Source organism: Aegilops tauschii, chromosome 5 (genome assembly GCF_002575655.3).
Source record: "Aegilops tauschii subsp. strangulata cultivar AL8/78 chromosome 5, Aet v6.0, whole genome shotgun sequence".
NCBI classification, from domain to species: domain Eukaryota; kingdom Viridiplantae; phylum Streptophyta; class Magnoliopsida; order Poales; family Poaceae; genus Aegilops; species Aegilops tauschii.
In genome coordinates, this window is record NC_053039.3 from 129,209,045 (window position 1) to 129,268,117 (window position 59,073).

General features: G+C 50.5%; 1 protein-coding gene across 1 annotated transcript; it reads left to right on the forward strand.

The window, feature by feature from the left end:
- The first annotated feature begins 2,494 nt into the window (after positions 1 to 2,494).
- On the forward strand, positions 2,495 to 24,812 carry LOC141022620 (uncharacterized). Its single transcript, XM_073498889.1, has 3 exons — positions 2,495 to 2,979; positions 3,159 to 3,243; positions 24,763 to 24,812. Exons 1-3 carry the CDS (start codon positions 2,713 to 2,715, stop codon positions 24,810 to 24,812), a joined length of 402 nt encoding a protein of 133 aa, XP_073354990.1. The 5' UTR covers positions 2,495 to 2,712.
- Positions 24,813 to 59,073: the final 34,261 nt, after the last annotated feature.

The window sequence follows — 59,073 nt, forward strand, 5'->3', positions numbered from 1 at the left end:
GAGTCGGCTTCAGAGGTAGCCAGCCAGGTAAGGCGGCCCAATGCTTGGAGTGCTTGGAGGCCCGAAGGCCTGATAATTTTTTCAGAAGAACCAGGGGCAGTCCGTTAGGCTACCCGTGGCCATTTACTCCGATAGTAGTCCCCGAAGCTGATTGGGCTTCGAGGTGGAGTAGGGGTTGAGAAGCTCGATCAGCTTCCTATCTTGACAAGTCGGCAGCTGGGAGCCGGCTTTAGTTAGGCGTGCCGCCTTGGTCGAAAACTCCGGAGTCGGAGGGCGGGAGCTCGCTAGCGTGTGCTCCGGGCCGCGGGCCGGCCACTTGCCGTCTGCGAACCACGTGGCCTCCCTCGGCCAGAAAGGCTGCCAGCCCACGCGCGTGACGGGACGTCGCCGCAGGACGGGGGCCCGCCACGTCCGCGCCCGGGCCCAGGCGCGGATTCTCTATATCCCGAAACCGCCCGCACGTCTCCTTACGGCAGTTTCGGCTCGCCTTTAGGGCGCAATAATCGCGGGGCGTGGGGAGAATGGGTGCAGTTAATCCCACGTCTCCCCCCACGTCCGGCCTCTTCGGCCTCGCCTCGCGAAGCTATAAGTAGGGGGAGGTGGAGGGCGGCAGGCCCTCGCACGCTCCTCCTACTTCCACCATCTTCTTCGCTCGCCGTTTCTTGCAACAGCGCCTCGCCGCCGCGCTCTTCCACCGCACGTTCCTCCGCCGCCGCGCTAGTTTTTTCCATGCCTCCCGCCACGGAGCAGTATGGCGGGGATTGGGACGGCTCCAACATGCACGAAGACCACGTCGAGTTCCTCCGCAATACTCAGCGGCTGCCAGTCGCGGACAAGGTGGAGGTCCGCCTTGCGCCGGTGAGGGAAATTACGCCGGAGCCGCGGGAGGGCGAGCGGGTGGTCTTCCGCTCGCACTTCTTGCGCGGCATCGGCCTGCCAGTGAGCGCCTTCTTCCGCTCCTGGCTCGATTTCTATCAGCTCCAGCCGCACCACCTCACCCCAAACGCGGTGGTGCTGCTATCAGCCTTCGTCACCCTGTGCGAGGGCTACCTCGGCGTCCTCCCCACCCTCGAGCTCTGGGGGGAGTTCTTCCAGTCCAAATTGGGCACGCGCATGCAGGACGTGCCGGCTCAGACTGGCGCCTTCATCGCATCGCGGAGGTCGGTCGCCGACAACCCCTTCCCCGTCATCACGCTGATCCAATCGGTGAAGAAATGGCAAAAATCGTACTTCTACGTGCGGAACATCGCCCCGCGGGGCGACTACATCAACCTGCCGGCTTACGTAGCCGGCCCTCCGGCGGGCAGGCAGCCCCAGTGGTCCTTCCGGGCCGTGACTCTGACGCCGGCCGGGTCCGCCGCCGTCGCCCGAGTGCGAGAGCTGACCCAATCGGAGGGCTTGACGGGGCCCGACCTGCTGGCCGCATTCGTCACGCGCCGGGTTCTTCCACTCCAGAGCCGGCCTCATCTGATCTGTCAGATGAGCGGCCCGCTCGATCCGAGCCGAATGTGCACCAAGGAGATGCCGCGCGAGGAGGTCGCCTATATGGTGAACTATCTTGCGAATTGCAAACTCACCGAAGAGTGGCAGTTCGGCAAGGAACCATATAGCCGAGCCAATCCGCCGCCTATGGTATGCTCTCCTTGTCTCTTTTTCTTTTTCCTTTCTTTGTTGCCGAGTTCCTCTTGGCCGACTCTAACTTAGTCGGTTCGTTTTTCGACAGAGTCCTCTTCTTCGGCCGGCCAGCGGGTCAGACGCAGAGCGTCGATTCGTCCCCGACCGGACCGAACACGATCTGGAGGACCCCGACTTGGGGGCGGCCGGCATGGACGACAACATCGAGCCGGGCGGTGACCAAGCCAGCGGCGAAGCAGGCGGCTCCGGGCTCGGAGTCACCTTCGACGACTGGCCGGACCATGATGAGGCCGAAGTCGCCCCACGCCGCCAGCCGGCATCTGGACGCGGCGCGGGTTCCTCTGCTGCACCGCCTGCTCGGGGCGAAGGTCAAAAGCGTCACGCCGCCCAGGGTTTGTTCGGCAGCCGGACGAAAAAACCCAGGGGCGGGGCGGCAGCCACCAGGCGGGAGGAGACGGCCGCGAAGGCGGCTCGCTTCCGTAAGACGGTGAAGCAACCGCAGACCGTGTCGGCGTAAGTTCACTTTCTTTCGTATACACTTTTTTCTTTCTTTTCTCTGGTGGTCCCTGAACCCTTATCTTTCTTCTCCAAACGAACAGAGCTCCGTTGTCGCTTGAGCGGGCGGCTGCCGCCTCCGTTGTCGAGTCGCCGAGGGGGTCTGGGAGCACCACTCGCCGCGTGGACCCCCGGGCCGACCTTCAGGAAGCGACAGAACGGAATGCGCGGGAGGCGCGGGAGGCGGAGGCACGGAAGGTGGCCGCCGCCCAGGTGGCACGGGAGGAGGAGGCGGCGAAGGCACTCGCCGATGCCGCAGCCAGGGCCCAAGCAGAGGCTGCGGCCGCGGCGGCGGCGGGGGAGGTTTTGATGGTCACCCCGCTGCGCGTCATGGCGCCTGGGGACATGGAGCCCTCGCCAGAGGGAGCCAGCGGCGACCAGCCAGGGTTGGGGGGAAGCGACGACGTCATCATCCTGGAGAGGGCGCCGGTGCCGACCCCGCCAACTGGGGCGGCTTAAGGCGGCCGGCCTGATCCGCCGCCTGCACAGTCGGCGGGGGGCGAGCCGGCCACGAGGGCTGAGATGGCGGTCCGGATTCCGTCGAGCCGGCGCGCGGGGAAGGCCGCGTCGGAGCCACAGAAGGCCGCGTCGGAGCCGCAGCCGGCCGTGGGCTCCAGCTCGTCGGCCCGGGATGCGGAGGCGGCCAGCGCTACCTCGGGGTGGACGCCAGGCGGAGGGACGGCCGTGGTGAACGTGGCTGCACAGGACGTCCGGACCCGGCTCCAGGGCCAAGCTGCGGCGCTGAGGCAGTTCACCGACGAGTTCCTCGCGACGCGGGCGGCCATCCGGGTTAGTATTCCCATCTTGCTTCTTCTTGATCTTGATTTCTTCCCTGGGGGCGCATCAGCGCACCCACTGGGTGTAGTCCCCGAGTTCCGAGTCGGCTGCTGAGCAGGCGGCTTGGAACTTCTTGGTGGATTTGCCTTTGCTATTCTTGTTCTTACTTCGATCTTCTGTCCATCTTGCAGGACTACCACAACCTTCGAGCGGCCGCCTTCAACTCCCAGGCTCGGGAGCTGACTCAGAAGACCGCCGACCTTACTGAGAGCCGAGGTACGTGCTTTGTTCTTTATCTCATGTGGGGGCGCGTCAGCGCATCCACTGGGTGTAGTCCCCGAGATTCGGGCCGACTGCTGAGCAGTCGGGTCGGATCTTCCTTGACGACTTCTTCTTATTGTTCTTTCTTTTTCTGCCGTCCCTGCAGCGGCCAACGGCAGTCTGAGGGCACAGCTGGGAGAGTCTCAGACTGCCCTTCGTGCCAAGGATGCCGAGCTCGCCGCCTTGGTGCAGGAGCGCGACCGCCTGGTCAAGAAGCTGGCCGACCAGGAGGAAGGCCACAAGGCGGCCCTGAAGGTGGTGCAGGACCGCGAAGCCGCCCTCCAGGCCGAGTACGAGACGGAGGCGGCTGGCTGGGCTGAGGCCAGGAAGACTCTGGTCTCTGGCTATGGCCAGATCGAAGATCTGGTTGACATTAAGCCGCCTACCTCTTCGTCCTTTCTTGCCATCTGCCACTTTGGCTCTTTTTCTGATTTTGTGCTCTTTTCTTCCTTTTCTTCTTCTTTCTTGCGCAGAATATTTCCCTGGCTATTCTACTGCCGCCAAACAGACCATCGAGGCCCGTCGCCAAGCGCGAAGGCAGGCTGGCTTTGAGATCTCGCCAACCGCCGGCCGCTCGCTGGAGGAGCAGCTCCTGGCGATCCAGGCCCGCATCCAGCCGGCTCACCGACTGCTCCGTCGGCTTCAGCGTGCCGGGGCGCAAGTCTTGGCCGCCCTCTGGCTCGGCCAAGTGGTTCCTCGCACCCCCAGTCGGACTGCCGACTGGCTGGAGGTGGCAGTCGACCGCTTCGAGGCTTGGAAGGCCTCGACGGCTCGCTCCGGCGCCAGGCGGGCGCTGGAGTTCATCAAGGCCTGGTATCCCGGCCTGAGCCTGGATCAGCTGGCTACCTGGCGGCAGCAAGCCGACACAGAGCTGGAGCCGGCGCGGCCGGCTATCATCCGGCGGGCTTCGGCGATCGCCGATTACACCGACACCAGCGTCTTCGCCCCCGAGGTAGATGACAACGGTGTCGCCCAGCCGGAGGAGTGGTTCGGGCTGAACCCGGCGGACGGTGAGGACTCGGCAGAGGAGATCGACTCCAGCGACGAGGGCGAAGAGGAGGGGGAGGAGGGTGAAGACGCCGAGCCGGCTGGTGGGGCAGTCGGCCAGCCTCAGCCTGACCGTACCTCCAGCACTACATCGCGAGTGAGTGCGTCGCCTGCCGCTGGTGGTGGTCAAGCCGAGACCCGCTAGGCGGCCACTCCTTCAGCCGGCGGGGCCGTCTCCACCGACCAGCTCGGCCTCCGCGCCGCGCCCTAGTCTGCCATCTTTTGTTTTCCTGTCTTGTTACTTTTGGAACAATGTTTGGTTAAGTCTGCACAATTCCACCCACTGGGTGTATTCGAACTTATGTCTGTTGCCAGCCTGTTGGGGGCTTTATGTGTATATATAACTTATGCATTTGGCCTTTCCTTGTACTTTTGCTTTTTGTCCTTCTGCTGTTTCCTTTGCCGCCCTCCCTTGGTTGCCGCCTCCCCAATCCAACAGTTGCTCTGCAATCTGTAGCTGGAGGAGTGCTTGGCCAATTGGGGGGAGGAGTACTTTAGCTTTGCTGGACTAAAGCTAAGTGTTTAGGAAGCCGGCCAGCCGGCTGTTCTGGCAGCCGGCAGGCATGTTTGGAGGCCGTCTCTTTGCTATATAGGTTCATTGTTCCTTAGCCATTTTTCGTGTGGGCATCCTTTCTGCCTTGCCTCTTGCTAGTCGGACAGTCGGTTCTTCGAGCTGCGACTTTCAACAAGAGGGGACTCGGGAGCCGGCACACTACTTTTCTGACTTCAGGTAGAACTTTCAATATAGCTCAAGGCGGCCAGTCCCCGGGCCGACTAGTCGAACCCGGTGCCAGACAAGAATTCAAAATGTAATAATACATTCATGGATATGACACTTGTCATTCATGGATAAACAAGGGCAGTCCCCGAGTACTGCTCGGGGGGCCTGTTGGTTTGTACTTAATACAAAAAAGGGTAGCATGATACATACTGCTTTCAACTGTAAAATCGTCTCAGGAGGTTTGCGTTCCATGGTCGCTCCAACTCCTTGCCGCAGTCGTCTCTCTTGCATGCTCTTGGTTTTTGCGCGTCGATCAAGTAGTAGGAGTCGTTGCCGAGTGCCTTGCTAACGACGAAGGGGCCTTCCCAAGGGGCCGAGAGCTTGTGCTGGCCGGCTGTTCGCTGGATCAGCCAGAGCACAAGGTCGCCCTCTTGGAAGGATCTTGGCTTGACCTTGCAGTTGTAGTAGCGGCGCAGCCCTTGCTGGTAGATGGCGGACCGGCTGAGTGCTAGCAGCCGGCCTTCTTCCAGTAGGTCCACGCCGTCTTCTCTTGCTTCTTTGGCCTCCTCCTCCGTGTACATGGTGATCCGAGGCGAGTCGAACTCCATGTCTGTTGGGATGACAGCCTCGGCACCGTACACGAGGAAAAATGGAGTGAAGCCGGTTGACTTGTTGGGTGTAGTGCGCAGGCTCCAGAGGACAGCTGGCAGCTCTTCGAGCCAGCAGCCGGCCGATCGCTCCAGTGGTACAACCAGTCGGGGCTTGATGCCGGAGAGGATGAGTCCATTTGCTCGCTCGACCTGGCCGTTTGACTGCGGGTGGGCAACGGACGCTAAGTCCAGTCGGATGCCCTGCGTCGCGCAGAAACGTGCCAGTGCTCCTTTGGCGAAGTTCGTGCCGTTGTCGGTGATGATGCTGTGCGGCACGCCGTACCGAGTAGTGATCTCGGTGATGAATGTCACGGCAGTCGGCCCGTTCAGCTTTTTGATCAGCTTTGCTTTGATCCACTTCGTGAACTTGTCCACAGCGACAAGTAGATGCGTCAAGCCGCCGTGGGCTGTCTTGAAAGGGCCCACCATGTCCAGTCCCCAGACGGCAAAAGGCCAGGTGAGGGGAATGGTCTTGAGTGCAGAAGCCGGCAGGTGTTGCTTGGAACTAAAAACTTGGCATCCTCTGCAGCTCTTGACTATTTCTTTAGCATTCTCCAAGGCAGTCGGCCAGAAGAAACCATGGCGGAAAGCCTTGGCCACAAGTGATCTTGAGGCTGCGTGGTGGCCGCATTCGCCTTGGTGGATGTCTTTGAGGATTTCCACTCCTTTTTCTGGCTCGACACAACGCTGGAAGACTCCAGTGACGCTGCGCTTCACAAGCTCTCTGTTGATTATTGTATATGCTGCGGCTCGTCGTTGCACTAGTCTTGCTGAGATCTCATCAGCCGGCAGCTCTCTGCTGACTAGGAACTTGAGGATGGGCTGGGCCCATGAGGGAGCTGTGACTTCTTCTTCTGTTAATGTAGCCACCATGACTCGGGTGGGTGGGTTGGGTGAGTCAGCCACTGCTTCTTGTGTCGTTGTAGTCCCCGGGCCGACTGCTGCAGTCCCCGGGCCGGGTTCTGAAGTCCCCAGGTCGGGTGCGACTACGGCAGTCCCCGGGCCAGTTGTCGAAGTCCCCGTGCCGCCTGCGGGGTTTCTCCAGTCGGATCCGGCTGTATCTGGCGCAGGTGGTACGAAGATGGAATCCGACTCTGGAGACGGCTTGATGGACGGCTTGAGGAGGCGCTGGAGGGAGATGCCAGTCGGTATGGCTTGTCGGGTGGAGCCGATCCGTGCTAGGGCATCTGCTTGGTCGTTGTCGGCCCTTGGCACGTGGAGGAACTCGCACCCCTCGAAGTATCCGCTTATCTGCTGGACGAGGAATCGATAACTCGCCATGTTCGCGTCCTTGGCGTCCCAGTCGCCAGACGATTGCTGGACCACCAAGTCTAAGTCGCCGTAGCACAGGATCCGGCGTATGCCAAGCTCTTTGGCTAGCCGGAGCCCGTGTACGAGCGCCTCGTACTCGGCCACGTTGTTGGAGGCGGCGAAGTGGATCTGCAGCGTGTACTTGAGGTTGTCGCCTTTGGGAGAGGTGAGGACAATGCCGGCTCCCAAGCCGGTGCGCATCTTGGACCCGTCTAAGTGCATCCGCCAATGGGTAGAGTCGGGAGCCGGTGGTAGGTACTGGGTCTCAGCCCAGTCGACGAGGAAGTCGGCCAATGCTTGCGACTTGATGGCGGTGCGGGGTTGGTAGAAGATTGTGTAGGGCGCCAATGCAATGGCCCATTTTGCCACCCGGCCGGATGCATCCCGGCTGCCTATGATCTCGGCTAGCGGGGCAGTGCATACGACCGTGATGGGGTGCTCTTGGAAGTAGGGCTTCAGTTTCTTGGCAGCGAAGTACACCCCATAGCACATCTTCTGGTAGTGCGGGTAGTTTTGCTTTGACCTGGATAGCACTTCGCTGAGATAGTACACCGGCCTCTGGACTAGCTGGGCTCGGCCTTCCTCCGGGCGCTGGACCACAACAACAGTGCTGACGACTCGGCTAGTCGCGGCGATGTAGAGGAGCATGGGCTCCTTCTCAGTCGGCGCCGCCAGGACAGGCGGAGTGGTCAGCATTTTCTTCAACTCATGGAAGGCTTGGTCGGCTTGGTCGTTCCACTCGAAGTCAGTGGACTTCTTCATGAGTCGGTACAGGGGGAGAGCCTTCTCTCCTAGTCCGCTGATAAAACGATTCAGGGAGGCTAAGCAGCCAGTGAATTTCTGCACATCTCGCAGTTTTGTGGGAATCTCCATCCTCTCGATGGCCTTGATCTTGACAGGGTTGCATTCGATGCCGCGTTCGGAGACCAGGAAGCCCAGCAGCTGGCCGGCTGGCACTCCGAACACGCACTTCTCGGGGTTGAGCTTGACTTGGAATCGGCGCAAGTTGGCGAATGTTTCTTTCAGGTCTTCCAGCAAGGTACCGCGCTTCTCTGTCTTCACCACAATGTCGTCTACATAGACGTGGGCATTTCTGCCGAGTTGTTTCAAGAGGCATTTCTGCATGCAACGCTGAAAAGTGGCACCGGCATTCCTCAAGCCGAATGTCATAGTCAGGTAGCAGAAAGCTCCAAAGGGTGTGATGAAGGCAGTCTTCAGGCGGTCAGCTGGGTCCAACTTGATCTGATGGTACCCTGAGTACGCATCCAAAAAACTTAACAGCTCGCATCCGGCTGTGGAGTCTATCACTTGGTCAATCCGTGGCAGAGCAAACGGATCCTTTGGGCAGGCCTTGTTCAGACTAGTGTAGTCTATACACATACGCCACTTGTTATTCTTCTTCAGAACCAGAACTGGGTTGGCAAGCCACTCTGGAAAGAACACTTCCATGATAAAGCCAGCGGCAAGGAGCCGGGCTATCTCTTCTCCCACAATTCTTCGCTTCTCTTCTGACAGTCGGCGGAGGGGCTGCTTGACCGGCTTCGCATCAGCTCGGACATGTAATTTGTGCTCGGCGAAATCCTTCGGGACACCCGGCATGTCCTTTGGGGACCATGCAAAGATGTCTCGATTCTCACGGAGGAAGTCGACGAGCTCGCCTTCCTATTTACTGTCCAAGTTCGCCCCAATGACAGCGAACCTCTCCGGGTTCTCCGGGTCCAGAGGTATCTTTTTCGTCTCTTTGGCAGGCTGGAAGGAGCCCTGCGCATCACAATCCTTGGGGCTGGGGGACAAGGCCGGCTGCTTGCCGGCCATGGCCACAACCCGTTCCAACATCTTCTTCTCTTCTGCCACCATGAGGGACTCGGCCAGCCGGCTACTGGCCATGGCGCACTCGATGGACTTCTTGTAGTCGCCGGCTACCGTGATGATCCCCTTCGAGCTCGGCATCTTCATCTTCAGGTAGGCGTAGTGGGGCACAGCCATGAACTTGGCCAGGGCAGGTCGGCCAAGCAGTGCATGATAGGGGCTCTCCAAATCCACTACCTCGAACCATATTGCTTCTCGGCAAAAATGATCTTTGTCTCCGAAGAGAACATCCATTTTGATCTTGCCGATTGGGGAGCAAGACAGGCCAGGGACGATACCATGGAAGACGGTGCGGCTCGGCATGAGCTGCTTCGCTTTGACGTTCAGCTTCTCCATGGTATCGCGGTACAGTATGTTGATACTGCTTCCGCCATCTATCAGGACGCGGGAAAATCTGGCAGCTCGCCTCTCCGTCGCGAGGGTGACATCCAAGACCATTGCATAGGAGCCAGGCGAAGGCATTACCTCTGGGTGGTCGGCCTGGCTCCAGCTGATTGGTTTTTCTGACCAGTGCATGAACTCGGGAGTGCTAGTGGCGACTGCATTCACTTCTTGATGCTGTCGGCGTCGGCTGTGCTTGTCGTCGGCTTGACTAGTGAAGACGACGTAGGCGGCGTGCTCTTCGGGAAATTCGTCTTGGATGGCGCCGACTGCCGGCCGAGCTGCCGGCTGCAGGGGGCTGGAGGCGGCGGGCCGGGAGGCGGCAACATCCCCTCGCCCTTGGTGATGCGGGTGAGCCAGTGGCATTTCCGGGTTGTGTGGTTGGACGGCTTCGCGCCGCTGTGGAACTTGCAGGGGGCGTCGAGAGCTTGTTCGTAGGAGAAAGACGGCTGCCAAGCCGGCCTTCCACCCTTCTTCTTGGGAGCGGGCCGTTCTTCGGGCTGCTCATCTTCAACTGTGGCCACCTGCCGACTGGAGGAAGTCGGCATGGGGGCCTTGCGCTTGTGGTCATTCTGGTAGGGGCGCCGATTAGGGTCGCCAGCCGGCGTCTTAGGAGCCGGAGCAATCACTTTCCCCAAGGCATCCACTCGGAGCTCCGTCTTCATTGAGGAGTCAGCTGTGGCGTACTTGTCCGCGATGACCAGCAACTCATCGAGGGTAGCCGGCTCGTCGCAGAGGAGTCGGTGCTTGAGGAGGGCGCCCTCTCGGCACCCGGCGGTGAAGTACTCGATGGCCTGGACCTCGTGCACCCCCTCGCAGGATTTGCGGAGCTCGGCCCATCGCGTGAGGTAGTCGCGGGTCGACTCGTTGGGCCCTTGGACGCAGAGGGAGAGCTGGTGAGGCTTGGGAGGCCGCTTGTAGGTGCTGGTGAAGTTGCGGACGAAGACTTCGGTGAAGTCCAGCCAACTGTTGATGCTGTAGGGCTTGAGGCTGTTGAGCCATGTGCACGTCGTGCCTTGCAGCATGAGGGGGACGTATTTCACGGTGACGCGCCGGTTGTCGTTGGCTATGCTGACGGCCGTGGAGTAGTCGATGAGCCAATCTTCCGGCTTCACCGAGCCGTTGTACTTGGGCGTGTCTCTGGGGAGCGAGAACCCTTTGGGGAAGGGCTCGTCGCGGATGCGGGGGCCAAAGCATGGCGGGCCGACATCGTCTTCTTCTTTTAACGCCAAGGATCGAGCAAGGCGGTCGATCCTGTGGCGGGCGTCGTTCTCGCTGACTCCTTCTCGGCGGCCGAGTCGGTCGCCAAGAGTCGGGTGTGTGATAGGCGGCGGAGTGAGGCGTCTTTCTCTTCGAGGCGGGGGAGGAGGCAGATTTCCTTGGTGTTCAACCGCTCGAGGGCGGCCTTCCGCGTCGCGCTCGATGGTAATGCGAGTCCGGCTGCGGCTGGCAGCCGGCTCCTTGTCTTTCTTCTGGCGCGCGCCGCTCGCAGTCGGCGAGCGGGACGTCGCGGCGTGCTCCCGGCGCGGGGGATGACTATCAGCACGGGCGCCGGCTTCGTGCTGTTCTGCAGCCTCGTCGATCAGCTGCTGGATCCGTCTTGCCATGTAGGGGAGCTCATCGGCTCCCAGCCCATTGAGCTCTTCTGCAGCCGCCTGAGCGGCTCGCAGATTCTCGAGCGGGGTGGCATAGATGGGGCGATCTGCCCCCAGCATGCTGGCGACGGCCGCGCCGCGCTTCTGGACGAAGCCGGCTCGGCTCGGACCGCTAGGCATCGGCGTACCGAAGGCGGCGCGGTCGACTTCGCGCTGGTGGGCCTCGGTGAGGCGTCTCATGGAGGCTATCTTCTGGCCCTCCGCGATGAGGGCAAGGCGGCGTGCCTCCAGGGTCTCGGCGTCGGCGTCGGCCGGGATGGCGACGGAGAGGTCGTGCATTGCCGCTTGCAGGGCGTCGTGGGCATTCTCGCCCGAGTTGGCGACGTGGCTGATGACCAGCACTTCGGTGACAGCGCTGCTGCCGCTGTCAGCTCGAGGGAGGGGGTCGTCGAAGACCACCACGTCGGAGGGGTAGGCGTCAAGCGATGCTGTGTCGGAGTCGATGAGCATCGGGTCGGTGGAGCCGACCGACTCCATGTCTGCAGCAGGCTCGCTGGAGACGTGAAGCTGGTCGAGGAGGCCGACGAGGCAGTTCTCGGGGTAGTCGGTGCCTGCGTCGGACGCAGGCTCGTTGGAGATGCGAGTCTCGCCGAGCAGATCGGCGAGGCAGCTCACTGCGCAGGCGTCGTCGACGCCTTGCAGCGCGTCGAGGCAAACGCCATCGGGCGCAGCAGGCTGGCTGCGCTCGCGGGGGAGGAAGAGGGTTCCCGTACAGAACAGGTCTCCGGATGACGGTGCACCTGTCCCCACGGTGGGCGCCAAATGTCGGGTGGTTGGTGCGACATATGCCAACGGATGGCTTATCATTGTGGGTGCCAATAAGACATCGCCGGTGCCTGGAAACGGGATGAGGCGAAGACATGCACGCTGGCGGATCTTACCCAGGTTCGGGGCTCTCCGAGGAGATAACACCCCTAGTCCTGCTCTGCGGGGTCTCCGCATGATAACTAGATCAAGGAAAGGTAGCTACAATCGCTCCTTGAGCTGTTGGGTTCAAGGGAGAAGAAGAACAAGGCTAGCTCTTGCTTCTCTCTATCTCTATGGTGTGTGTGCTGTATTCAGAAGCTAACCCTTTGCATGGGTGCTCCGGGGGGTTTATATAGGCCTACCCCCGGGGGGTACAATGGTAATCTGGCTGGGCACTGGTCCCAGCCGTCAGTGTCTACGCTCCCCGGCTGTTGGGTCCCGCCGGCTGTTGGGTCCCGCCGACTGGTGGGTCCCGCCGGCTGCCGGCTTCTTGGTCGACAGGCCGGCCCCACCGCCTAGGGTCTTGTCGGCGGCTGCTTCCTGTAGCCTCGCCTCTGATGACGAGGGCTTTGTCGAGGTAAGCGTGGCTACAGTGGGCCGCCTCGGGGGCTCTCACTGTAGCCTTACCTCGTCTTGTCTCCTTAATGGGGCTCCTGCTTCGAGGAAGGGGGTAACCGGCTTCTGGGGGCCGGCTACACCCTCGGTCGACTGGGGTAGGCCGGGCCGCCTCCGCGCCTCTCTCTGGCGGAAGGGGCCCGGCGCCTGCGGGCCGTACAGGAGTTGGTCGTGGATGACGTTGAGGCTGGCATGGCTACAGTGCCGAGCCGAACAGGAGACGGTCATCCCGTACGGCCTCCTGTGGCCATGCCTGCCTCGGGCCTCGGGGGTAGTGGGCCGCACTGTGGCCACACCCCGTCTTGTCACCGTTATGTGGGTGTAGCTTTGGTGGTTGTGGTCTCGGCCGGCTTCTTGGAGTCGGCGTTCTTCTTGGCCGGCTTCTTGGAGTCGGCTACCCCGTAGTCGTCCCGGGGAGGGGTTGCTGAGGCTGGGTCGCCTTCCGGGAGTTGGCTTCAGAGGTAGCCGGCCAGGGAAGGCGGCCCAATGCTTGGAGTGCTTGGAGGCCCGAAGGCCTGATAATTTTTTCAGAAGAACCAGGGGCAGTCGGTTAGGCTACCCGTGGCCATTTACTCCGACAACAGTTAACTGAAGACGACAACTAATTAACAAAATAGTTAATAAGTGAGCACCACACTGCACGACATATAGAACATATACACTAGAGCAACAGATTGCATGGTAAAATTAGATAGCACAATTCACTACAATTTGTGAAGGAAGGCAGGAGCAGCACATGCAACGGGTAAACCGAGCATGCTTAACCGGCGTAGCTAGCAAATGGCAAGATGCTCCTGCAAGATCTGGGGGTCAGCACGAATGGCAGCCATCGCGACCTCATCTGTGCGTGCGGTCGCGATTTGCTTCTCCGCTGCCAAATGCTCCTTGAGATCCTGGCTAAACTGCGTGCACCATGGCTTAGGGCGGCACTTATTTGGTGGAGGGGTCGGTGATTTGGGTGGAAGGTGTCGCGCTCGCGCCGGCGGTTGGGGCATGTGGGACGTGGAAGGAGGAGGAGGATGGGGGTCGGGTGTGGATTACCTGCCTGGATAGGCGAGGCCGAGCAGCGTGAAGGAGGGTCGCCGGTGAGGAGGCGGCGCTGCAAGCAAGGAGTGAAGGATTCAACTTGGAAAGGAAGGCAAAAACAGGGGAAATGTGGTTTTTGGTAAGGGGGAGGGGGCGGGGAGGTAGATATTTCCGCGGAAGCCAAAAATTTGGAATCGCTTCAGCGAAAAAACTAGCGCGCAAAGTGTCATCAGACACGGTCCCTTATTCAGAACTGTGTACGATATGTGAACATCACAAATGATTCAGATAGCTTAACCCGTGTGTGATGAGTTTGAACGTCGAAAATTTTGGTTCGAATTTCCATGGTTACAGTGGTCATCCACGTCATTGCATAATTTGGGTACACAAAGGAGACTACAACACACCCACACTTCTTAATTGAGCAAGTTCAGCAATTAAACAGAGCTAGCTGACCTAAACATTACTCTAACAAATTAAAGACCGACGCTCTTAATTAAACAAAACAAAGAGTACTACTATGGCTGGTGCTCGTCGATCTCCGCCGCCGCCTCCATGTCCAGCTCGCGCCCGACGGTCTCCTCGGGAAGGGGCTCCATGGCATCAATCGCACCATACTTGGCAAGCATCTCGCCATCCGCGTCCACCATATCTTTGGAATAGGCCGCCATGAGGTGGGCATGGGTGGACGCGATCTGGGCTTTGGCGGCTCCGTCGTGGCAAGGTATGCCGCGCAGGAACGGATGGCTGCTCGAACTCTCTCGGCGATTGTCAACTCTTCGGCCATGGGTTGCCGACCGTTGTCGGAGAAGCTTTCTTCGATTTGTGCGGTGACCGCCACGAGCTGGGCATGGACAACCTCGACATGGTGGTGGGCAGCCTCCATCAGGGCTAAGGCCGCCACTACGGAACGGACAGCTGTTGTGCCGCTCTCGCCAGTTGCTATCCCCGAGGCAGATGTTGTTGCCGCCGCCTAAGAAGCAACAGCGGCCGTTTGGGCTACCTTGGCCGCCCGGACGCAGATTGCGATCGCCCTCACGAAGCTTGTTTGCACGCGCCTGGCGGCTGCGGCCGCGCTCTCGCCGGAGTGGGCCGCCGAAGTTGCCCTCACAACACAGGTCCACGTCCCCATCTTTCACCGGCGATGATTGAACAGTGAAATGATATTTGGGGAGTGAGCTAGTGTGCTTGACACGCCGGCTGTGGACTGTAGCCAACGCACCTTCTCGCGTAAGCCATAGGCGTACTATACATCGACGATGCTCCAAGATATTTTGTGCTACATCTCACATGGTTGGTGATAATAAACTGTGTACAATCTACTTGATTTTTCGTCTTGATTTGAATTACATAATGGGGTCACAGCTGCAAAGGATGGTGTTTGAATTGCTAGACTTTTATCTGCAGTGAATATGCAACTATAGGTATGTCGTCAAAAAAATTGGAATTATTTAGGGTTCGTTTGGACGTTTTTATACATTAACTTGGTTTTGTAGGCATTTCAGGTGCATAATTCAAATTTGAACTACATGCACATGCTAGAGTGCATATAAACTGGTTGAAAAAACAAATATGCGTCCTTGGTTGCATGCTTAGGTCCCATCCAAGAAATGGGAATGAATGTCAAACACCCAGCCACCGTCACTCGGCCGCAAACATTGAGATACTTGGTTTTTAAATTCTAGTAAATCCAAAACTCGTCTGAAATTCATGAAACTTGGCATGCTATCATGGAGCGGCATCAACATGCCGTGGTAAAAAATTTGTCACATTTGGGGCAGGTTTGGGTATAAGCTTCTCCCAAACCAGAGCTTCTCACAACAAGCGTGATGGTTTCGGTAGGGAACGTGCCACCTTTGGGGATGAAAATATATCCGGTGCCTCTTATTGCTTCCAAAAAAATTCTAGTGTCAACATAGAATAACGGGAGTGTTGTGTTTAATTTTGGAATTTTTCGAGGTTCGTTTGGACATTTTTATACATTAACTGGGTTTTCTAGGCATTTTATGTGCACAATTCAAATTTGAACTACATGCACATGCTCCAGTGCATATAAATTGGTTGAAAAATCAAATCTGTGTCCTTCGGTGCATGCTTAGGTCCCATGCAAGAAATGGGAATGAATTTCAAACACCCTGCCACCGTCACTCGGCCCCAAACATTGAGATACTTGGTTTTTAAATTCTAGTAAATCCATAACTCGTCTGAAATTCATGAAACTTGCCATACTATCATGGAGCGACATCAACATGCCGTGGTAAAATTTTTGTCCCATTTGGGGCAGGTTTGGGTATAAGCTTCTCCCAAACCAGAGCTTCTCAGAACAAGCGCGATGGTTTCGGTAGGGAACGTGCCACCTTTGGGGACGAAACGATATCTGTTGCCTCTTATTTCTTTCAAAAAAATTCTAGTGTCAACATAGAACAACAGGAGTGTTGTGTTTAATTTTTGAATTTTTCGGGGTTCGTTGGACATTTTTACACATTCACTTGGTTTTGTAGGCATTTCAGGTGCATAATTCAAATTTGAACATGCACATGCTCCAGTGCATATAAAATGGTTAAAAATCAAATTTCTGTCCTTCGTTCCATGCTTACGTCCCATGCAAGAAATGGGAATGAATTTCAAACACCCTGCCACCGTCACTCGGCCGCAAACATTGAGATACCTAGTTTTTAAATTCTAGTAAATCCAAAACTTGTCTGAAATTCATGAAACTTGGCATGCTATCATGGAGCGGCATCAACATGCCGTGGTAAATTTTTTGTCCCATTTGGGGCAGGTTTGGGTATAAGCGTCTCACAAACCAGAGCTTCTCACAACAAGCGTGATGGTTTCGGTAGGGAACTACCACCTTTGGGGACGATACGATATCTGTTGCCTCTTATTGCTTTCAAAAAATTTGTACTGTCAACATAGAACAACATGAGTGTTGTGTTTAATTTTGGATTTTTTTCGGGGTTCGTTTGGACATTTTTACACATTAACTTGGTTTTCTAGGCATTTCAGGTGCATAATTCAAATTTGAACTACATGCACATGCTCCAGTGCATATAAACTGGTTGAAAAATCAAATTTGTGTCCTTGGTTCCATCCTTAGGTCCCATGCAAGAAATGGGAATAAATTTCAAACACCCTGCCAACGTCACTCGGCCGCAAACATTGAGATACCTGGTTTTTAAATTCTAGTAAATCCAAAACTCGTCTAAAATTCATGAAACTTGGCATGCTATCATGGAGCGGCATCAACATGCCGTGGTAAAAATTTTGTACCATTTGGGGCAGGTTTGGGTATAAGCGTCTCACAAACCAAGGCTTCTCACAACAAGCGTGATGGTTTCGGTAGGGAACGTGCCACCTTTGGGGACGAAACGATGTCCGTTGCCTCTTATTGCTTTCAAAAAATTTCTAGTGTCAACATAGAATAACAGGAGTGTTGTGTTTAATTTTGGAATTTTTCGGGGTTCGTTTGGACATTTTTACACATTAACTTGGTTTTCTAGGCATTTCAGGTGCATAATTCAAATTTGAACTACACGAACATGCTCCAGTGCATATAAACTGGTTGAAAAATCAAATCTGTGTCCTTGGTTGCATGCTTAGGTCCCGTGCAAGAAATGGGAATGAATTTCAAACACCCTGCCACCGTCTCTCGGCCGCAATACTTGGTTTTAAATTCTAGTAAATCCAAAACTCGTCTGAAATTCATGAAACTTCACATGCTATCATGGAGCGGCATCAACATGCCATGGTAAATTTTTTGTCCCATTTGGGGCAGGTTTGGCTATAAGCGTCTCACAAACCAGAGCTTCTCACAACAAGCGTGAAGGTTTCGGTAGGGAACGTGCCACCTTCGGGGACGAAACGATATCCGTTCCCTCTTATTGTTTTCAAAAAAATTCTAGTGTCAACATAGAACAAGAGGAGTGTTTTTTTTATTTTGGAATTTTTCGGGGTTCGTTTGGACATTTTTATACATTACTTGCGTTTTCTAGGCATTTTATGTGCATAATTCAAATTTGAACTACATGCACATGCTCCAGTGCATATAAATTGTGAGCGTTTTGTCAACCATTCACGTGACGCCACACCTCACTCTTTTAATGGCTAGGAGGTGCCGTGCGGACAGGTGCTTGAGTGCTTGACTAAACGGGAGGCGTGCGAGCTGTACTCCAATGCGGAGGCTCACCGGGAAGCGTGCGAGCTGTACGCCGCGCAGGCTCACCGGAAAGCAAGCCCTTTGACTTCCATGGCCGCCCGCCTTGCTCCCATCCTCTCCATTAATGGCACCCAAGCCACAGTTTAATTCGGTTTTTAAATATAAAACACTCATCGCAAATGTTTTAGTTAGAACACCTGTATGCAAAACCGACAACTTCCCCAGGAAGCCAAGGGAAAATGTGCCTAGCAGGATTTGTGCAGCTCTTGATAGCAAACGTTTTAGTTAGAACACCCATATGCAAACCGACAGCTTCCCCAGGAAGCCAAGAGAAAATGTGCCGAGCAGGATTTCTGCAGCTCTTGATCGCAAACGTTTTAGATAGAACACCCGTATGCAAAGTGAGAGCTATGGTCTTCCCCCTTAAGTCGAGGGAAAATTCGCAGCGCAGGATTTGTGCATCCCTTCAACGCAAACGGTTGTTTTTGATGACCCGTGTGCAACCACGTACAAACAATTTGGTAAGATTTGCATATGTCATATTGGGTATGTTGCCATTTGTCAAACTGGAAAGATTGACATTTGTTGATCTAGTAACATTGCCATTTGTCAATCCTTGTAACACTGCAATTTGTCAAAATATGCAGCTAAAAATCACTAGCACTATCTAATTTTTGCAACTAAAATTCAGTAATTAAGCATAGATTTCATTCATAGATTAAGCAGTCGTTCTTAATTTATACAAGCAGTTCAACTCGACAGCTGAACCAACCAAACTTTTCCCCAATTGTTTCTAACCACGTACTGAAATAGCTAGTTCAACTATATATACTAGCTAATTTTAAGTACGTTGTACAGTTCCACCACACATCTATAGTCAGATGAACTGAACAAAATAGGCCCTAAATACTACTACTACGGAGGGGCTTTGTGCTACTTCCGGCAGCCTCTCCTCTGCCGAGGGCGCTCAGTAAGAGGAAGAGGAGGAGCCTACCGACGAGCTGGACAAATGCAATACGGTGCCTGCCGCTGCTGCACATTCAGCGATGCTCGCCAGCTGACGATGACATGTACCTAGGGTAGGGTAATAGGCCTGACCTAGACGCCCTCCCCAAGGACATTGCCCTAAGGTCAAAGGCATTCAAAGTACAGCAGCATCTACCGATTGAAATCACATCAGAGTGCAACTCACTCGACCAACAACTCCACTCGGATAACCCAATTCCTTTCGACCAGGAAATACTCATTCGACCATACCAGAAACCACTCGGAGTATAGAAGGTCTAAAGTCACCCAGGATGGCAACGGTCAGGCGTCCACTCCCTAGTCTTAATGATCATTTATATGTCTTTATTATTGGCGTTACCAGTAACGTCTCACCTTTATGTACATTGAACCCCTTGTAATGTGGGCTAGCTGGGGTCCTGGCGTACTCTATATAAGCCACCTCCCTCCACTGGCACAAGGGTTCGCACCCCCTATAACTTCACGCATAATCCAGTCGACCCAGCCTCCGGGCACCGAGACATAGGGGTATTACTTCCTCTGAGAAGGGCCTGAACTCGTAAACCTTGCGTGTACAATCTCACCGTAGCTAGGATCTTGCCTCCTCCTACGTACCCCTATATTCTACAGTCAGACTTAGAACCACGATAGTTGGCGCCCACCATGGGGCTGGTGTCTTAGCGACTTTTCGGTGAGGTTGCGATTTTTCTGATTCCCATGATCATGGTTTCTGGCGGCGGTTTGGCTGAGGGCCGCGAGATCCATCTCGGCGCGCTCGTCTTCATCGCCGACGATTCTTCCTGGCTCCAGGAAGCCCCCCTTGACGTCGAGACGCTCCCCGTCCGTGGGGCGACGCACTTCCGCGCATGCGTCCGCGACGTCCTTCTGCGGCAGCCGTCGACCCAGTATCGGTCAGCTCCCGTAGCGTCTTAGCTCCCCGCTGCTCGCCGCCGCAAGCGATCCGGTCGATCGCGGCTTCAGCGGTGGGTAAAGCATGCGGTGGCCCATCAGTTGGCCACCCCTCAAGTCGCGGCAATCGAGCCCGACGAATCTCTCTACGGCCTGTTCGACTGGCTCCGTCGAGACCCTATCTGAGTGCGACAGCAGCGACCCTGCAGCAGAGGTCCTGATGGTCAACACACCGCGCAGCCCGCCTGGTATGCATCGCAGCGGCGGCGACCCATCGCGCATTCACGAGGAATATCATCCTGAAGCCCTCACTTCACAACAGAGGGAGGAGCTGCACCATCGCAACATGGAGGCCCTCCACACTCCCATCATCGGGGAGACCGCCGAGGTTCAGGCCTTGGAGGCTTCGCTCCTGGCCACTTTGGCTAAGCGCGCGCGGCTGGAGAACCTTCAGCACTCACTCGAAGAGCGCACTCGACGTCAAATTCCTGAATCCAGTCGACGGCAGTGGCAGTTGTTCCTGCCTGAACCTCAAGTATACCGCACTCCGATTCAGAATCTCACAGCTGCGGCCCATATAGCAGAGTCGATTTAGCCGTCCCAATCAGAGGCTGGAAGAGGTTTGATGCAGATCTGGGCGCTGCTCCGGGCAGTAGGAGAGCAAAACATAGCCGTTTCTCAGTCTCGCAACAGGATCCATAGCAGATCTGTGGTGCCTGACACAGTCCAGTCGGCTCATATCCTAAGATCGCCTCCGCGGCATGAGGGGTGTGGGCATCGCCAAGAGCAGTACTTGGGTCGGAACCACGAGTAGTATGATCATCGACTCGGCCGTGATGACCGCCGTCGAGTGCCTACGCCCCCTCCGAGGGGCGGATCATATGTGCCCCGGCAATATGATGACAGGCGCCCGTACAACGATGAGCGGAGAGTCCCAGTCAACCCAAGAGAGCCAGGGTTTGATGCGAGGTCAATTCTCGTTCAAGGTCTGGTCGACAGGAACAGAGCACATAGAGAAGGACTCGATAGAGATCGTCCGACTGGCAGCAGAGTTCATGTCTCCGGATCTGAATGTTTCAGCAGAGCCATCAAAGCTGCTGAGATTCCACCCAACTTCAGTTTGGCAATGGGAGTGAGCAAGTTCACCGGTGAGTCGAGACACTTGACTGGAAGATTGCCGAGTGGCTGTGCAGATTGGTGGCGGCAATGACGATGTAGCCATGAAGCATCTCTCCTTGATGTTGGAAGGTTCGGCCAGAGCTTGGTTGAATCAGTTGGCCCCTGGTAGTATATACGGTTGGGAAGAGTTGGCCCGAGTGTTTTTCAGAACATTTGAAGGCACTTGCAAACGGCCCGCAGGGCTGGCTGAGTTGCAGCATTGTGTACAGAAACCGAATGAAACCTCGAGGGATTAACTCCAAAGGTGGACCACTTTGCATCACACAATGGAAAATGTGACTCAGCACCAAGCAGTTTGCGCCTTCAAGGAGGGCATTCGGTACAGAGAGCTAAACCTAAAATTCGGTCGGACAGGAGATATGACTCTGACCTGAATGATGGAAATAGCCACTCGGTACACTAACGGCGAGGAAGAAGACCGACTCCGCAGTGGCAAGAGCAAACCAGTCACCTAGGACACCGGGGGAGGGAATTCCAATCAGAAGCAGAAGCGCAAAGCCGAACCCGCAGGTCCTGGTGAGGCCGCAATTGTGACCCAAGGAAAGTTCAAGGGAAAGCCTAAGGGGCCCTGGATCCCCAAGAAGGTGAAAGATCAAGCAGGAAATGATGTGCTGGATTTGCCGTGTCATGTACACACCAAGAAGGATGAAGAGGGTAATCTGATTTACCCCAAGCATACCACTCGACAGTGTCGGCTCCTTATCCAGCAGTTCCGAGAGAAAGAACCCAGTGAGAAAGAGAAAGAGTCTGATAAGGACGAGGACAAAGAAGAGGACGATGGTTACCCTCAGGTCAATGCCACTTTAGTGATTTTTACTGACGTTGAGAGCAAAAGTCGACTGAAAGTTATCAACAGAGAAGTGAACATGGTTGCTCCGGCAACGCCCACATATTTGAAGTGGTCAAAGACTCCCATTACGTTCGACCAGTCCGACCATCCAATGCATGTCGCTACCCTGCGGTGGCAAGCGTTGGTGGTCGACCCAGTTGTTGGAGGTGCTCGACTGACCAAAGTTTTGATGGATGGTGGCAGTGGTCTGAATATTTTGTATGCTGAGACTCTCCTAGAGATGGGCATTCCGATGTGCAAACTCAGCGAAAGCAATATGCGATTCCACGGGGTCATCCCTGGGAAGAAAGCCGACTCACTCGGCCAGATTACTCTTGATGTGGTTTTCGGTGATTCGACGAATTATCGTAAGGAAAAGTTGACATTTGAAGTTGTGGATTTTCACAGTGCCTATCATGCTATTCTGGGTAGACCCGCATATGGCAGTTTCATGGCTCGACCATGTTACGTGTACCTCAAGCTGAAGATGCCTGGTCCCAAAGGCATTATCACAGTCACTGGAAATCGACAAAGAGCAGAAGAGTGCCTCCAGAAGGGCTCAAAGATTGCCGATGAACAGATGGCAGCAGTGGAAATGCAAGAATATCAGAAAAATGCAGATCCGAGTGATTTGTTGCGTTCTAAGAAGCCTGCTTCAGAGTCTGCATTTCAGTCGTCCGGTGAGAGAAAGCCAGTTCACATTCACCCGACCGACCCCAATGCTGCTCTGACTCATATTTCAACAACACTCGACAGCAAATGGGAAGAAGCGCTCATCCAGTTCCTCCGTCAGAACTGGGACATCTTCGCATGGAAGCCTTCTGAAATGCCAGGTGTACCCAGGGGACAGGCTGAGCACCGTTTGCGAGTCGACCCAAAAGCAAAACCTGTCAAAGGGCATCTTTGACGGTCCGCCGTGGAGAAAAAGAAGGCAATTGGCGAGGAGGTGGCTCGGCTTCTAGCAGCTGAGTTCATCCGAGAGATATACCACTCCGAGTGGCTTGCCAATGTTGTCATGGTTCCCAAGAAAGATGGTTCAGTTTGTATGTGCATTGACTTCAAGCATATTAATCAGGCCTGCCCAAAAGATCATTTCCCTCTGCCCCGCATCGATAAAATCGTCGACTCGACTGCGAGATGCGAGCGTTTGTCCTTTTTGGACGCTTATTCCGGGTACCATCAGATCCGACTGTATGGACCCGACGAAATAAAAACAGCTTTCATCACCCCATTCGGGTGTTTTTGCTATGTTACCATGCCTTTTGGACTCAAGAATGCTGGCGCCACATTCATGCGCATGATACTGAAGTGCCTGCTCACTCAAATCAGTCGGAATGTGGAAGCATACATGGATGACATCGTGGTCAAGTCACGTAAAGGTTCCGACCTGCTGACTGACCTCGCTGAAACCTTTGCCAACCTGAGGAGATATGATATCAAGCTTAATCCGTCGAAGTGCACATTCGGAGTCCCAGGTGGAAAGTTACTCGATTTCCTCGTTTTGCGAAAAAGGAATTGTTGCAAACCCAGAGAAAGTTGGTGCAATCCTCCAAATGAAACGCCCTGTGAGTGTGCATGATGTTCAAAAGCTTACTAGTTGTTTGGCCGCTTTGAGTCGATTCAGCTCTCGTCTCGGTGAAAAGGCATTGCCTCTTTACTGACTGATGAAGAAATTTGACAAGTTCGAGTGGACTGCTGAAGCTGACGCGGCATTTGTAGAGCTCAAAGCCCTGCTTTCCACCCAGCCGGTGCTCGCTGCCCCAATCAGCAAAGAGCCTTTACTGCTTTATATTGCAGCCACTGGACAAGTTGTCAGTACAGTGCTCACAATCGAGCAGGAAGAAGAAGGCAAAGCCTACAAGGTTCAGCGCCCAGTGTATTATATTTTTGAAGTCTTGACTCCATCCAAGCAGAGATATCCGCATTATCAGAAGCTTGTTTATGGAATTTACTTGACCACAAAGAAGGTTGCACATTACTTCTCATATCACTCGGTTACAGTCGTCAGTGACGCTCCATTGTCAGAAATTCTGAACAACAGGGATGCAACTGGTCTAGTGGCAAAGTGGGCGATTGAACTCCTTCCGTTGGATATCAAGTTTGAGGCCAAGAAAGCAATCAAGTCCCAAGCAATAGCAGATTTCCTCGCCGAGTGGGTTGAGCAGCAACAACTGACTCAGATTCACTCGGAACATTAGACTATGTTCTTTGATGGATCCAAGATGCTGAATGGTTCTAGTGCTGGGGTAGTCCTGGTATCCCCGCGAGGCGACAAACTCAGTTATGTTCTCCAGATTCACTTTGATTCCTCCAACAATGAAGCTGAATATGAGGCACTTCTGTATGGCTTGCGTATGGCCATTTCACTCGGCGTCCGTTGCCTAATGGTTTACGGCGACTCATATTTAGTGGTCAATCAAGTGATGAAGGAGTGGGACATCAGGAGCCCAGCTATGACTGGCTATTGCAATGCAGTGAGAAAATTGGAAAAGAAGTTTGAAGGGTTAGAGCTCCACCACATACCCCGACTGAAGAATCAAGCAGCTAATGACTTGGCAAAGATAGGTTCCAAGCGAGAGCCCATTCCTAGCAATGTGTTCTTGGAGCATCTTCACACCCCATCAGTTCAAGAGGATCCTTTCACAGAAGAGCCCCCGCAACCGAAAAGTCCCACTGATCCGACTGAGGTTGAATCCCAGCCGTGGTTGACCTGATCATGGAGGTTTTAGTCGTCATCCCCGATTGGACGGTGCCATATATTGCATATCTGCTCAGGAAAGAACTTCTAGAGGATGAAGATGAGGCTCGTCAAATTGTCCATCGATCCAAAGCCTTCACCGTGATAGGTGGACAACTTTACAGAGAAAGTGTTACTGGAGTCGCCCAGCGATGCATCACGCCAGAAGAAGGTTGAATGATTCTCAATGACATCCACTCGGGGACCTGTGGCCACCATGCGTCCTCTCGGACCATCGTGGCCAAAGCATACCGAGCAGGATTTTATTGGCCACGAGCAAATGAGATGGCAAAAGATATAGTCAACAAGTGTGAAGGCTGTCAGTTCTACTCCAACATGTCCCACAAGCCTGCATCAGCCTTGAAGACCATTCCACTCGTCTGGCCATTTGCTGTTTGGGGATTGGATATGGTTGGACCCCTGAGGACCGGCAGAAGTGGTTTCACCCATTTGCTTGTAGCAGTCGACAAGTTCACTAAATGGATCGAAGCCAAGCCTATCAAGAATCTCGATTCAAGCACTGCCACCAGTTTCATCAGAGAGCTAATATTTAGATATGGAGTCCTTCACAGTATTATCACAGATGGCTCCAACTTTGATTCTGATGAGTTCAGAACATTTTGCGCTTCCCAAGGAACTCGGGTCGACTACGCGTCTGTCGTGCACCCGCAGTCGAATGGGTAGGCAGAGAGAGCAAACGGTTTGATCCCCCAAGGGCTAAAACCTCGGTTGATGCGTGAACTCAAGCATGCAGCAGGCACTTGGGTAGACGAGTTACCATCAGTCCTTTGGGGGTTGAGAACAACACCAAATCGGTCGACCGGTCGGACTCCCTTCTTCATGGTCTATGGGGCTGAGGCCGTGCTGCCGAGTGATTTGCTTCACAGCGCACCCCGAGTAGAACTCTTCTCAGAAGCCGAAGCAGAACAAGCTCGACAAGATGCTGTTTATCTTTTGGAAGAAGAAAGAGAGATGGCTTTGATCCGATCGACCATTTATCAGCAAGACCTCCATCGATTCCATGCCAGAAACGTGAGAGGTCGAGCATTTCAAGAAGGAGACCTTGTGCTCCGAGTGGATCAGCAACGGCCTCACAAGCTTGCTCCCACTTGGGAAGGCCCCTTCATCATCACCAAGGTGCTCCACAACGAAGCATATCACATGTACAACGTGGAACACAAGAAAGACGAGCCACATGCTTGGAATGTGGAGCTGCTCCGCCATTTTCATACTTAAACATTCAGTCTGTTGAGATGTAATAAGAAGTACCTTCCAGTTTGTTTACCAAAGACGAAGTTTTACAGTCTCATGAATGATTGTTGTTACATATGCATATGTTCAAAATCCCCCAGTGGGTGGCTTAGCCGCGAACCCGATTCACCTAAGTTTCACAAACAAACACCGAGTGAAGAGCAACCCTCTCACTCGGGGGCTTAGCCGCGAACCCGATTCACCTAAGTTTAAAAAATCCCACCGAGTGAAGAGCAACCCTCTCACTTGGGGGCTTAGCTGCAGTTCCATACTCGCCTAAGTTTAAAAAATCCCACCGAGTGAAGAGCAACCCTCTCACTCGGGGGCTTAGCTACAGTTCCATACTCGCCTAAGTTTAAAAAATCCTACCGAGTGAAGAGCAACTCTCTCACTCGGGGGCTTAGTTGCAGTTCCGTACTCGCCTAAGTTAAAAAAATCCCACCGAGTGAAGAGCAACCCCCTCACTCGGGGGCTTAGCTGTAGTTCTGTACTCGCCTAAGTTTAAAAAATCCCACCGAGTGAAGAGCAACCCTCTCACTTGGGGGCTTACCTGCAGTTCCATACTCGCCTAAGTTTAAAAAATCCTACCGAGTGAAGAGAAACCCTCTCACTCGGGGGCTTAGCTGCAGTTCTGTACTCGCCTAAGTTTAAAAAATCCCACTGAGTGAAGAGCAACCCTCTCACTCGGGGGCTTAGCTATAGTTCCGTACTCGCCTAAGTTTAAAAAATCCCACCGAGTGAAGAGCAACCCTCTCACACGGGGGCTTAGATGCAGTCCTGTGCTCGCCTAAGTTTTAAAAAATCCTACCGAGTGAAGAGCAACCCTCTCACTCAGAGGCTTAGCTGCAGTCCTGTACTCACCTGAGTTTTAAAAAATCCTACCGAGTGAAGAGAAACCCTCTCACTCGGAGGCTCTGCGCAGTCCTGAACTCGCCTAAGTTTTAAAAATCCTACCGAGTGAAGAGCAACCCTCTCACTCGGAGGCTTAGCTGCAGTCCTGTACTCGCCTAAGTTTAAAAATCTCCGAGTGAAGAGCAATCCTCTCACTCAGGAACTTGGCCACACGCTTCATCCCGATCTGCAAGGACGACGAGGTGCAGGTCGCCTGCGATCCTCTGCTCAGAGCTGCGCCGTAAGTACAACATACGCTCCGTCCCGATTCGCAAGGACGACGAGGTGCAGGTCGTCTGCGACCCTCTCCTCAGAGCTGCGCCATAAGTACAACGTCCGCTCCATCCTGATTCGCAAGGATGACGAGGTGCAGGTCATCTGCAACCCTCTCCTCAGAGCTGCGTCACAAATATAAAAGTCTGTTCCAAGTGAAAAGACAAGTTCCACTCGGAGTCAAGAGATTCAAAGGCAGCGAAAGCAAAGACAAGCATATTCAAAGAAAAACCAAGTCCAGATAAATCCCACGAGGTTCTGAACCGCAGATCAAAGTGCTCGGGCATCAGGCTCGAAGGAGTTTAACGGCTACAAAATCACTCAGCATTCCGAGGCAAATTTAATAAGGGCATAAAGTTTGTTCACTCCGCAGGAGGAGGGCTGGCTCGCTCGACGAACTCGTCCAGGTCGATTCCGTCTGCAATGCGAGTAGCTGCTTCGATGAAGGTCTCCATGAAGGACTGAAAGTCGAGCTTCTTAGTATTGGCCACCTTGAGTGTTGCAAGCTTCTCTTCCTTGGCCTCCTTGCAATGGACATGAACCAGAGACAGAGCTACATCAGCACTGCATCGGGCGGATGACTTCTTCCATTCCTACACTCAATCAGGGATCTCATTGAGTCGAGTCATCAGAGACTCGAGATCATTCTGAAATGTCACCCTTGGCCAGAGCGCCGTGTCAATCTGTGACACTACCACCTTCAGTCGTGAGAGGTAGTCCATGGCACTAGCAAGACGAGATTCCAGTTGGAGCACATTCATGGCAGCTTCGTCCTTAACAGGGGACTTGATGGGTGATACGTCTCCAACGTATCTATAATTTTTGATTGTTCCATGCTATTATATTATCTGTTTTGGATGTTAAATGGGCTTTATTATACACTTTTATATTATTTTTGGGACTAACCTATTAACTGGAGGCGTAGCCCAAATTGCTGTTTTTTCCTATTTCAGTGTTTTGAAGGAAAGGAATTGGCAAGAGCCTAAGCTTGGGGATTCCCAAGGCACCCCAAGGTAAAATTCAAGGACAACCAAAAGCCTAAGCTTGGGGATGCCCCGGAAGGCATCCCCTCTTTCGTCTTCGTCTATCGATAACTTTACTTGGGGCTATATTTGTATTCACCACATGATATGTGTTTTGCTTGGAGCGTCTTGTATGATTTGAGTCTTTGCTTTTTAGTTTACCACAATCATCCTTGCTGTACACACCTTTTTAGAGAGAGACACATGATTCGGAATTTGTTAGAATACTCTATGTGCTTCACTTATATCTTTTGAGCTATATAGTTTTTGCTCTAGTGCTTCGCTTGTATCTTTTAGAGCACGGTGGTGGTTTTCTTTTATAGAAATTATTGATCTCTCATGCTTCACTTATATTATTTTGAGAGTCTTAAATAGCATGGTAATTCGCTTTAATTGTGAAAATTAATCCGAATGTGGTAGGCATCCAAGATGAGCATAATAAAAACTTCCATATTGAGTTCATTGAATATCATGATAAGTTTGATACTTGATAAGTGTTTTAAAATATAAAGGTGGTAATATTAGAGTGTGCTAGTTGAGTAATTGTGAAACTGAGAAATACTTGTGTTAAGGTTAGCAAGTCCCGTAGCATGCACGTATGGTAAAAGTTGTGTGACAATTTTGACACATAAGGTGTTCTTTTATTGCTTTCCTTATGAGTGGTGGTCGGGGACAAGCGATGGTATTTTCCTATCAATCTATCCCTCTAGGGGCATGCGTAGTAGTACTTTGCTTCGAGGGCTAATAAACTTTTGCAATAAGTATATGAGTTCTTTATGACTAATGTGAGTCCATGGATTATACGCACTCTCAACCTTCCACAATTTTCTAGCCTCTACGGTACCGTGCATTGCCCTTTCTCGCCTTGAGAGTTGGTGCAAACTTCGCCGGTGCATCCAAACCCCGTGATATGATACGCTCTATCACACATAAACCTCCTTATATCTTCCTCAAAACAGCCACCATACCTACCTATCATGGCATTTCCATAGCCATTCCGAGATATATTGCCATGCAACTTACCACCGTTCCGTTTATTATGACACGCTCCATGATTGTCATATTGCTTTGCATGATCATGTAGTTGACATCGTATTTGTGGCAAAGCCACCTTTCATAATTTATTATACATGTCACTATTGATTCATTGCATATCCCGGTACACCGCCGGAGGCATTCACATAGAGTCATGTTTTGTTCTAAGTATTGAGTTGTAATTCTTGAGTTGTAAGTAATAAAATGTGATTATCATCATTATTAGAGCATTGTCCCATGTGAGGAAAGGAAGATGGAGACTATGATTCCCCCACAAGTCGGAATGAGATTCCGGACTAAAAAAAAGAGGCCAAAGAAAAAAAGAGAAGGCCCAACAAAAAAAAGAGAAATAAAAAAATGATGAGAGAAAAAGAGAGAAGGGACAATGTTACTATCCTTTTTCCACACTTGTGCTTCAAAGTAGCACCGTGATCTTCATGATAGAGAGTCTCCTATGTTGTCACTTTCATATACTAGTGGGAATTTTTCATTATAGAACTTGGCTTGTATATTCCAATGATGGGCTTCCTCAAAATGCCCTAGGTCTTCGTGAGCAAGCAAGTTGGATGCACACCCACTTAGTTTCTTTTGTTGAGCTTTCATATATTTATAGCTCTAGTGCATCTGTTGCATGGTTGTAACACCCCGCATGTAACTTGCCATATTTGTAACTCCGACTCTTGCCATTTTCGGCTATGTGTTATGTTTTTCCCTCCGTTGTCGGGTTTTGTCTTTCGTTTTGTTTTTTGTCATGTCATGCATTTTCATATCATGTCATCATGTGCATTGCATTCGCATACGTGATCGTCTCATGCATCCGAGCATTTTCCCCGTTGTCCGTTTTCCAATCCGGCGCTCCTATCTCCTCCGGTGCACCCCCTCTTGTTTTCTTTCGTGTGCGTGTGTCAAACTTTCTCGGAATGGACCGAGGCTTGTCAAGTGGTCTTAATATACCACCCGTAGACTACCGGTCAAGTTTCGTTCTATTCGGAGGTCGTTTGGTACTCCAACGGTTAACCGGGCATCCGCAATGTCCATTTGGGTATCCAGCAAAAACCCCCTCTAAAACCAGCCCAAAACCCACCAAACTCTCTTCCATGCTCTAGGTCGTTCGATCACGATCGTGTGGGCGAAAACCGCACCTCATTTGGAGTCTCCTAGCTCCCTCTACCTATAAATAGGTGGGCATCCCGAAAACGAAATCGCAGTCTCCCGTAACCCTAAATTCCCCTCTCCGCGGGCGGACGCGTCCAGCGCCCGCCGGACAAACGCGCCGCCGCTCCCGGCCAGTGGCGTCGCGCCACGTCGCCCCCGCCGCCGATCCCGCCGCGCCAGGCCCGCCGGGCCCGGATCGGACCCGCCGGCTCATCCCGCCGCCGCGCGCCCGCGCCCGCGCGTGTCGCCGCCGCCGCCGGTCGCCCGGCCCCGCCGACCCGCCGACCCGCCGGTCTTCCTCGCGGCCGCCGCCGCCCTCGGGTGCTCCGCCGCCGGCCGTGCTCCCCTCCGCCGTCCGCCGCTCCGGGCGCCGCCGCCCGCCACCGCCTCCGGCCGGCGCCCCTCCTCCGGCCCCGGTCCCCCTCGCCGCGGTCGGCCCCGCCGGCCCCTGCCTCGCCATCGCCATCGACCGAGCCGGCGAGCTCGAGCTCCTGTTGACCGCGATCCCGATCTGGTCAAAGGTTGACCCGAGACCCCCCTCCGTTTTTGCGAAGTCATGAAATTTTCTCTGCATGTGCTCCTGTTCCCGATGCTATAACTTTGTGCATGTAGCTCCGATTCGCGCGCGTGATATGTTAAATTGTTCGCCTCGTGATACTCTTCATTTTGTTCAATTGAACCATGTTCATTAGAGGTCATCTTGATGCCCAAATCTTCGTTGGAAGAGGGCTAGTTGCTGTTAATCTCTGGTTCTTATCAGAACTTGGAGATTTGTCATTTTTGTATCATTTATTCTATGCATCTTTTGAGCATGAGCTCTACATGTGTTTTGAAGTATGCCATGCCATCTTTCCAGTGGTGTAGCCCATGTATTTTTGTGATCTCTGTGGTGACTAGCACAAGCATGCAAAGTATGCCCCGTAATATTTCTGATTTCAGGGACTTAGTGATTTCTCTAAGTCCTTGTCTGCTGTAATTTTGTTGCCATGTAAACTTGATACTACAGAGAGATCCATGCATATTTTGGAGATGTTCAGTAAGGATGTTTTGTAGCTATAGTTGTAATTGATCCATTCCTGCAATAGTTTGCAATTATGGAGTGCCATAGCATGACTCAATCTTGCTCTACTTTTGCTATAAAATATTTCTGGCAGATTCTTAACATGATATGCATTTTTGCCAAGCTTATTGTAGTTGATCCATACATGCTATGCAATTTTTCTTGCCATGGATAGCTTCATAAACATTCCATCTTGCTTTAAGTATGTTTGGTTTGTCATGCATTGCTCTGTAGTGAGTGAATCAAGCTCACAAAGAGGCCTACATATTAATATTTCTGCCATGCTCTGTTTTCTGCGAAGTCTGAAACCTGATAACGAAACTTGCTATGTTTACATGCTTGCCATCATATCTTCTGTTCCTTTTTGGCTTATGGTCACTAAGTGACTTTTGTAATGTGCATTTAGTAGAACACTACCATGCCTTGTTTTGCTATGTTAAGTTCCTGTAGCATGTTGATTTCGTGCTCTGAACATAGCTACCTGATGCTGATTTCTGCCATGTCCAGTTTTTCACTAAGTCTGTGAACCTGTAATCTTTTGCACTTTTGCCATGCTTGTTTGAGCTTGATATGTTGTGAACTAGCCGTAGCTCAGTGTTCATCTTTTGTCAAGACTCTCCTGTAGATTACTGCCATGTGCTTTGTTACTATGTTGGGGTGCTGTAGCTTTGTTACTTGTTGCATTTTAAGTGCTATGTTGCTGTTTATCGCAGTTTAGTGTCATCCTTATTTTGCTTGCCATTTGCAAACCGTGCATCCGATTCCGGTGATCTTTATATCGATTTCGACCGAAATCATCTCACCTTTCTAGTGGCATGCTTGGTTTGCCAAGTTACTGCCATGTTCATCATTTTCCTTCCGGAGCACGCATATGCTTCGCATATCATATCTTGCATATCATACATGTTTTGCATCATGTTGCTTGCGCATTTCTCGTTGTTGATTGTGGTTCCGTTTGTTTGTGTTCTTGTCTTGGGTAGAGCCGGGAGACGAGTTCGTGAACGAGGAACCTGTCGAGTACGCTTACGAGGATCAAGCTTTCGACAACTCTGAGAATCTTGCAGGCAAGATGACCACCCCTCGAAATCACTTCTATCTTTGCTATGCTAGTTGTTCGCTCTATTACCATGCTCCGCTACCTATCACTTGCTATATCATGTCTCCCATTTTAGCCATGTCAGCCCTAACCATCCTTTCCTAGCAAACCGTTGTTTGGCTATGTTACCGCTTTTGCTCAGCCCCTCTTATAGCGTTGCTAGTTGCAGGTGAAGTTGAAGTTGTTCCATGTCGGAACATGGATATGTTGGGATATCACAATATCTCTTATTTAATTAATGCATCTATATATTTTGGTAAAGGGTGGAAGGCTCGGCCTTATGCCTGGTGTTTTGTTCCACTCTTGCCGCCCTAGTTACTGTTATACCGGGATTATGTTCCTTGAGTTTGCGTTCCTTACGCGGTCGGGTGATTTATGGGACCCCCTTGACAGTTCGCCTTGAATAAAACTCCTCCAGCAAGGCCCAACCTTGGTTTTACCATTTGCTACCTAAGCCTTTTCCCCCGGGTTTTCGCGAGCCCGAGGGTCATCTTTATTTTAAACCCCCGGACCAGTGCTCCTTCGAGTGCTGGCCCAAACCGAGCGATGTCCGGCGCCCCATGGGCAACCAGGGTCTATGCCAACCCGACGTCTGGCTCATCCGTTGTGCCCTGAGAACGAGATATGTGCAGCTCCTATCGGGATTTGTCGGCACATTCGGGCGGCTTTGCTGGTCTTGTTTTACCATTGTCGAGATGTCTTGTAAACCGGGATTCCGAGACTGGTCGGGTCTTTCCGGGAGAAGGTTTATCCTTCGTTGACCGTGAGAGCTTATGATGGGCTAAGTTGGGACACCCCTGCAGGGTATTATCTTTCGAAAGTCGTGCCCGCGGTTATGAGGCAGATGGGAATTTGTTAATGTCCGGTTGTAGATAACTTGTCACTTGACCCAATTAAAATACATCAAATGCGTGCGTAGCCGTGATGGTCTCTTCTCGGCGGAGTCCGGGAAGTGAACACGGTCTGTGTTATGTATGACGTAAGTAGGTGTTCAGGACCACTTCTTGGTCATTGCTAGCTGACGTCCGTTCCGTTGCTTCTCTTCTCGCTCTCATTTGCGCAAGTTAGCCACCATATATGCTTTTGCCGCTGCAGCTCCACCTCTTGCACCTCCTTGTCCTATAAGCTTAAATAGTCTTGATCTCGCGGGTGTGAGATTGATGAGTCCCCGTGACTCACAGATACTTCCAAAACAGTTGCAGGTGCCGACGATGCCAGTGCAGACGATGGCGTCGATCTCAAGTGGGAGTTCGACGAGGAACGTGGTCGTTACTATGTGTCTTTTCCTGATGATCAGTAGTGGAGCCCAGTTGGGACGATCGGGGATCTAGCTTTTGGGGTTGTCTTATTTTCATCTGGATTTTGACCGTAGTCGGTCTATATGATTGTATTTTGGATGATGTATGATATTTATTTATGTATTGTGTGAAGTGGCGATTGTAAGCCAACTCTTTATCCCATTCTTGTTCATTACATGGGATTGTGTGAAGATGACCCTTCTTGCGACAAAACCACTATGCGGTTATGCCTCTAAGTCGTGCCTCGACACGTGGGAGTTATAGCCGCATCGTGGGCGTTACAATGGCAATCCTACTCCTCTCATTGACATCAATTGATGGGCATCTCCATAGCCTATTGATTAGTCGCGTCAGTGTGAGACTTTCTACCTTTTTGTCTTCTCACATAACCCCCATCATTATACTTTATTCCACCCATAGTGCTATATCCATGGCTTGCGCTCATGTATTGTGTAAGGGTTGAAAAGGCTAAAGCGCGTTAAAAAGTATGAACCAATTGCTCAGCTTGTCATTGGGGTTATGCATGATGAGAACATTTTGTGTGACGAAATTGAAGCATGGCCTAACTATATGATTTTGTAGGGATGAGCTTTCTTTGGCTATGTTATTTTGATAAGACATAATTGCTTGGTTAGCATGTTTGATGTATTATTGCTTTTATGTCAATATTAAACTTTTATCTTGAATCTTTCGGATCTAAATATTCATGCCACAATTAAAAAGAATTACATTGAAAATTATGCTAAGAAGCATTCCACATCAAAAATTCTGTTTTTATCATTTACCTACTCGAGGACGAGCAGGAATTAAGCTTGGGGATGCTTGATACGTCTCCAACGTATCTATAATTTTTGATTGTTCCATGCTATTATATTATCTGTTTTGGATGTTCAATGGGCTTTATTATACACTTTTATATTATTTTTGGGACTAACCTATTAACCGGAGGCCTAGCCCAAATTGCTGTTTTTTTGCCTATTTCAGTGTTTCGAAGGAAAGGAATATCAAACGGAGTCCAAACGGAATGAAACCTTCGGGAACGTGATTTTCTGAACAAACGTGATCCAGAGTAATTGGAGTGGACGTCAAGCAATCAACGAGGAGCCCATGAGGCAGGGGGCGCGCCTACCCCCCTGGGCGCGCCCTCCACCTTCGTGGGCCCCTCGTAGCTCCACCGACCTACTTCTTCCTCCTATATATACCTACGTACCCCGAAAACATCAGGGGAGGAGCCAAAACACTATTTCCACCGCCGCAACCTTCTGTACCCGTGAGATCCCATCTTGGGGCCTTTTCCGGCGCTCCGCCGGAGGGGGCATTGTTCACGGAGGGCTTCTACATCAACACCATAGCCTCTCCGATGATGTGTGAGTAGTTTACCTCAGACCTTCGGGTCTACATCAACACCATAGCCTCGATTCTCTTGGAGATCTATTCGATGTAATCTTGTTTTGCGGTGTGTTTGTCGAGATCCAATGAATTGTGGGTTTATGATCAAGATTATCTATGAACAATATTTGAATCTCCTCTGAATTCTTTTATGTATGACTGGTTATCTTTGCAAGTCTCTTCGAATTATCAGTTTGGTTTGGCCTACTAGATTGATCTTTCTTGTAATGGGAGAAGTGCTTAGCTTTGGGTTCAATCTTGCGGTGCTCGATCCCAGTGACAGTAGGGGAAACGACACGTATTGTATTGTTGCCATCGAGGATAAAAAGATGGGGTTTATATCATATTGCATGAGTTTATCCCTCTACATCATGTCATCTTGCTTAAAGCGTTACTCCATTCTTATGAACTTAATACTCTAGATGCATGCTGGACAGCGGTCGATGTGTGGAGTAATAGTAGTAGACGCAGGCAGGAGTCGGTCTACTTGTCACGGACGTGATGCCTATATACATGATCATACCTAGATATTCTCATAACTATGCTCAATTCTATCAATTGCTCGACAGTGATTTGTTCACCCACCGTAATACTTATGCTATCTTGAGAGCAGCCACTAGTGAAACCTATGGCCCCCGGGTCTATTTTCCATCATATTAATCTCCCATCAACTCGCTATTTCTATTACCGTTTATTTTGCTTTCTTTACTTTTAGTCTTTATCATAAAAATACCAAAAATATTATCTTATCATCTCTATCAGATCCCACTTTTGCAAGTGGTCGTGAAGGGATTGACAACCCCTTTATCGCGTTGGTTGCAAGGTTCTTATTTGTTTGTGTAGGTACGAGGGACTTGAGTGTGGTCTGCTACAGGATTGATACCTTGGTTCTCAAAAACTGAGGGAAATACTTACGCTACTTTGCTGCATCACCCTTTCCTCTTCAAGGGAAAACCAACGCAGTGCTCAAGAGGTAGCAATGGGGTCCAAGTTTGTCTCAATTCGCCCAGTCTCTTCTTCGAAGTTTTGGCAGAATTCTGCACACAGAGTGAAATAATGAGTCGCCAGCTATATGACGAGTCGACAGCAGCAAATCAGTCGGGCAAACAAAAGTACCTTCAAGCATAAGGAACAGCTTCTTTGCGAGTCCTCCTAGATAAACCTCCAGCTCGTCCTTCTTCCGAGTGAGATCTCCAACTTTGTCGGTCAGAGTCACCTTGTCCTTCTTCAGCTGCACGACTTCCTTGTTGGCTTCACTGATGGCAGTCTTCAGTTTGGTGTTTTCTTCCTCTAACTTGCCGACTGAAGCCAGCTTTTTGTCGGCAAGTTCAGTTTTTTCCCACGCCGTCTTCTGAGCTGCGGCAAGGTCAAGGTCCTTCTGCTCCAGCGCCTGCTTCATTTTCTCTAAAGAAATAACATTCTTCAGTCAAGCTTGGAGTTGTCTGTTTTCACTACGCACATCTGTTTGGGTGGAGTCACTCGGTTCAAAAGGCGAAAAGTAAAGCTGGCAAAGCAAACAGTCGACAAGTAGTTACCTCCCATAGCAGTTGCTTCATCCTTAGCCTTCTGCAGATTCTGCTTGGCCAGTTCCAGATCAAGGTTGAGCTGAATTTGTTTCTGCTCCAAATCAGCGAATCAAGCCCCGAGTTCACAGGATATCTGCAGTCAGTGGAAAATCAGTCGACATGAACAAAGATTTGATTGCTTCCGAGCGATAAAATACAAGTTCAACTCATTACGACAAAAAGAGTTCTAAGACTACTGTCGAATCATACATTCAACAGTAGTCTCAGGGACTACACCCAGTGGGTGCACTTAGCGTGCCCCCACTGGTTTGACATTTTAGTCGACTTGGTCCTTCTAGTCATAAAAAAAAAGAGAAAAAAAAGAGAGAGACAACAATTATTCTCAAACCACAGCCGACTGCCCGCAGTCGACTGCGGTCTCGGGGACTACACCCAGTGGGTGCACTCAGCGTGCCCCCACTGGTTCAGATTCCACTCGACATGGTCCACCCAGTAGGAGTGGAAGAACTATCAAGAAATATTTTGTTCAAAGACCCCCGCCGAATCAAACATTCGATGGTGGCCTTAGGGATTACACCCAGTAGGTGCACTATGCGTGCCCCCACTAGTTCAAAGATACACTCGACGCGACCTAGTCGACTCAAGTGAAAAAACTACTCAGCAAAAGTCAAAACACCCAGTGGGTGTACAGATGCAAGGTGCAGACTGACAATAGATGCACCTTAAAGGTTTCTTGATAGCATATCCTAACAGAACAAGCGCCAAGCCAAAAGATCAGTCAGAAATCAGCTAACCTGGACGTTGGTCTAGAGAGCTGAGCTAGCGTCATAAGCAGCCTGACTAGCCTCGCGTACCACCTTCATCTGCTCCATCATAAGGCCCGCCTGGCGTATGGCTTCCTTGGCAGCACTTACTTGGTCTTCCGGGACATGATGGGCGACGAAAAGCGGAGTTGGTGGAACAGTTGCAGCAACCTGGGGATCTAAGGCATGGAGTTGCACGGATGAGGCAGGGACTTGGACAGTCGACCCCGAAGGACGTTCAGTCGACATAGGATCAGCAAAAGTAACAAAAGCTCGGTTGAGGTCTCCGGACTACTGAGTCACTGGTTCCAGTGCTGACGTCGTCTGGGGCGTCTTGCTGGCCGGCGCCCTCCTGCCTGTCGTCCTGCCCCTCCTTCCCGTAGGCCTCTGGGGCATATCTTCATCGTCGTCTGGAAGTTCAATAACATTCTGCGGCGCTGCAAAAGATCCGACCGCAAGAATTCAGTCGACTGATAAACCAATTGACAAAATGAAGGCAAGATGGCGGAAGTCTTACCTGCTTTGGAAGTGGCTGCGTCTTCAATCTCCTCACCGTCGTCCTCCTTGTAAATGGAAGTTCCAGAAGTAGCAGCACTGCAAATTTCAGAATTCACTCGGCCAAGCAAGAGAATGAGTCGACGACAAATATAAGAGTCCCTGAGCAAAGGGTGAAAGGAAAACACTTACGTGGAGGCAACGGGAACGTCCACCTTGATCTTAGGCAGGGCCTTCCGAAGCTTTGAAGGTGCAACCTTGGGCTGCTTCAGGGCCTTTTCAGTCGGAACGGGGGAGGATGTCCGAGTGCGCTTCGAGGTCTACGTACTCGGTGCAACCGCTTTGCCACGGACACTCGCTGGATCATGGGTCTACTTGGTGCGTCTTTCAGAGCGCGGTGGGGAGTCGACTTCCTCCTCACTGCTCGAGTCGTCATCATCATCATCGCTCTCATCTTCAGATTTCCAATCGGCGCTCTCACCTCCGCTCGCCTCGCCCTCCTGGACTTGCTCTCCATTCAGCATTGAATACATTTCGGTATAAATCTACAAGACAAAGAATTGTACAAATATCAGTCAGGATTAAGAACAGTTACAAATCAGGACAAAAAGACACTCGGTAGAAAGGATCAGACCTTGTCTGGTTCATTGACGGCGTTGAATGGTGGAACCCTCCTAGACCCTCTGGGGTTGTCCTTGTTTCCAGTGATGCCCTGCAACCACTGCGCCACTGTCTCCTCGGTGACTTCCTCCGGGTGGATTTGAGTGGTGTCATCAATACTCAGGTACATCCACATAGGATGATCACGGGCCTGGAGTGGCTGGATGCGTAGACTGAGAAACACCTCAAGCAGATCCATGCCAGTCACGCCATCACAGACTAGTTGGACTACCCGTTCGACTAACATGTTCACCTCTGTTTTCTCTGCTGGGGTCACTTTCAAGGAAGAGGGTTGCCGGACTCGCTCCATGGTGAAGGAAGGAAGGCCAGACGACTGACCAGGGGTCGGTTGGTCCTTACAATAAAACTAGGTCGACTGCCACCCTCTAACTGAATCGGGAAGAGTCATAGCTGGAAAAGTGCTCCTACCCCTCATCTGAATCCCTAGGCCTCCGCACATCTGGATCACATGCGTCCTCTCATCACTCGGAATAGCCTTTTTTACAGACTGGGAGCGGCAGGTAAAGATGTGTTTGAAGAGACCCCAATGCGGTCGACAACCCAGGAAATTCTCACACATGGAAACAAATGCAGCGAGATATGTGATGCTGTTGGGGGAAAAGTGATGAAGTTGGGCTCCGAAGAAGTTCAAGAAACCCCGGAAAAAAGGATGAGGGGCAGAGAGAAGCCACAGTCAACGTGAGTTGCGAGGAGGACGCACTCACCCTCCTGCGGCCGCGGCTCGGTTTCATTCCCCGGCAACCTCCAAGATCCGTGGGCAATCAAGCCCCCTTCAACCAGATCCTCTAGGTCCTCCTTCTGGATCATGGACCGAATCAAGTCGCCCTGTATCCAGCCAGGCGGCAGGCCAGACCTCGACGACGACCTCCCCCTCCCCCCCCCCCCGACTCGTCTTCTTGCCCTTCGTCGTCGTCGTCGCCTTCTTCGCACGCTCCAGGGCCGCCGTCTTGTCCTTTCCCATCACAGCAGATTGCGCACGGACGAGGTGGCAACGTCGAGGGTGGGGGCGAATGCGGTGGAGAAGTAGAGGAGGAAGAAGGGGAACGAGGCGCACTGTGCAGAACACATCGACCCCGACGCGTTATATAGTCCCGCTTCCGAGTGGCTGACTTGTGGGCCCGAGCGATCCTGTCAAATCCCGCAACAGTCGCGCGCTCGGTACGTGGCGAAAAAGGTGGCGCAAAAATCGAGGCGTCCCTGCCTAATCTGTTCCGTTTATTGCGGTGCTCTCCGTCCCGCGCGCTTCTCCAAATTTCGAATCCCGTGAGATCCGGGAACGGCAGCGCAACCAATCGCGCCAAAGAATTCGTACCGCTCCAACGCTCGAACATATTAGTAAAAGGTCACTCGACAAACTCTGAATGGATCAAGGCGACTGAAATTGAAGTTGAAGTTTCAGCATGGTACACCGACTCAGTTAAGATGCCTCCGAAGCATAAAAATCGGGTCGGAACCATCTTCAACCTCTTCTCCACTCGGACCTCCATCCATTCGGGGCCTAATGACAATGACATGTACCTAGGGTAGGGTAATAGGCCTGACCTAGACGCCCTCCCCAAGGACATTGCCCTAAGGTCAAAGGCATTCAAAGTACAACAGCATCTACCGACTGAAATCACATCAGAGTGCAACCCACTCGACCAACAACTCCACTCGGATAACCCAATTCCATTCGACCAGGAAATACTCATTCGACCATACCATAAACCACTCAGAGTACAGAAGGTCTAAAGTCACTCAGGATGGCAACAGTCGGCCGTCCACTCCGTAGTCTTAATGATCATTTATATGTCTTTATTATTGGCGTTACCAGTAATGTCTCACCTTTATGTACATCGAACCCCTTGTAACGTGGGCTGACTGGAGTCCTGGCATACTCTATATAAGCCACCTCCCTCCACTAGCACAAGGGTTCGCACCCCCTGTAACTTCACGCATAATCTAGTCGACCAAGCCTCCGGGCACCGAGACGTAGGGCTATTACTTCCTCTGAGAAGGGCCTGAACTCGTAAACCTTGCGTGTACAATCTCACCGTAGCTAGGATCTTGCCTCCTCCTACGTACCCCTATATTCTACTGTCAGACTTAGAACCACGACACCAGCTCGAACGCCCACTGCCGCTCCAGACGATCCCTCTCGAAGCGGCCGGACTGCTCGTAGATCTCCTGATTCCTCGCCTCTGCGTCGATGTGTGATGCGGCCACGGCTGCGGTAAGGCTCTTTGCATGCTTGACGAGGCGCTCCTCCTCCTCTCGCGGGAACTCAATGTAGGGCGCAAGGTCGCTGACGCACGTGCGGGCCTCCACCTCCGCCTCCCTCTTTCGGGCGGCGGTGGCGGAGCGGGTCATGATCCCGGCGGTCGACGGTGGGCTGGCAGCCACGGCAGCCGACGATGGGGTGGCGGCCACGACCACCACCTCTCGCCTTCGGGCCGCGGTGGTGGAGCGAGTGATGGCCACGGTGGCCGGCAGTGGGGGGCGGCGGCCACGACAGCCACCTCCCGCCTTCGGGCCACGGCGGCGGAGCGGGAGACGGCCCTGACTTTCGACGATGGTGTGGCGTCAACGGCGGCCGACAACAGCTGACGACGGGCAGCGGCGGCGGAGCGTGTGGTGGGTGTTCCGCGCACACCCAACAGGGACGCCATGCGCACTACACTACGCCGGGGACTGCGCCGCCGCCGCGGTGTAACCTCCCAGCTGGAGCTATCCTCTGATGACGGCTGAGTGGCTGAGCGACGACGACGGACCGGTGCCATTGGCGATTGTGGGAGAAGCAGACGATATAAGCAACAGGGAGGGAGGGGAAAATGCGACGCAGGACTCGCCGGTCCTGAGGGTTTATATAGCAGGCCGGTAAGCATTGGGATTTTGGGGGATTTCACCGAGTCGAGCGGGAAGCTTGCGCGGGAACCTGCGAGGTTACACGGGAACGGGCTCACCGACGATTCATTGGTGCCACTTCGAGCCATCGTTTGGCCAAAAGAACGCCCCCGCGCGCTGCGCAAGCTTGTGGTGTAAGCCCTCTACGGCAGCGGGGTGACAAGACGTGCGAGAGGAGGACGAAAGGACACGTACACATACGGTTAATACAAAAAAAACGTTTGTGATTTAATTATCTACTATACCACCGTCCTAGTTTATAAGTAGGATTTAACTAATAAAATACGAATGCATGTTGCCAAAGATTATATCGTTGGAGTCGTATTTGAACATAGTTTCCAGCTATACAATTTTTGTAACATGCATTAACACTTTTTTGGTTAAATTTAAGGTTATATACCAGCAAGTGTTGGCTCGCAACACACACGGCTTATTCCATCACAAACAGCTCGGATGGATCAACTGTATGCCACGTATCGCACATGCAGCTCTAATCTGATTCGTGCTTGATGTCTCCGACATCGCTCACATAGTTTGTCTTATTTGCCACCTATCATTGTGCCGGCCTCTGCTCGCATCCCTCGGCAAGCTCTGCTCGCCGTTAGGCGCCGCAGCACGCTGTGCTCGCCGTTAGGCGCCGCGACACGCTCTGCTCGCGTCCGTCGGCGCGCTGGGCTTGTGGACACCTTTTCCTTGCGTGTTCAACTGCTATATGCATATATATATATATGGTTGCTCGCCGTTGAGGCGACCGCGGAGCGCTCTGCTCGCGTCCCTCCGCGCGCGCTCTGCCAGCGGTAGGGCGTCCACATGATCACGTCGGGGGCCCCATATGCATGCGGTTGCGCCACGCGCGTTGCCACGCGATGTAGTTACGTGCGGCACGATGGAGTTACACGCTACAAATTAGAACTGCCATCAGGGCCTGCCGATATTCCTGGCCGTCCGGCTTCCCCTATAATTCCCGCGGCCATTATAACCTTAGTCTCTTCAACCTTTCGATTGCGCCCCACAACACAACAAGCATACCCACGGCGACACATAAAGAGGGGATGTCTAGCGTCGCTCCAATGGAGTTCAACGAGCATAGAGTGGAGACCCACGCGAGGGATACGGATCTCTCGATGGTGTACACCATCGACCAGGCCGTGGTGGACGACTACATCAACAGTGTTGAGCAGTTGCTTGCTCGAGACAAGTACAAGGTGGTCGGCATCGACCTCCAGGACACCGCCGGTCGTCCTGGCATAGATCAGAAGGTTGTCATCGCCCAGTTGTGCGTGCGCCATCATGTCCTCATCTACCACTACTGCATGGCCACAGAGTCTTGCGACCTTTTCAACAGGTTTGTCAACAGCACCGACTACAAGTTCGCCATGATGGAAACCAAAGACGATGTAAACGCGCTCAGTGTTACGGGCTTGTCCTGTAAGAACCTTGTCAAAATCCGTGACCACTACAGGGTCTGGGGCAGCACGAAGGACTCCCTGGTCGAACTCGCCTCGGCCATCATCGACCCCTACTATGAAAAGATGAAGCAGGATGCCCAGAGAAGAAGTCTCGTATCCTGGCACAGGGCCTGGATGCGGCAACTGGATGAACCTCACCTCAGGTTCATGGCCAAGAGCGTGTACACATGCTAAGAGATGCACAGGCGGATCGTTGACATGAGGAAGTGCCTCGTTACCCAAATCGACGAGCCCGGATCGAGCAACAAGCAAAGCAAGCGTCATAAGAAGTAGATGATGATCAGATGATCGTTTATGCTAGTTAATCATGCATGTAATATATAGTTTACTTTATTGGTGTGTGGAAATGTCATGTGTGTAGTAGCCACCTATGTAATTATGCATGTAATAGTTTACTTTGGTGTGTGCAAATGCCATGGTTGTAGTAGCCACCTATGTAAGTGGATGTTTAATTTGGTTATGCAACCATGTCTTTATAAGTGTGTATATAATGTTGTTGTTTTGTATGCAATCCCATCGCACAACACAAACGTCTTATTAGCAGCAACCGTCTATGTTATTATCAGTCTTCGCATACATTTCTGATTACAGACCTGTTTGCCGTGTATCACACACATCTTGTTATATTGAACCGTTTCTGTTCTCTTGTCTCAACACAAACAGTTCATCCGAGTGAACCGCGTGTCGTATATCGCACACACACCTTGATCTGGCTGACCGTTTCTTTTGTGTTGCCTAATCACAAACAGTTCATCCGAGTGAACCGTATGTTGTATATCGCACACACCTTCATCTGGCTGCCTGTTTCTTTTATTCCTCCTCATTGCAAACAATTAATTGAACTGAACCATATGCCCTGCATCACACACACAACTATAATCTGAACCGTGTTTGATGCATCCTCCATCGCAAACGTTTTGCACCTTTTTGATGGTTTTTTTACACCACCGTTTGCGATTAATGCATCACACACAGTTTCGTCGAAGGGTCTCTGATTGTAGTGTCGCGTTAGCAGCAACCTGCAGTAGTGCAGTACTGGCTTACGCTGAGACCCTAGCCGGCTTAAAGCATCAGCCGCCTCATTTTTCCTGCGATCAACATGTTCCACTTGATAACCTTTGAAATGACCAGCAATACCATCAACCGCCGGGTGCCTGAGACTTGATGGCTATCCGAGGCATATACTTCAAACCATGGGGTCCAAGCTCAATGGCCCACTTGGCCACCGGCCTGTAGCTTCTCTGTTTTGAATAATATCCCCTAGAGGAGCAGAGCTGACCACAGTGATGGGATGACCAAAGAAATAATGCTTCAACTTGCGACCAACCATGAACACCCCATAGACTAGCTTCTACCAATGTGGGTACCTCTGCTTAGACTCAATTAATACCTCACTGACATAGTAAACCGGCCTTTGAACCGGATATTCCTTGCCTGATTCCTTCCTTTCCACAACAATCGCTGACGGCTCTGCTGTTAGCAGCCACATATAAAAGCAAGGGCTCCTTATCTATAGGAGCTGCAAGAACCGGCGGCTCAGCCAACTATTTTTTAAGTGCCTCGAACGCCTGATTGGCAGCACCACTCCAAACAAAGCGATATGTTTTCTTCATCATCTAGTATAGAGGAATAGCCTTTTCTCCCAGGCAGCTTATAAACCGGCTTAAAGCCGCAATACGACCCGCCAAACGCTGGACGTCGTTAATACATGTCGGTTTAGCCAAAGAAGTAATAGCCTTGATTTTCTCCGGGTTAGCTTCAATACCTCTCTCAGAGACCAAAAAACCCAAGAGTTTGCCCGCTGGCACACCGAAGACACATCTGGCCGTGTTAAGCATCATCTTGTAAACACGGAGATTGTCAAAGGTCTCCTTCAAATCATCTAGCAAGGTCTCCTTCTTCTTGGATTTTACAATGATATCATCCACATAAGCATGAACATTGTGTCCTATCTGGCTGTGGAGGCAATTCTGAACACAACGTTGATAAGTGGCCTGGGCACTTTTAAGCCCAAAAGGCATAGACACATAGCAGAAGGCTCCAAAGGGAGTGATGAAAGATGTCTTCTCCTGGTCCTTAACTGCCATCTTGATCTGATGATAACCATAATAAGCATCTAAGAAACTCAAATGCTCACAACCCGCCATAGCATCAATGATCTGATGAATACGAGGAAGAGCAAAAGGATCAGCCGGACAAGCCTTGTTAAGGTCTGTGTAATCCACACACATACGCCAAGTGCCATTTTTCTTAAGTACTAGCACCGGGTTAGCAAACCATTCAGGATGAAAAACTTCAACAATAAACCCGGCCGCCAAGAGCCGGGCCACCTCTTCACCAATGGCCTTACGCCTCTCTTCATTAAAACGACGAATGAATTGCTTGATCGGTTTAAATTTTGGATCAATATTGAGAGTGTGGTCAACGAGTTCCCTCGATACACCTGGCGTGTCTGAAGGCTTCCATGCGAAGATGTCCCGGCTCTCACGGATCAACTCGATGAGCGCGCTTTCCTATTTCGGATCCATATTTGCACTGATAATGAACTGTTTGGACGAATCGCCAGGGACAAAATCGACCTGTTTGGTGTCATCTGCCGATTTAAACTTCAACAAAGGGTCATGCTCTGTGGTTGGCTTCTTCAAGGGGGTCATATCCGCCGGGTCAACATTATCTTTGTAGAACTTCAACTCCTATGTTGCACAAACAGACTCGGCATAGGCAGCATCGCCCTCTTCACACTCCAAAGCTATCTTCCTATCACCATGCACAGTGATGGTATGATACGTCTCCAACGTATCTATAATTTATGAAGTATTCATGCTGTTATTTCATCATTTTTGGATGTTTTACAATCATTTTATAGCAACTTTATATCATTTTTTGGGACTAACCTATTGACCCAGTGCCCAGTACCAGTTGCTGTTTTTGCTTGTTTTTTACATCGCAGCAAATCAATATCAAACGGAGTCCAAATGCCGTGAAACTCCACGAAGTTTTTTTATGGACCAGAAGGAACCCAATGGGCCAGAGCTGCACCTCGGGGGTGCCCCTAGGGGGGCACAACTCACCAGGACATGCCAGGCCCCCCTGGCGTGCCCAGGTGGGTTGTGCCCACCTCGGTGGCCTCCCGCACCCCTTCTTTGCACTATAAATTTCCAAATATTCCGATACCCATCAGGGTTAACCTAGATCAGAAGTTCCACCGCTGCAAGGCTCTGTAGCCACCGAAAACCAATCTAGACCCCGTTCCGGCACCCTGCTGGAGGGGGGAATCATCTCCGGTGGCCATCTTCATCATCCCGGCGGCCACCATGATGAGGAGGGACTAGTCCACCCCCGAGGTTGAGGGTTTGTACCAGTAGCTATGTGTTTAATCTCTCTCTCTCTCTCTCATGATCTATATCATGGGCTTTGTTAATATAGTCGGATCATATGATGTTTCTCCCCGTTATACTCTTGTTATGATGAATTGAGTCTTTACTCTTTGAAGTTTTGTATTATCGGATTGAATATTCAGAGATGAGAACACATGATATATGTCTTGCAATATGAATACTTGAGGTGACAATGGGGTATCATATTGATTCACTTGATATGTGTCTTGCCATTCAACTCGCGGATTCCCACGACGATATTGGGGTAATCTATGCATACGGGTTGATGCATGTTTTTCTCCGGTAGAAACTTTGGGGGTCTCCTTGTAGTTCTTTGTGTGGATTGAGTATTATGAATATGAACATTCTTGGGTGTTATCTTAGTACGAACTCTTGATTAGATCGATCGGAAAGAATAGCTTGCGTTACTCTAGTACGAACTCTAGGATAGATTGATCGGAAAGAATAGCTTTGAGGTGGCTTCGTACCCTACAAACAAATCCTATCTTTTGTTCTCCGCTAATAGGAACTCGGGAGTGATTCTTTGCTGCACTTTGAGGGATAATCATATGATACAACTATGTTAGCATTGTTGAGAGATTGCACTAGCGAAAGTACGGACCCTGGGCCTCATTTTTAAGCATTGCAATACTGTTTTTGTGCCCGTTTACTATTTGCTACCTTACTGTTTTTATTTATTCAGATTATAAAAATATATTTCTACCATCCATATTACACCTTTATCACCATCTCTTCGCTGAACTAGTGCACCTATACAATTTGCCATTGTATTGGGTGTGTTGGGGACACAAGAGATTTCTTGTATTTGGTTGCAGGGTCGTTTGAGAGAGGCCATCTTCATCCTACACCTCCCACGGATTGATAAACCTTAGGTCATCCACTTGAGGGAAAATTGCTAGTGTCCTACAAAACTCTGTGCTTGGAGGCCCAACACGAGTCTACAAGAATAAAGTTGCGTAGTAGACATCAAGCTCTTTTCTGGTGCCGTTACCGGGGAGGTGAGTGCTTGAAGGTATATCTTTAGATCTTGCAATTGAATCTTTTAGTTTCTTGTTTTATCACTAGTTTGGTTTATAAAAGAAAACTACAAAAAATGGAATTGAGGTTGCATCATATTATTGATCATCTTTATAATATCTTTCTTGAAAATGGTGGAAAGGGAAATTGTGCTCAATTGATAGAAGAAGAATTCAATAGAATGTTTGGTATAAATGATGAGCATGATTGTAGTGTTGTTAGTATGAATTATTTGAATATCCATTATGCTAATGATATGCAAAGCCATAAGCTTGGGATGCTATACTTGATGAAGATGATATTTTTAGTCCCCCAAGTTTCGATGAGAATATTTACTATGATGAAAGCATGCCTCCAATTTATGATGATTATGGTGATGACATGTATGCTATAAAGAGTAATGATATCCTTGAAACTTTTCATCATGATTTTAATTTTCAATATGATTATGCCAATCAAGTATCACATGATAGCTATTTTGTTGAGTTTGCTCCCACTATTATTCATGAGAATAAATTTGATTATGTGGAGAGTAAGAAAATTTCTATGCTTATGTATCATGAAAAGAATGATTTATGTGATGGTTATATTGTTGAATTTCTTCATGATGCTACTGAAAATTATTATGAAGGAGGAACTTATGCTTGTAGGAATTGCAATAATATCAAGTTTCCTCTCTATGTGTTGAAAATCTTGAAGTTGTGCTTGTTTTGCCTTCCTATGCTAGTTGATTCTTGTTCCCATAAGTTGTTTGCTCACAAAATCCCAATGCATAGGAAGTGGGTTAGGCTTAAGTGTGCTTGCCATGTGATTCATGATGCTCCTTTTTATGTTTCAATTCTTTACTTTTATGCGAGCATCATTGACTCATCATGCCTAGCTTAAAAGGCATTAAATAAAAGTGCTTGTTGGGAGACTACCCAACAATTTTACCTACTGTTTTTGTGTGTTCACATGATTATGCTAATGTATTGATCATGTTTTATAGCTTTTATTTCAATAAAGTGCCAATAAAGCCTTTGGGATCATGTTGGGTGATAGTTGATTTGACGCTGCTGAAAAACACAAACTTTTGCGCTCATGAAAACAAGTCTCATTTTTAAACGAAGAGTGATTTTGAGTTGATTCTTTTTGCACGAGTTTATATAAAAATTGCTCACGTGGTCCAATTTGTTTCATAATTTTTGGAGTATCATAAGTATGGTTTGAGTCCAGATCATTACAGACTGTTCTATTTTTGACAGATTCTGTTTTCAATGCATAGTTTTCTTATTTTCTAGTTTCTATGGCTTATATTGCTCAATATAAATTGTAGAAATGATATGATACAGTAGGAATTGTGTGGAAACAATTATGAATCTTGTCTTTGACAGTACCAAAGAGAAATGGCTTGCTCTTTATCATACTAACCTATCTCACGAAGTCTTGTTAAGTTTTGTGTGATCGAAGTTTTCAAGTTTTGGGTGAGATATCGATATGAGGAGAATAAGGAGTGACAAGGACCTAAGCTTGGGGATTCCCAAGGCACCACCAAGGAAGTATTCAAGGAAGATCCAAGCAACTAAGCTTGGGGATGCCCCGGAAGGCATCCCCTCTTTCGTCTCCAACCTTATCGGTAACCTCACTTGGAGCTATGTTTTCATTCATCACATGATACGTGTTTTGCTTGGAGCGTCAATTTATTTTGTTAGTATTTTCATTATGTTATTTAGAATAATGTTTTGCATCTTCTATTTCAATAAAAGTGGCATTGATAGCCTTTACTATGCTTATTTTACAAGTCTATATGTTGCTGTTTGAAAACAGAAAGTTTACCGCTGTTGCAAAAATTCCCTAGAAAAGTCAGAATGTGATAAAATGTTGAAACTTTTTGCATAGTAAGCTCTGATAAATTTTCTACAGTGTGGTAAATTTTTAATAGTTTTTGGAGTTAGGGAAGTATGATGAATATTGCATTCTTTACAGACTGTACTGTTTTGGCAGATTGCTGTTATGTTTGCATTGTTTGCATATGTTTGCTTGTTTAATGATTCTATTTGAGGATAGGAGTATTAAATATGCAGAGGCATTTAGTGTGCAATGTTTAATAATAAATTTAGTGATTTGCTACAGTAGAGAATGATAAGGTTTTTGCATTGGTTTATACTAACTTATCTCACGAGTTCTTGTTGAGTTTTGTTTGGATGAAGCTTTTGAGATTTAGGAAAACCGTGATATGAGAGGAATTAAGGAGACACAAAAGCTCAAGTTTGGGGATGCCCAAGGCACCCCAAGGTAATATTTCAAGAAGTCTCAAGCATCTAAGCTTGGGGATGCCCCGGTAGGCATCCCACCTTTCTTCTTCAACAATTATCGGTTAGTATCCGTTGAGCCTAAGTTTTTGCTTCTTCACATGAGTTGTGCTATCCTTGAAATGTCATTTTATTTTCATTTTGCTTGCTGTTTTAATAAAGTACCTAGATCTGAAAGTTTTTAAATAAAATAGAGTCCTCAAATAGTTGCCAGGGAGGCTAGGTAAGCGGCACGCACATCCCATCAACGAAGCTCTTTTCTATGGAATTTCTCTAGTGCTTCACTTATATCTTCTTGAGCACGGTGTGCTTTAGTATTTTTGAAGAAATTCTCTCTTGCTTCACTTAAATTAATTTGAGAAAAAAATAGTATGCTCATGATCTTCACTTATATCTTTTTGGAGTAGTTTGTCATTTACTCTTGTGCTTCACTTATACCCTACGGGTAAATTGTTGAATAAATTGAATGTCATGAAGTTGAAATCATATCATGCCTAGTGGTAGCTTCACATTGGGTTTAGAAAGTGAAATCTTTTGAGACTTGACAATCACAATTTTGGTCATACAAGCAATTCACGAATAATTAGTATAAGGAAGAGAACTTTCACATGCAAATACACTATCCTAGAAATCTTTTGTGATTGTGAGCCCCCATCAAAATATTATATGCCAAAATTGTTGACGTTGGACAAGGAAGACAACGTAATGATTTATGTTTGTTCATATTCACATAGAAGTTATATTTTCATAGATCCTTCAACATGTGGTGCTTGCCCCCATCTTTGCTAGCCAAAAATTCCGCACCAAGTAGAGATACTACTTGTGCATCCAAAAATCCTTAAACCCAAATCTTATTTTCAAGAGTCCACCATACCTACCTAAGGATTGAATAATATTCTTCAAGTAAGTTGTCATCGGTGCAATAAGGCAATAAAAATTGCTTCTAAAAATGTAAGATCATTTAGTGTAAGAGAAAATTGAACGTTGTACGAACTTGTGATGGTAAACCAATAAAAGCGACAGACTGCATAATAAAGGTTTCCATCACAAGGGGCAATATAACGTGACGTTCTTTTGCACTAAGGGATTGAGCATACAAACAAATAAGCGCATGGCAACCTCTGCTTCCCTCTGCGAAGGGCCTATCTTTTACTTTTCAGTATTTACTTTTATGCAACTCTCTATTCCTTTTTATTTTTCTCCTTTGGCAAGCATCATGTGGTGAGGAAAGATCTAGGCACATATGTCCAGTTGAATATGGGCAGCATGAGTTCTTATTGTTGACATCACCCTTGAGGTGAATACGTTGAGAGGCAAAACAATAAGCCCCTATCTTTCTATGTGTCCGGTTGAAATGTTTTGCTCATGTGTATGCGGTGAGTGTTAGCAATCATAGAAGACTATATAATGGTTGAGTATGTGGAGCTCTTACTTAAACTCTGTTGAATAAGTTGAATTCCAATTGCTTGGTGACTAAGAACATAGGTTGTTGAGTTTCAAGAGAGTTCATTGTTTGAACCTTAACATGTGAATTGGTTGCCACTACAACATGAGAAATTTTATGAGAAAGAATTGTTGTTATGATGCTAGGAAAAGTGATTGAAATTGTCATTGATCAAACTTATGCACTTTGCTAGCATTCACACTTCATAAATTCTTTCTTTTATCATTTACCTACTCGAGGACGAGTAGGAATTAACCTTGGGGATGCTGATACGTCTTCAACGTATCTATAATTTATGAAGTATTCATGATGTTATTTCATCATTTTTGGATGTTTTACAATCATTTTATAGCAACATAATATCATTTTTTTGGGACTAACCTATTGACCCTGTGCCCAGTGCCAGTTGCTGTTTTTTGCTTGTTTTTTACATCGCAGGAAATCAATATTAAACGGAGTCCAAACACCGCGAAACACCACGGAGATTTTTTATGGACCAGAAGGAGCCCAATGGGCCAGACCTGCACCTGGGGGTGCCCCGAGGGGGGCACAACCCACCAGGGCGCGCCAGGCCCCCCTGTCATGCCCAGGTGGGTTGTGCCCACCTCGATGGCCTCCCGCACCCGTTCTTTGCACTATCAATTACCAAATATTCCAAAACCCATCGGGGTTAACCTAGATCAGAAGTTCCGCCACCGAAAACCAATCTAGACCCCGTTCTGGCACCCTGCCGGAGGGGGGAATTATCTCCGGTGGCCATCTTCATCATCCCGGCGGCCACCATGATGAGGAGGGAGTAGTCCACCCCTGAGGTTGAGGGTTTGTACCAGTAGCTATGTGTTTAATCTCTCTCTCTCTCTTGTGATCTATATCATGTGCTTTGTTAATATAGTCGGATCATATGATGTTTCTCCCCGTTATACTCTTGTTATGATGAATTGAGTCTTTACCCTTTGAAGTTTTGTATTATCGGATTGAATATTCAGAGATGAGAACACATGATATATGTCTTGCAATATGAATACTTGAGGTGACAATGGGGTATCATATTGATTCACTTGATATGTGTCTTGGCATTGAACTCGCGGATTCCCGCGGTGATATTGGGGTAATCTATGCATAGGGGTTGATGCACGTTTTTCTCCGGTAGAAACTTTGGGGTCTCCTTGTAGTTCTTTGTGTGGATTGAGTATTATGAATATGAACATTCTTGGGTGTTATCTTAGTACGAACTCTTGATTAGATCGATCGGAAAGAATAGCTTGCGTTACTCTAGTACGAACTCTAGGATAGATTGATCGGAAAGAATAGCTTTGAGGTGGCTTCGTACCCTACAAACAAATCCTATCTTTTGTTCTCCGCTAATAGGAACTCGGGAGTGATTCTTTGCTGCACTTTGAGGGATAATCATATGATCCAACTATGTTAGCATTGTTGAGAGATTGCACTAGCGAAAGTACGGACCCTAGGCCTCATTTCTAAGCATTGCAATATCGTTTTTGTGCCTGTTTACTATTTGCTACCTTGCTGTTTTTATTTATTCAGATTATAAAAATATATTTCTACCATCCATATTACACCGTTATCACCATCTCTTCGTCGAACTAGTGCACCTATACAATTTGCCATTGTATTGGGTGTGTTGGGGACACAAGAGATTTCTTGTATTTGGTTGCAGGGTCGTTTGAGCGAGACCATCTTCATCCTACACCTCCCACGGATTGATAAACCTTAGGTCATCCACTTGAGGGAAAATTGCTACTGTCCTACAAGACTCTGCGCCTGAAGGCCCAACACGAGTCTACAAGAATAAAGTTGTGTAGTAGACATCATGGTACCTTAGGACCCGGCATTTTAAGCTGCAGATAAACATAACAAGGCCGTCCCATAAATTTGGCATAAGCCAGCCGTCCAAACAAGGCGTGATAAGGGCTCCTGATCTTGACCACCTCAAAAGTCAATGTTTCGGCCCTATAGTCATGCTCATTGCCAAAAGCCACTTCCAAGGCTATCTTGCCCACCGGATATTCCAACTTACCAGGCACCACCCCATGAAAGATGGTAGAAGATGGCTTAAGATCTTTGTCAGTCAAATTCATACGGCGAAAAGTATCATAATAAAGGATATTTATACTGCTGCCCCCATCCATAAGCACCTTCGTGAACTTGTATCCTCCAACCTGAGGAGCAACCACCAAAGCCAGCTGACCCGGGTTGTCAACCCGGGGCGGGTGATCCTCACGGCTCCATACAATGGGATGTTCTGACCATCGTAAATATCGAGGGACTGCCGGCTCAACCGCGCTCACCGCTCGTTTATGAATCTTCTGGTCTCGCTTGCACAACTCGTGGTAAAAACATCATATTGGCCACTATTCAGCTGCTTTGGATTACTCTGATAGCCGGACTGCTACCGCTGATTACCTTGACTGGGCTGCTGATTAAAACCGCCTTGATTGCCTTGGCCTTGAAAGCCAGAGTTTGAGCCGCCACTTCCAAAACCAGGCCCGTGAGAGCCGGATCCTGACCCACCATTCGGGCCATGATGGTCCTGATAAAAGCCGGAATTTCTATACTCCCTCATGATGAAACAATCTTTCCATAGATGAGTAGCTGGTTTGTTTTGAGAACCATGCTTTGGACAAGGCTGATTCATTATCGCCTCAAGGTTGAACTTTGGCCCGCCAAACCAGGGCATTGAGGATTTCCCCTTACGACGCTGATTGTTAGTCTGCGTGTTGGTATTAGCCACAAGTCTAAACCACCGTCAGCTTGCTTGCGGTTACCGTTATTGCCTTGGTTCTGACCCGCCGCATTGTGTTGTTATCCCTTTCCATTGCCGCTCTTCTTCCCCTTGCTAGACTTCTCCTGATCAGACTCAGGGTCTTTAGTGTTATCAGAGTCGGCATATTTGATGAGAGATTCCATGAGCTCTCCCATGTCATTGCAGTGGCGTTTGAGTCGCCCCAACTTCTGTTTGAGGGGAAGGAACCGACAATTCTTCTCCAAAATTAGGACGGCTAAGCCAGCGTTGATGCTTTATGATGAGTGGATAATGGCTGAGATCCGGCGCACCCAATGGGCGGTTGACTCATCCTCCCTCTGGATACAAGTGTCTAAATCAAGAATCGACAGAGGCTGCTTGCATGTGTCCTTGAAATTCTGAATAAAACACGTCTTCAATTCAGCCCATGATCTGATGGAGTTAGGGGGCAGTCCCTTTAACCAGGTGCGAGCCGGTCCATCCAACATCATGGTGAAATATTTAGCACACACAACATCGTTGACGTCTAACATCTCCATGGCTAGCTCATAGCTCTCAATCCATTCCTCCAGAGGTTGATCAGCTGTGTAATTGAGCACCTTGCGAGGGCTCTTAAAATCTTTAGGCAGACGCTCATTACGCAACGCGGGCACCAGGCACGGTACACCCACGGTCCTAGAAGTCATCCCAGCTTCTACGGACATCGATGGATTATGCTGAGGTTGCTTATGAGCCGCCAACTTTGCCGCTAGCACCGCCTCTCGACGTGCCCTAGCTTGATCCACCAAAACCTGAGCATTGTTATCAGCACATGGCGGGTCATGCCCACGGGGCTGGTTACGGTGTCGCTCACTGCTCGAAACCGCCTGTGACTCAATACGCCGGCTGTAACTCCAACTGGGGCGTGGAGTCGAATGAATCCGCTCGCGACTGTACGAATAAGCCGCCTGCTGAGCTATCACCGTATGAAGAAGCTCCCGGCCTTCTGGGCTTCAATCGCCATGGGAGACTCACCTTGCACTAGAAGAGCCACCAGCCGCGACGCTGCAGCAATCATGTTATCCAGAGGGTTAGAAAATTGACCTGGCGGTATTGACACTTGCTGGGGCGGGGTTAAATTCAAACGAGGCGGATCCGCAACACGTGGTTGAGCCGTCGCCCCTGCCGCGGGCGCTTCGACAGCCCGGGTTACCTCGGGCAGGTTACTTGGTCCAGCCCCAGGGGTATTGAAAAGATTCCTTGCATCAAACTCCGGAGGTAGACGACTCTGGTGCCTCCTGCGAATAATAGCATTTGATGCAGTCTGATCCAAGCTTAACTGAAAAGCCTCTGCTTGAATCTGTTGCGATTCTGCGTCCAAGGCGACTCGCTCTGTCGACATCCTAGCATTCTCAGCATTAAGCTCCTCCTTGGCCTGAGCTATCTCATCTCGTAGTTTCGCGATGTCCACCTTATGATGTGCTTGAGTCGCCGGGGTTACCTCTGCAGCCAATAATGTTGCCAACGCGTCCAAGAGCTCAGATAAAACCTGAGCCAGCGGGCGCACTGGGCCGCTTGCCCTGGCTGTTGTCGCAGCCGTTGAACCAGAAGTCATAGCCACCGCAGTTGATGAATTCAGCACCGGTTGCATGCCGGCCATGAAGATCGCAACTCTTTTCGGCGGCTCATAGGGGTTCGGAATACTGTCGCCATCGGCATAGCCCCCAAGCCCGCCGTCTTGCAGTTGATACATTGAACTAGTCTCACCGGTTGAGGACTCATCATTAGAGTAGATGGTTGTCTCTCCACCGGATACAGATCCTTCCTCAAGATCCGTTCCATGAATAAAACCAACAAAAGTGTGCTTCACGGCGGCTTGAACCTTGGCGGGTCACGCGCGCCGAGCCGTCTCAATGATGTCGGTGCAGGTGTCCGGATCAAGCTCCGACTCGCCGATCTTGCCGATGAAAATGTGGATTCCGCCGAAGGAGACCCAGTACTCGCATTCGATTGAATCGGCCTCGGGGCCCTAGCCTGCGTCGTCGATGTAGATTTTGCCGCGACGACTCTTGGTCATCCGGCCCATGGCGTATCCTTTGATCCCTGAGAAGTTACCATTCAAGAACTCGAAACCACCGTGCTCTGGCCCCACGGTGGGCGCCAACTGTCGTGGATTAGTCACGACAGATGCCCTAGCAAAAAGGACTTAGGTGTGGAGCCATCGCAACTAGGTTAGCTTAAAGGGGTTGAACGGGACAAAGGACACAGAGAGTTTACCCAGGTTTGGCCCCTCTCAATGAGGTAAAAGCCTACTCCTGCTTTTAACTGTATTGCTTGGGTTTCGATTACCAGGGAGCGAATATGCTTGACCTAGTTCTCAATGATTGTTTCTTGAGTTAACCCGCCGTCGGGTCTCACCTTTATATACACAGGTTGGGACCAGACGGCTTACAGAGTCCCGGCCAGCTCACACACCGTGACTGGTTCGGGTTGTAACTAATCATTGCCTTACAGGACAAGTCATCGTATGGCGGTTCATAAGCCCCTGTTCTGGGCCTTCTCTAGGCCTATTCCCATGAGCCGTCGTCTTCACGTCTTGAGCCTCCTTGGACTCCTTCGTACTGAATCGCCAACAGTATAACCCGGCCCCTCCTGGGTGGGTCATACCTCGGAATTATATCCCCAACACCCAACAACACTGTGAGCATTGCAGTCCGGCATCATGGCCCTGAGGGCAGAGAGGGCAGAATTGTTGCCGAGAGGGATAATCTTTGCCGGCAGCTCGGTCTTGCAGTCAGGTCTGAACAGAGCATGGCGGCGGAGAGTTGTATGCTACATGATCGTCAGGTTGTTGTTCGGTCCAGGGCGCGGCCTCATGATGTTAGCAACATTTTTATATTCCCACGTCAGCCTCCCTTTGTTCTGTAGAGGAGCGTTTGGCGATGGAGGGAATTGGCGCCCACCATCTCAATAGTGAGCCCGTCATCCCGAAGACGAGTGATCCTCATGATGGCGACTGTGAGCTTGCTGTCCTAAGGGTTGAAGTCGCTCCATTCGTCTCGGTGGGATGGCCTCACTCGACGAGGCAAGCAAAATGGCGGAAAATCCTTTTCCTCAATCCAACACCATTCGCCCCACCAATCTTCCCACTTCTTGTGCAGATTCCCACCTGGATAGATGTCCTTGTTCCAGCCCCTTGGGATCCAAGTGACAGAACCAGAGAGGGCATCTACTGTCTCGATGCAGGGGTAGAAATAATGGCGAAAGAGGGCTGTGTTGGAGGGATTCCGACGAAGTTCTCACAAAGATGAGCAAAAACCAACATGCAAGTGACAGCATTCGGCGTGAAATCAAGAAGATGGAACCCGAAGGTGTACATGATGTCATTGAAGAAATCAGAGAAAGGGGGCCAGAGCCCGCAATAGTAATAAGCAACAAAGAAAGGTAATCTATTGGCATTGCCCTTGGCAGATCCAGGGAAAATGCAAGGGGCAGGATGAGTCGTTCTCTTTCTCCCCCACATAAGTGCGTACCGTTCGACCAAGTCGTGCTTGTTGAGCGAAGGATGGAAGACGACGTTGCTCTTCCTGGCTTCCGCCAAGGCCTTTTTCCTTGGCCCGGCCTCTAGGTTAACGACCTTCTCCGCCTTGTCCTTGCTTACTTTGGGCGCCATGGCGGTGCTGAAGTGGAGTTGAGGATGAGCAGGAGCGCGAAGATGGCGGATGGATGAAGAGTGCTTCGTTTTGGGTGCAAGGAGGAAGAAAATGACTGCTAGATTGGAAGCAGAGGAGGTAAATGAGCAACGCCCTCCATAGATTCTTTTTTATGGGGAAGGCGCGGGGGTTGGCTCTTTACTGTTTCGTCCGATGTGGGTGCGCTTTTGCTGGCGCACTACCAGTGTGACCGTTTCGCCTCACTTATCCCACGTCGTGCATTTAATGTGCGTCGTGGGGGCATGGTTAGATAGAAAATTATGGCAGTTAATCTCCGACACATGTGCTTGTGCACTATTTGGGCCTAGCCAAACGACGCCTCGCATGCGCGTGTGGCCCAGGCCCGGGGGCTCCTGTCGGTGTACTAAAGTTTAGGTGCTTCAATACCCCAGACTTGTGCACAGACAGTGGCAGCCTTCTTGATGACAAGGTTTGCCGGAGGGCAACTGAAGACAAGATCAAGATTAGTTGACAAGATACAAAGAAGATTCCTCAGTCAGGTGACCGAGAAGTACTATAGAAGAGTACATAAGATCAAGGCTATGGTCGCAGGCAAGCAAGCGAAGACCCGGCAAGCTCTGAGCCCGGCAAGAATCCCACTACCTTGCCACCACTCCACCTCATCGATTAGGTTGTCACTTGTCGTATAGGTGTCGAGCGGGCAGGTAGTTAGGTGAATCTTGTATGGGCACGTGTCAGCTCGTCGCCGAAGACATGACTTTAATGACACCCGTCCCAGAATTGTGTCAAGATAATAAGAGGTAGATGGGCGAACTGCACAGAAGGAGAGGCGATCCTTGCCGGGGAGCTCAATCCACGAGACAACTCATGGCGCATTTAATGCCTTTGTCCTAACCCGTCAGAGTTAGGTGTGAGACACTGTAGCCACTATTTACAGTGTATATTTATCATTTTTGCCGCTGTCGTGACCCCTTTCCCTATAAAAGAAGGCCCATGGCTACCTTGACAAAGGTCGACACTTTGCACAAACACGCGCGTAGCTGCACTTCCCGCGCAACCTTGCCGGGATTGCGCTCCCTTGTACTTGCGCTCACACATCCAATATACTAAAGCAGGAGTAGGGTTTTACGCTTCACAGCAGCCTGAATCTGGGTAAACTTCGTGTGTTCTGCTAGCCCTGCTCTTTGTGCTTGCTGATCTCCCCGGTCGAACCGCAAAGGGGCTTTTGCTAGTCCCATAGATCGTCGTACGCACGACATGTTGCGCTCAACATCATGTGGAAATTTGGGACTCCAGCAATGCTCTGCTCTTCCGTGATGAAAGTGTACTAGATTTTCTCTCTGGATCTTCATGTTCAAGAACACCGCATCGAAGGACGCGGCCAAGTCTAACAGCTATGTTACCTCTCGTCTAGATTTGAGGCCCCCTAGTAATGTAAAACAATGTGGCTAAGTGATAATATATTTCCCGCAAAAAAAAGTGATAATATATTCAGGTGGGGAAAATCTCAAGGTGAATACCATCAAGTTCCACCGGAAAGGACCCCGCTCCTCCCTCTGTCGCTCCCGCGGGCGGCAGGGGAGGAACCCTAGCCACCCCCCACCAGCAGCCCTCCTTCTCCTCCTCCCTCCTCGCCGCCGCTTGCTCGCGCCGGCGGGCAAAGCCCGGCCGGCCTAGGCGGCGGCGGGGCGATTTCTCCCCCTCGCGTGGTGGGGTTGCCGCAGGCAGATCCAAGCGGGCCGGGGCGCGTTGTGGTGCGGGACGGCGCGGCGGCGCTGTGGCGGCGACTGGCGGCGGTGCTGGGCGTCTCCTGGTGGTGCGGAGGGCTGCACGGGGGCGGTGGAGCGCGCTGGTGCTGGCGACGGTCCTTTGTTCGCGGGATCCAGGCGGCGCGGGAGGTGGGATCTCTTACGTTGGTCGCGGTGGGGTGTCCTTGGTCAGGTCCGGCCGGACCTGACTCCGGTCTGCTCCGGCGCGGTGCAGGAGGTGGCGGCGGGGCTGGGGCGCAGGCTGCGCGGTGGTTGGCGTGCTCGTGGTGGCAGCGGCTCCCG

Excerpts from the sequence above, each read along its gene's own strand:
- LOC141022620 (XM_073498889.1), top strand. The coding sequence starts at position 2,713 with ATGGCGGTCCGGATTCCGTCGAGCCGGCGCGCGGGGAAGGCCGCGTCG. Across the intron at positions 2,980-3,158 it reads CGACGCGGGCGGCCATCCGG|GACTACCACAACCTTCGAGC; the intron begins GTTAGTATTCCC and ends TCCATCTTGCAG. Across the intron at positions 3,244-24,762 it reads CGACCTTACTGAGAGCCGAG|GAACTCGGGTCGACTACGCG; the intron begins GTACGTGCTTTG and ends GCGCTTCCCAAG.